Raw genomic sequence first — 72,089 nt, 5'->3', positions numbered from 1 at the left:
AATGCAGAAATGATTGTCTTTTTGTCGAAACCTACGACTATTTAAAAGTTATACTAAATTATAAGAAAAACAATTCCTTCAGCTATACTAATAGATGTGTTTATAACCGGGACTAGACAATACATATACATATATGCGAATATTCTAAAACAATTATTACAGAAATTAACCTGAAAATAACGAGGAATAACATTTTGCCAGCTGATACCAAAGATGTTTCTAATGATATTTTCCAATTGTCCCTCTATCTTATATCTAAAAATTGAAATACTAAATTCTGAATTATTCATTTTTCACATATTTTGGGAAGGCAGATAGATCGTGTTTTATTTATTGACTTGGCAGGGAATTAAAGCGTTAGCTGGAATAATCAGCATTTGGAATTCAGAACTAGAACAGCACTTTTTTAAAGCCTTTTAACTGAAAAGCGCGTATCAGAATCGAAACATTGTAAGGCATTCAGTTTTTTTTGCCAGAATGGGAAACCTATATATGGAATTCTCTGCGACTGAAATATGTTTTGGAAAGACAAGCAATTTTTAGAAATAGATTTCATAAAATGAAATACACCTAATTCTGTTTTTGCACGGTTTTGATCTCACATATTTTGGGAAGGCAGATAGATCTTGCACAAAAATAATGTTTTATTTAGTGACTTGTCTAACAATATTAGTAGCCAGCTGGCGAAGCAAGTGCTGCCTCGCATTTGGGTCAAACATTTCATGTAACCGCCAAGAGTTTTGTTGTTGTTGCTGTGTGTGTGTGTTTTTTGTTTTTAATGTACGATTCGTGCGCAGGTTCAAAAAACTAATTTACACAACGACGATGTGAAAGTGTTATGGCGTGGTGTGGAGGAGGAGGAGGCCTGCCACGCCTGCCACGCCCGCCACGCCCTTTGCATAACAAATACCTGCAATTAAGGCAACAAACTGCAGATGAAACGAAAGACTCAAGCCACAAACTTGTTTGCATTCGCATTTTCCAGCCATGCTTAATCAGCGCAAAGTGCACGCCTACCTGCTGCTCTCGATAGTGGCCAGCAACTGTCTGCTGCTCACCTACGCCTATCCCCAGCAGGAGGTCTACCAACGACAGCGCCAGCTGGCCGGACAGGGAGCGGAGCAGCCCTCGCCCGTCTATCGGGGCGGCGAGAGCGGCGCCCGCAAGTTTGCCGTCAAGCCGAACGCCTCGAAGAAGGTCGCGCTCGACGACATCGAGGATGACATCGAGGGCAACCAGATCCAGGAGACTGGCCCCAGCGGCTTCTCCTGGTCCAACATGCTCTCCACGGTCATGACCATGTTCTTCCAAGGCGCCACCAACGCGCCCACCAAATCGGACGACGTGGACAACTCCATCGGCCTGGGCGGCAGTCCTTGGGCCAATGTCATCTCTATGGGTGAGTGGACATGTTTTCCATGTGTGTGCACAGCTAATTAGAATCGCATTTGCAATTGCAATTACAGGTCTGCGCATCATCAACACCCTGCTCGGTGGCGGCGCTCCCAGCGATGGCATCGACAAGGTCGACAATGGCGGCTCCCCCATGCAGGTAAGTCGAGGGCAGAGCGACGGCGCAAGCGCGGCGTGTAAATAAGTCACGTGTTGGTCCAGAGAGCTGTGCGTGATTCTTAATTGTGATGGAAATATTTAAAGTTCTTGAAGTTATCAAAGAAGAGCAGCAAAGGCAGAAGATTTGTTTACAAAAATCTTTCTTTATCAAAACAATCGATTTTTAGCAGGGAATTAAATCGTTAACTGGAATAGTCAGCATTTAGAATTCAGCTTAAATGAACAATTCTTAACAGATTAGAAACATTGTATGGCTTTCAGTTTCTTTTTTTTTTTACACGAATACGAAACTTAAAAAGAATTCCCTGCGACTGAAATATATTTTGAATAGACAAGATATTTTCTACCTAATTGGCAGAACAAATCATAATAATTTTGGAGATAGATAACTATAAACAATTTTATAAAATGAAATACACCTAATTCTGTTTTTCACTATTTTGAATTAACACTGTTTGAAAATTAAAATTCTTATACAACTAAATGGTTGGGCGACTTTATTCCATATATTTATTCATTGACAGAACAAATCATAATGATTGTAGAAATAGATGGCTATAAAGAATTTTATAAAATGAAATATCCCTAATTCTGTATTTAATCGTTCTTTTTTTAAACGGTTCGATTTAATTTAATTTGACAATTAAAAATATACGGTTGCATGATTTTATTCCATTAAGCACGATTCAAAATAACAAATGATCGAGATCCTTTTTTACACGTTTTTTTACACGACTTTTTCTGGAACCGATCTACCGTGTAAAAACAGAATTAGTTGTACAGGTTTTCGATGCACAACATGTTATACGAGTATGTTGAGTGCCGAACAAAAATGTTGATCTAACAACTGCCATGTCGTACATAAAGTGAACGCCTCAAGCCGAAAGGTCTTGAAGGTCTCTTAATAGTAAAAGTTTGCAAAAATAATTGGAAAATTTAAAGGTTGAATGGGGCTGGTTGATTTTCAAAAGCTCTAGTTTATTTAATGATATTAAATATATTCTTCAAAAATTCAAGAGTTTTCAAAAATTCTGCTTTACTTCATGATATTAAATATTCTTCAAAAATTCATACCTAAGCTCATAAGTTTTCAAAAATTCTACTTTACTTAATGACATTAAATATATTCTTCAGATATTCGTATCTAAGCTGAAAAGCCTTTAAAATACAAAAACTAGACTTAACAGACAAGCTTAGAATTGATTCGCATTTGCAAAACAAATAAAGATATAAGCTTGTATGTGTTCATATTTTTTAAAACAAATAGAGTCTTCTTTGGGATTATGCAGATTTAGTTTTGAAATGCTAAACATTAGTAGCAAAATTTCAATCTAAAAGATTTTTTTTATAAATGAAAAACTTTATACTGTTATTATTTACAACAATATATATAATATACAATATACTATTATTTACAACAACTTCAATTAAACTTGTACATAGGAAAATCCATTCGGATTCAGATTTTGTAGCATTTAAAAACAGATTATTTTTAAATAAAAAATAGATAAGTATTCGTCAGCAGAACTGTGTTTGCAACGTTAGAAAGGAAAAGGAAAAAGAAACTGAAACGATGGCATCGTGACTGCGCGTGACACGCACGCAGCTCTCTCGACCCGTGCAGCTGATGATCGCTTGCGTGTTGATTTTGTTTTAGTTTGGCTTTCGATTGTTAAACGCTTTTATTTGCTGTTGTTGTTTTTGTGCCGCCTACTTGTACTCATTGGTGTTTGGTCTTTTCTCCCTCTTCTCTTGTTTTCGTTGTTGTTTCTCGCTATAACCACACACACACAAAAAAAAAAACGCATTAAAAACGAAAAACAAAACACATTCCGAAAACTCAAAAACGCAAACGCAGGGCATCTTGGCGGCTGTGCTGTCGTCCGTGTTGGGCACCCGAGATCCAGACCAAGTCAACTCAATGGCCAAGCAAGCTGGCGAGGTAAAAACTTATTGCTTTGTAAATTACTCGAACACAGACACACACACACACAGATACACTCACACACACGTACACTCTTACAATGCTCTGATTGCGAATTGGCAGTCGAGTTTCTTTTGCACAACTAATCGCCTAACGTTTCCCCCCCTCCTGCCTGGCTGCCTGCCTGCCCGCCTGCCTGCTACGCACAATGTTTGCTCTCAACTCTGTTCTGTTCTGTTCCGCCCTCCTCCCCTCGCACACAGTTCATTCAGATCGTGATGAATCTGCTGGACGCCCTGAAGACCTCCTTCTCGCACCGCTCCCTCACCGCTCGCTCGCTGGGCAAGCGCGACTCGGTCAGCGACGCCGCCGTCGCCAGCATCGCCCTCCTCAAGGGCTACGTTCGCACCTACCGGAACGCGGAGGACAAGTGCATGCAGCGCTTCATGTGCGAGGCCAACACGGACTGCGTGCGTGAGATCGGCGGCAGCAGCATCTTCTGCCAGCTGGGATCGTAAGTTGAGAGTGCCATCTAATTGGAATATCAATCTGATTTCCCCTCCTTCTTCTTCCCTCCTTCGACGCAGCTATGCCACCAGCTATCTCTTGGATCGGACCAGCGACAGCAGCTTCGAGCATCTGTACGATGCCGGGCGCAGGGGGCGTTCCGGCTTCGATTGCCGCCAGCTCTATCTGGAGTGCAACGAGGTCTAGATTCGACTGATTCGACTGGACTCCATTAAATTAATTTAAATTAATTTACAAACCTACACCTACTTGAGACTAGGCTTAGCTATTTATATTATTTATTTAAATTCTCTATTTATTTACGAGGCTTATGCGATCGCACAGCATAACAAGCTGCGTCTCCCTAAAGCCCCCAAACCAATTCATTTCCATGAATAAACAGTATGAGAAAACAAATAACGGAAATGTGTTTTCAATTTTCAAAAGTGTAGGTATTTGAATAATTCTGTAAGCAGAGCAGCATTCCAATAGCTCACAAATTCGTCAAATTACGGTAAGTTGCTTTAAATGGAACCATACACTGTTAAAAAAATCACACCCAACTTTTTTAATAAATATGTAGAAATGTAGAATTGAATCGCATTTAAACAGCTCTTCTCGTCGCCATCTTTTATACAAAAAGTAACAACTTGGGGCAGAATCCAAAAGGACTGATGTATAAAATAAAGAGGCCTATGCTTTAATAATATTTTACAACTTGTAATGCCTTGAAAAAATAAAGATATAATAAGAGCTAGAAAAGTAAAAGCAGAAAAAATAAAAAATCTGGCAAGCTACTTCTCAGTGTTGGCTAAAATGTCGAGTTTTTGTAACCAAAGAGCCCATAGATGATACTATTTATGTAGACGAAGGTATGAAAGGGCCTTTTTCCAATTCCTTTTAAGAGCCGGTTTTATTATTAATTATTTTAAATCACTTCAAAAAGATTTGCTTTGCAGAGTTGCAGAAATATTGACACTTTTGTAAGGCAAAAGGCTCACCTCGTTTAAGTGTAGAAGTGTAGTGTAGAAGATATCTTTAAATTGTAGTTTTTTGTTCGTTCTGCGCTATATTGTTTTTTTTTTTTATAGATATTTTAATAGTTTTTCTGATGATTTAAGCAACAAATTCAGCTTTCTTGTTTCCATTTTCTCATGTATTTCTTTTTCAGTTAACGCCCTTTATTGTTTCTACGAATATTTAATGTTTAAACTAACTAATTCAGATTTTTGGTTTGCATTTCCTCATGTACATCTTTTTCAGTTAACGCCCTTTATTGTTTTCTACGAATATTTTAAGAGGTGTTCTGATGATTTAACCAACAAATTCTGATTTTTTTTGCTTCCATTTACTTTGATTTGATTAAACCATTTTATTTCCATTTCCTCATTTATTTGTTTTTCAGTTAACGCCCTAAATTTTTCTCTACAAATATTTCAAGAGTCTATCTGATGATTTAACCAACAAATTCAGCGTTTCTGTTTCCATTTCCTCATTTATTTATTTTTCAGTTAACATTTAAAAATAACGGATAAGCAGTTCAACTGCTTACATGAAGCAGTTAAACTCACCATGTGGTAACTACAGTTCACCACAGCCAATGCAGCTAAAACAAGCAGTGGATAAGTTAATAGTTTGTTGAAAAGCAGTGTTCAAGCAGTTCATTGTTAAATAACAGATATTCCACATCTATTCACAATAAGCTAACAGCAGACAGTTGAGTTCAAATTCAAATGCAAAAGAAAGGAAAGAAATTAAGAAAGAAGGGGGGAAAAACAATTCTATAACTATTTAGAAACACTTCGGCACATTTGGAAATATTTAATACAACTAATTCTGTTTTTACACGTTCTTTTTTACATGATTTTACATGAAAGACAGTTTGAAAATTAAAAATTGCACATATATTTCTTTAGAGATAACGAACCAATCGCCTATTTATGCATATAATTAATGTCTTTTTCTACACGGTTGTTTCTGGAACCAATCTAACGTGTAAAAACAGAACTAAGTGTGCTTTTTTATACGCTAATAGTTAGTAATTAGATTAAAGGAATTAGTCAAGCTTTTCTAGATGTTAATACTTGTAGTTGAATTGGAATATTAGTTAGAAAAGGCTGTTGTAAATTGTCTCTCATGCTTGAGAGGTGAAATCAAAGCCTTGGTTGGCCTTCGCGAGCCCACGATTTTGGCTTTAGTCGTACAGTGCGAATTTTTATTTGAGGATCAACGTGCTATTTCAAATTGGAGACAAGGAGCAACTATTTTTTTCGTAACACAATTAATTCTTAAAGATTGGCTCTCCAGTGCGCAGATGCAGCTGCAACTGGCGGAGCACCTGCCGGCTAAGTTTTTCCATTTTGATAAATGTCTCAGAGCAGCTGAAATTTATTGGACAGCTGGCAGCGGCGCTGCAAAGACACTTTATGCAAATAGAGTTGATGGCAGGCCCCAGAGTGGCAACAACTTGTATGGCTGCATAGTTTTGTTGCAACACTCTCGGGCCAAATAAAAAGCTAACACACATTTAATGGGCGCAAACGTCCAAAAACCCACTCCCCCCCCCACTCCCACTTCCACGAGCCGGACGCAGAATGCTAAATTGCCGAGCACGGAATGTGGAATGCAGAATGCAGCCCGAAAGTTATGATTAATTTGTGCGGCCAAGTTTTGCCGTTTACCAAAAACTTTGCCGTCATCTTCGCTGCAGTTGCGAGTCTCTGCTCTGCTGTTGTCAGAATGAGGTTCCACAACTGTTTCCTATCTGGAGAGCGGCAGCACGCCACCAGTTGTGTAATTAAAGATGCTCCTGCACTCGCAGGCGAGTCTAAGTCTCCGAGTCCGAGTCGGACCCGGAGCCGTAGCAGTAGCCGTAGCCGGCTGTTCATGGCTTAATTTGTGCGCATGCTGCGGCGCTTAAAATTCCATTTAATTACGTTGAGTGCTGAATATCTTTAGTCCGCTAATTAGAGCTGGCACAAAGTTTTGGACAGCAACTACAAACACTTGCAGTCCTACTGGCACTTCTCATTGCAATTTGTCGCCGTTGTTGTTTTTGTTGTCCTTCCAAATGAAACAATCGAATTTACGCAACAAATTCGCTTCATTGAGATGGAGAGAGAGTGAGATAGAGGGACATTTTTTGACATTTTAGCCGAAGCATGAAATTGTCCTTGTTTGCTTAAATGAATATAGAAAGGAGCTGCCATTAAGGACTCTCACTCTCAACACGTGCTCATGCTGAAGAGTTATTTATTTCGCTTATATAGGCCGACTCTTGCTGCTGATTAGGCCTTTTGTTTAAATGTGTTGCACGCAAATTTCTCTATATTTTCTCATTTCCTTATATTTGCGAGAACATTTTACTTTTATTTGTATTTTATTTCATAAATCAACAAATAGTGCTGTCGATACATATTGAAAAGCTATGATTTATATTTTATTATAAAATAAAATACACAACATTATAATTTCAACTTAAAAGATAGAAAAGTCTAAGAATAAACTGAACAATAACGTCTATTTTATTTGCCAGTTGGCCAGCTATGTTCAGAGACAAAAAAATAGTAAATAAAGGGGGAAAATTAATTCTACCTAACAACTAATTAAACATTAAGAGCAAACGCAATTTCCGCCTTTGACAAAACCTATTCTCTTGGTTACAATTAGGGGCAAGGTTTGGGTTCAACTAACGTCCATTGGGAGCCTTTGCTGCCAATTCTGGGTGCATATTAATCGGAAATGCAGCACCTTCTTGGTGAAGGACGAAGTGCTCTGCTAATCTCTGAAGTACATGCCGAGGCGCACGATTCTCCCATTGGGGGAGTAATTCAATGAAGTAAATGGGTTCTTAAGCCCAATGAACCTGAAAGGAAGGGGTCGGACTAGCTGAGCTCGTGTTTCCGATGACACAGCAGAAGTAAAGCGGTGTTCCCTTCATTGAAACATATTCTAGGCCCCTCCACAACACAGGCTATAGTACACTGATAAAAAAACCATGGAAATTTCAATATTTAAACGTAGATTCAACTATTTTTGCCATCGATTTTGCTCCAGCGTGTTTTTAGTAAATATAAAAAGTGCACACTTAAATTTTAAATTTAAAATTAAAATATTATATTTAAAGTGTGATGATATTAAATCACAAGTGATGATGTGGAGACGTGGGTTCGATTCACGCCAAAGGTTTATTTTTATAATTAATTATAATTCCATTTTTGACATTTCCATGATGCATATTTTATTTATATACTTGTGTATATATAATTTTTTTCTATATAACCATTTTTAGCAGAAAGTAATTTTAAAATTCTTTTGCTATCATGAATTAATTCTCTTGATGTTTCTTATGCCTTTTAAGCACGGATATAGTTTGGATCAATATTAATATTAAAAGCGAGGAGCAGTGGATTGAATAACACTTACTTGACACATACCTTTGTATTTATACCCCACAACGGCTGAAATCCGACTTGAGAATTCTAGTCAATTGCAATTTAATATATTTCTAGTATATTTAAATCGACTACAAAAAACTTCAAATTCAAGTTGAGCAAAATATTATAATTTTAACTACATATTTGTTTTTTGAAGTGAATATTAATATTCACTGTGGTTCAACATTAAATTGAATATGACACACTTTCATAACGAAGTTTTACACTTTGTTTTGAATATTATTCATAATAAAATAACTAATTGAATATGTTTTTTGTGAAATTTACGATGTTTATATTTGATTTGAATATGAAATAGTAGAACATTAAATTCAATATGAAAATATTCATCTGTACTATGCAACTTTTTTATCAGTGTAGATAAGAGAAACAAAAAGTATAGCAAGGGAAATTTAGTTAGTTAATTTTAAACAATAAACTCGGCTGTTTCTTTAATCAATAGTAGTGCGAGTCTTCATTTGTTTCTGTTCAACAAAGGTTAAGTTTCCATTTTTGAAAAGCTTTACAAGCTCCAATTCTACAACTTTTAACAACTATCATTATTACTAAAATATATTATTGGCAATTATAAATAGCGTTTCATTTCGATTCAGCCATTTGAGTTCCATAAAAGAAATTATTGAAGAACGCAATTACTAAATAAAATAGCATTAAATTTTGCCCAAGCATTAAAAGATATATAAAACATGAACAATTCTTTTTATATTATTACAGTTTTTAATATTTTGTAATAAGAATAATAAATAATACCATTATTTTTACTGTTGCTTTAGTATATTTATTTGAACAAAGAAACTCAAATAATAGCTTAAATTTCATTTCAGATCACTTTTTATGAAAGCCTGAAGCTTTTATTCATTTGTTTTCACTTTAACAATTTGAATTATTTATAAGTGAATTATTATTGCATATTTAAAGCGTTGGCAGAGCACCCTCTAGCCTCGCACGAAGTCCAAAACAAACAATGATGGGTTCCATCCATATCGTGTCCATTTGCGGCAAATTTGAAAGTATTGTCCGCATGCAAATAAATGTAAATAGATTGCGCAAACAGCTGCGCAGCGCGACACAAGCTAAAAGTCCATCAAACCCAATTATTGGTTCAATATTTTTCATTTTCCGCAATTTATTTTATTTGCATTTTAATTTTTTCCCCTTTTTCCCTGGCCGTACGTGCTGAAATCTGTTTGAGTTATTCGATAATAAATGTTATTGCCATTTGAAAACTAAATTCAGTTTTGCAGCCTCGTTGCAAACAACATCGAATTGGCAGCGAATGCGTTAACACGAGCTGGCTTTGAGCTGCAAATTCCGGCAGCTGTCCGGCTTCTGACCAACTGACCTACCGACTGACTCCGAACTGCCTGCCTGCCTGCCTGCCTGCGAGGCATTTCCATGAAACTGCAAGAATGCCGCCGATATGCAAAATAATAAAAAAGTACTATTAACAATTTTAATGTTTGCAAACAACAATTTCGTGCGGAAAAAGAAACTATGACAACAACAAGGACGACGACAGCAAAACGAGCTGCAGGCGCAAAAAACAACGGCAAGAGAACGGCTCAACAGCAAAAACAACAAAGCCAACCACAATGAACCACCGGAGGGCACCCAACAGGACGCGGCACAGGCAGTTAAATCGATCCACTATAAACGACACAAAACCAATACCGAGTGACACTGTGCCGAATTTGCTTTTGGCTTCCTCTGGCGACCGATCCTAGAGATGGTCCTCGGACGGCATTTAAGAAAAATACTTGTAGAGTTACATGTGTAACTATCGCTCTGTAATACACCCAGCCGATTATTTGCTACCAGAGATGGAAGAAAAGAAAAATGTAATTTGTGAACAGATTCAACTATCTAGAATTCTTGGAGTTCCTATTCAAAGAAATGTAAACTTTAGGAGATGGTTTTTTCACAGATAGAACCATTTCTTGATTTTATAATAAAGTAACACTCAAATGACTCGGTCGTTTTTTATTCTCTCCGTATTTATCGATTTCTTGTAAAACTTTCCAAAGCGATAGTTATTTATTATTTCACAATAATAATCTCAGATGAGAAATGATGCAATGGAACAATCAGACAGCCATTTTTTGAAAAGCTAATGATATTTATGCATCAAATGACTATTCGTCAGATGTTTATTCGTCAGATGTTTATTTGTCAAATGTTTATTTGTCAGATGCTTACAAGCTAGATGTTTATTCATCAGATATTTACACATCAAATTTTTAATCGTCAGATGCATGCAAGTCTGATGCTTACACGTCGGGCTTTCACATCAGTTGCAATACGTCAGTTAGTTACAAAGAAGGTTTGTTTGGGCTATTTAGTTAGTAGCTATTTAATAATTTATTTACTGTACTCTTTGCTTGTTCCAACATTTAAATAAAGCTTATTTATTTATTGGTTTAATTTAATCTTCGCTTATTCCAACAGGCAAGCTGTTTTATTTATTTATTTAATGATCAATCAGACAGCAATCTTTAGAAAAGTAATTGATCAGATGTTTACAAATCAAATTTTTACACGTCAGATGCTCACAAATCTGATGCTTACAGGTCAGGCTTTCTTTCACATCAGTAGCAAATACATCAGATATTTATGCGTCAGATAGTTATATAGAAAGATAGTGTGGGCTTTCCTAAAGCTTCCTTTATTTAATGTACTCTTTGCTTGTTCCAACATTTAAACTAAGCTTATTTATTTACTTAATATACTCATTGCTTATTAAGCTGATGAATACACTTCACAGGTTTCTTGTTTCGTGTTGAGCTCGTGTGTCTTTTGTTTCAAAAAAAAAGAATCCACTGCTCACATCCCTAGTCGAGCCTGTGACTCCACCACCTTCCGCCCAATCCCAATTTCCCCTTTTCCATTACCATACCGAGCCGCCGGCGTTGTTTACGTGTCCGTGCGAGTGTGTGCAAATGTGTGTCTGTGTGTATCTGTGTGTGTGTGTGTGGGTTTTGGGCATGTCAGTGGTTGTCACCATCAGCGTCAGCGTCGGCATCGGCATCGGCATCAGAGTGTGTGCCGAAAAAAGCGGCGTTATTGGCTTTTGGGGCGTTACGCCGGAAAAATCGCAAGGCGCCTAGCGAGAGAGACAGCGACAGCGACAGCGACAGCGAGAACGACAACGATGATGGCGACGACTATGTCCAATTTTGAATTGCGCTGCTGGGGCTGTCCACGCCGTCCACAGCGTCCACATAGTCGCCATCATGTCGCACATACTGGCATGCAAAATGAGTTTTGCAAAATATTTGTTTATAACTTTATTAAATTATTTTGGAACAGTTTCCAAGTGATGGGATTACCGAAATTCACAAATCAAAAACTTAAATACCCCGCCTGGCTGCGGACTGATGAAAATATTCTAGAAACTAACATTTTATAGAATTTACAATGCCAATATACTGCACCTGCTTCAAAGCTGAATTTTTGAGCATAAATTTAAAAAAAATTGGCGTGCAAGTTTTTGAATTTTAAAACAAAATATATATACAATGATATAGAGAACTTTAATTACAAATTCAGGCGTTTTCAGGTCCCATTGCTAATTGCTGCCTCGAATGTTGATTTGGATTTTGAAATCCGATTATAGACTCCGTGTTGTATGTTTATTGGTACAGCGAAATTAAGTTTTTTTTAGCAACGACTTATGCGCACATTTATTTTTTGTTCTTCCCAACTTCTTCTTCTTCTTAATCAGAGTGACCAGAAGGACCAAACTCAAAATACTAAACAATACCGATAAATTTGTTAATACTAGTTTACAGACTCTGTAGTTCAAACTTATGGCTGCATTTTAAATACTGAACATTTATTTTTATTTACGCATTACTATTTGCCTGTCAGATGGCTGTCCAACTCTGATTTGTCTAAGCTAAGCTATAAGGCTAGCGATTTGTCTAGGGACCAACAACTAAGAATTTAAAGACTATATCATTAAGCTATTCCTTAAATATTGATAAATGGAAATCTAAACTAGAATTATGTTATTTATCTACTGATTTATTGTAACTAAAAACTAAAAGTTTAATATTTCTGAACCTATCCCTGGACATATTTCTGCTCCAAAAACGGGTATACTGGACTTGGTTTTTAACTTTAATTAGAATATCTACCATTATTTTGAGCTAAAAATTTTACATCTGAGAAATTGAAGCTTCTCCCTTTGAAAGCGAAAAATTAATTGCTTTACCGACAATATAAATGGGAGATCGACAAATAATGATCTTTCTCCTACTTCGTCCAACGATAAGCTTTTTTATGGAATATTGATGAAGAACTTTTGAACACAAAGGTCTGTTGATAAATAAAAGCCAACATTAATAATATTTTTTTTCAAAACTAAATCGATTTATTAATACTAATGGCAAGACCGACTAAACAGCAAATGAAAATGTCTTCAAAATCGTATATTTGTTTGCTCTTTGAACTCAAATCTTATTATGGTATGGTATCATTATTTTAAAGCAAAAGTTTAAACATATACTACTTATATATTCGTTTTGACTCGAAAACAAAAATAGCACGATAATGAACGTCAAATTAGTTGACCCGCAAATTTATAATATATATACACAAAACTAATCCTAATACCTGTACCTTTAGTAAATATTTGCATCAAGGATAGTTTCCCGTACCTCCGGAAATTGTAATAATGTGTTGTTTGTTAGAATTTATGGAACTCCTCCCTAATACATTTATGTATTTTTCCATTATGCGACACGTTGTTCCTCGCCGGCTGTCGTCTAAGGCGTGATTTTCGACGCCCATTAAAATTTCATTCCCCGTTTTGCCGCTCGCTGAAATTCTATATAAAGTATATGTATTTTTTTTTTTTAACTTTTTGTTGGCTTGATACCTGCCAAGCCCTTATCCTCGACCGCCAGCGCCACGTGCAACCGGTTGGCGTTTGCCTCTGAGGTCAACAGGACACGGAAGCGATTTTGCAACGTGTTTAGGTCACGTAACGTAAATTATTGAGAGTCCTTTGTTGTGTGAAATGTGCGGATTTCTGTGTTGAATTATTAAACAAGATAGAACGCTACAGTCGAGCAAGCCCGACAGTAAAATAGCCTGTACTCTCCACAAAAAAAGAAAAATTAAAAAAAAAAATTTTAAAAAAAAATTAAATTATTAAAAAAAATTAATGAATTAATTAATTAAATTAAATTAGAATATATGTTTATGTTTAGTTTTAACAGCATACATTTACATCACGTACCTATGCGTGTTTATATGCGTGTATGTATGCAGCACAAAGTTGAACCAAAGCAGCAACAACAACAACAGCTGCGGGCAGCGCTGCCGACAGAGGCAGCGCATGAGCAGCGATTTTACTTATGGCTATAACTTTCTTCAGAATTGACCTATCATGATGAAATTTGGCACACGGACACATTAGTACTAACTGGATGTACCTACCAAAATTGATTTCAAAATTCCGAGAATTACGGAAGTTATAAGAAAAAACACGAATTGCGGGGGAGTGGGGGGGTGCATCGAAAAAAAACTCAAACTCGTACTTTCTCGGTCTTAGGAGAATATGGAAACCAAGTTTGGTTATTCTAGCTCTTATACTTTCTGAGATCCTTGCGTTCATACGGACAGACGGACAGACGGACAGACGGACAGACGGACAGACAGACGGACAGACGGACGGACGGACGGACATGGCTATATCGACTCGGCTTCTCATCCTGATCAAGAATATATATACTTTGTGGGGTCTGCCACGCCTCCTTCTGTGTGTTACATACATGCGCACAAAACTAGTATAGCCTTTCACCCTTTGGGTACAGGCTATAAAAAGGGCTTAAGTCCGTAAATATTTAATTGGAGTGTGCCGCACACACACACACAGAGAGAGAGAGAGAGAGAGAGAGAGAGAGAGAGAGAGAGGCGCCACACTACAGCTTAGACCTGGGGCTTGGGTTAGCCTAGCCCTCCTGCCTCGGTTAATCTGCGGTTTGGCTTGCATTTGACATAATGACCATTCCGTTTTCAACCAATTTTATTTCGACCATGGCCGAGGCACAAATATCGCAAATCGCAAGCCCATTTAGCTACTAACTGCTTTCCGTCCTTCCCCTCCCCCGTCCCCTCCCCCACTATTCGCCAACCGTGCGTTTTATTCGATTCGAAAGTGTGAGTGTCGGGTCCTTTTTTTTTTTTTTCGCCCGCATAGTCTCATTTTGCTGGTTTCGGCCCCCGGCCCCGGCCCCGACCCCTGCCCCAATGCCCAACTGTCTATCGCATTGGTAGATGTTGATGTAAACAAGCTGTCAAAGCGACTAGCATCCATTTGATTTGCTAAAGTGCGTTTTATCCTGTGCCCTACACTGCGGGTGCTTCAGACAGGATTCAATATCTTCTTGTCCAGAGGAGGAGAGGAGGCCTACAATTGGAGAGTGAGTTCATCGCCTGGCATTCGATACGTTTTAGAAAATCGAAGAAAATAAAACTTAAGAAGCAATGTTTTCTTTTGAAATATTTAAAATAGAATAATAAATTATGCTTTTTAAAAAAATAATACAATTTATTTGAGACTTTAATTTAAGCTGTTTAAGAGTTTAAAAATCATTCCTGTATTTTTGTCATTTAAGAAAAAAAAAAACCCCTGAAAATGTTTATGCTTTAGTTTAAAAACGATTTAGTATTTCGTTGGACTAAAACAAGTGATTTTGTAATAACAATTATTTTTTATGTTCATAAGTTTTTTTAGAGTAAATGCTGATTGTTGTATTTTGTATATTTTTATGCAAATCTGTGCAGATTCGCTTTCAAAAATCCTTAAAATGGTTATACATTAATTTAAAACTAGTTTAATATTTAAATTATTCTATTTCTTAATTTTTTTAAAACATACTACAAGTTGCTAATACGTGTATTAGAATGCATTAACAATATTAATTATTGTTATATTTATAAAATAAGAGGAGAATTTTGTATCACGGCTGTAGCTTTGGTTATAAATATTTATTTAATTTTGCTAAGTAATTGCTTTTTGCTAACAAATGCTTTGTTTTATGAGCCTAGTTACAATTATTTATTATAACTGTTTCTAAAAGAGCAAAAAGCCTTCCTTCTACTATGTTCAAAATGAGAATGCCTTGTCTAGCTGCCAATTTATATAATTGAGCTGAGTTTTTTTTATTATTATTTATTATTATTTTTTTATTATTATTTATTATTTATTATTTATTATATTTATCCATTGAAGAATAACTGAGAAAAATTCTACCTGTAATAAGTTTCAATATTTCTTTGACTATACAAATCTTTTAGCAATATATGAACAGATTCTTGCTGCTGAGGTGAAACAAACTAGTTTTTGGGGCACTTACTTTAAAATTCCTCATTCTAAGAGTAAAATATATACTATATTTTTCGCATTTAGAGCTTAGTTTTTTTATTTTTCCCGCAACGATTCATTGAGACATCAGAGTTTAAATTTTAAAAAATAATTTCAGCAATATATGAACAGATTCTTGCTGCTGAGATGAAAAAAGATAATTTTTGGGACACCAACTTTAAAATTCCTCATTCTAAGAATTAAATATATATGTTTCGCATTTAGTTGCGAAGAGTTGTAGATGTCTTCTCTTTACCGCAACAATTCATTGAGACATCAGAGTTTAAACTACGAACTTAATGAGCGGAAGCGGGGAGCGCCGTAATTTTTGACTTCGATTCAATTCGATGCGATGGGACTGTTCCTCCTTGAAATCACATTTACGCAGCGCACACAAACTCCTCCATTTCCGCAGAGCGGACATATTTTGATGTTTTTTATGTTAACGGCCGGAATTTAACTGTCCCGCACTACAAACCAACAAAAGCACGCGCCTCCAATAACGCCGGGCCCCGACAGTTCGGTGTCGAACTTATCGACGGCATCTCAGCCTCGCCGGCGAACAGATGCTCGCTTTGGTGGTGTGGCTAAATAGAGTATACTAGTAGTGCTACATACTCGCACATATATATTTGTATATATATTTTTTCATGCTTGTTCCTGGCACAAATTGCTTAAATTGGAAAATTGCTAGCGCTGCGTTTGTGCGCTCGTGTGTGTTGTTGTCTCAGTTAGTGGGGGGGCGGCGGCGGCCATTGTGGTTATCTGTGAACGTGTGTGTGTGTGTGTGTGTGTGTGTGTGTGTGGGTGGGCGGGAAGTGGGGCCCTTTCCGTTGGCCTAACGAAAAAATATATTGCATTTATCTTTTATTGGTTCTCTGCGCTCACTCCCATCGCCATTGCCGGTCCGCCATCAAATCAATATTCGATTGATGCCAATACTATTATCTTTTTATTATGGCCATTTATTTGTTGCGTCCAGTTTCTGTTTCTGTTTCAGTTTCAGTTTCTGGTTCTACATACAGTTCATAGTGCCAACGGTTGTCATCGTTTGTCGGTCCTCCTCGTTCAATTTGCCATCTAATTTTCATAGTGTCCTCTGCTCCGCTGCTCCTTAGAGTTGGCAAATTTATTGAAGTTGCGGCGCAAATTAGCTGCACAAATGACTGATGGCTTGGCCTTGAACAAAGTTCATTTGGGGGTCAGACGGGCAATCAGCTGACAGTCTGATGGCCCGCAAGGACATGCGTCCTTTGTCGATACCATATTTCTCAATAGGATAATGTCGCGAAGCTCTTCAGCCAATAAACCCAAATCAACACCCTTTTGTGTCTAGTTCATCATCGGTGGCTGATGGCCCCCATCGTTTTGGCTTTTTATCTCATCGATCCGTATTAACCCTCAGTCGTTTTATGCCGAATAAATTTTCCACTTGCATCAGCAGTTGTTACCAACTGGGGTCGGCCGACATCGCCAGTAAATCGCCATAAGCCCAATCCGAATATTTGCTTAAGAATGCCATAAAAGCGAGAGGGAAAGCAAAACATAAAACAAAGGCTAGTAGAGCAAGTGCCGAGGCTATCATAAAAATTGCCCAATTCCGGCCAGCAGTTGATGCTTGGCCAGTCCTTATCCAATATCGCGCCTATTTCGAGTAAAAAACGTCTCATGCCCCCCGGTTTATGGCGAGCCATAAATATGCCCGAGCCATAAAAAGTTGCCGAACTTCATTTCCACAACACAACCAAATGCCCACCTTATTGGCTCTTTAATTGTTCTTTGGCAAATTCTTTATTGGCATTTAAGTGCTGCTTACGTGGCTTTTGGCTGAGACGCCAAAATGGAAACAATTGTCGGCTTCTTGTTCGTACACTTGTACCTATATTCGAGTATTCCTAGATACTTGTATGTAAAATTTAACAAATAAAAACGGCGCCACAAATGTTGAATAATTTGACTGTTTCTTTGCTGCTTTGCATTAAAATTTTATTTCGCAAATTTTGTAATTCGCTCTAGCTATGGTTTAATTAAAGCCGCAAGCTGCTGCCAGTTTTGATGGGCAAATAAACCAGGTCGACTAAAAATTTGTAAACGCAGCAAATGAGTTGAGTTCATCAGCATGGCCAATGCATATTTCGATGAAAAATTCGCTAATGAGTTCAGCCCTTGTGGTTCATTTAATATCAGATGTTGACTGAACAGTTAGCAGATAAGCAGACAAAAGCAAATTGCGCACACTATTGAGCTTTGTTTAAGGACGAGTATACTTTGTGGAAGAGTAGCAATATTTCAATAAATATATAAACAAGTACTTCTTTAATAGGTTGACATTAGTTAGTTGCAGATATGCAGACAACAATAAAATAGATACACGTACTACAGTTCTTATAAACATGAGTGCGATTTATGAAAGAAATATATTAATCCACTCATTTGCTTTTCAGCTTTTGGGCTTATACCTAGAACTATCCGGATGCTGAATGTAAAAGATCGAATATAAATTTTATTAAATTTATTACAAATCTTCCCAAAATGTTAATATACGAGTAGTACCTTTTTGAAAGATATATCTAGAACTATCCGGATAGCATATGTGGTGATGCTGAATGTAAAAGTTCGCATATAAATTTTATTAAAATGATTTTAAATCAAAATGTGAATACATTTCCTATTTGAAAGATATAGCATTATTTCGGAATAAAGAATACAAGTTTGAAACAAAATGCATTCTCAGCATTCAAAAAAAGTTATAATTTGTTTGTGGAAATATCTTGACATAAGTAATTAAGTACCAAGTCAGAGTTTGGTTGAAGATATAATTCAGGGACTGCAAATAATGATTATTTTGTTATTTTTAAACTAAAAAATCATTCACTTATAGTAACTTTGAGAAAGCGAGGCCTTTACAGATATCATTCTCATCATGATTTATATTTTTTAATTTTTATTCATTCACTAAAAATTTAATAATTATTTTTGAGTGTTACTTTGAAAATTAACCAATAATTATTAATTTTGAGCAAAAAAATATAACCTAGAATATAATGATTATGCTTGGAGTTTTATTTTTTGGATCACACATAAAACTCAACCTGTAATTTCAGTTTCGAGTGAGCATTTTTGGTAACGGGTAGTACTATCTTTCAATGGTTAAACGTAAGTAAGGAGGCTATCTTATATATGTATATGTATCTATAAATAAAAAATGCCTTTCAAGATAAAAATACAGCTTCTGATTGTTTTTATTACACTCATTCCATTCATTAATAATTATTATGGATTATCAGTTCATATTTGCTTTGTCGAATCAAAAGTAATCAGCGTTATCACTCAAGCATTAAATTTCGGTGACAATAAGTGTCCATTAAAGTAGCATCTGTCGGAAACGAATTTGATAATTGTTGGCAAGCTCTGGCAAACTTATAATCACTGAAGACTTACGAAATATGCAGGACGTGTTTACTTGTTAGGGTGAACGAACTCTGATGTATAGATTAGTTGACCGATTAGGCGATGAAGGAAATATTTAGCATAACTTTTCCTCTCTGACCAATGATTTGCTTGTTAGGGGCTTATTATACACTCTTCCAAGCCGAGTTGCTTGATAATTTGTTAATGTTTGACAAGCATAATTATAAAAACAAGGAGTCCGACGAGTTCTGTGCATACTTCAATCCTATAAATAGTTGTTAATCATTTTCATTTTCAATTCAATGAATAATATTATTTAAGAATATCTCTAAGAATGCTCAATCTCTTAAACAGTATATTTCAAAGTCAGTGTAAGTTTAAATATGTTATAGAACTCCCTAGTTGCTTAAAAAGAAGAGCACAAGCCCATCGTTAAGCCAAAATACACATTCAGTTTGTTTGTTTTGCGAACACTTCTTTCTTCTGAACAAACTTGTTATTTGCCTTTTCACGTCTATATCGTGGACTAAAATCATGAACGTCATCATCATAATTTTTTATACGCTTATCGAACGCCAGGAAAGTTAAGAATAATGTTCACTTCAACATTCGGGACGAAGACAGACCGAAAATAGCAAACACCCTCGTAACTTTAGCAAAGAATTTGCGAACAATTCCCCCTCCCCCCATCACTTGGCCCGCTCGGTCGGCCTTTTGTTTACTTTAGTTTTCTCCGCTGTGCTTATGATAGGTTAGTAGATGGTTGGCCGATACTATTTACTTGCATTAAGTAGCAAGCATACGCACACACACACACACACACACACGCTCACACACACAAGTAGTCGATTAGGAGTGAGTTGCGAGCGCTTTGCATTTTGTGTTGCATACTTGCAGGCGTCTGGCAAATACATATCGCCAAGTTATGTGAAATGCAAATTCATCAACGCTAATAGGAGTCCCTGCTACACGGTTAGCTGCAATCAAGCATTCGCACGCAGCTGTAAGCCGCAGTAGAACCGCAGATAGCGTTGATAGCCCATTTGGCCGGGACCATCAACATGGCTCGTTGTTCCATCGATTGCGGTTGGCATTGTCGGGCCCCCACCCTATTGCTGATGCAAATGTTGTTGATAATGATTTGCATTTACGCGCATTACACACACACACAGCAGACAGCCACACACACCGTGTTAGCCATTTTGCCAACTGACTGTCTGGGGACCAACGACGAACAACAACAACAACAACAACAACTGCTTTGGCAGCAGAAGCAGCAATCAAGCCGCACTTGGCATTCGGCATTCCAGCTGCCTTTGTTGTTGACGGCCGTAATGCCAAATGACTGGGACGCCCGACGCTTTCGGCACGCAATTTATCTTCCTCAAATGTTTTAGATGCGTTTTCGATAGGCGACCGAAACCAAAATCAAGCTCCAATACAGCCAGTCAATCGAGTTGTTCTTCTTCTATTTCTTTTCTCGCTGCAAACCTGATATCGAAGTCTGCAATCAGCAGGCAGCTCAAAAGGACAATAGACTTGGCATTTGGCTCCTGTCTGTCTTTCTTTTCATATTCGCGTTTGAACTTTCTTTTAGAATTATGCCGATTATAAAAGTTAATGTCAAGGCCAATTCCATCATCCCATATGCTTGCACAATTCAATCCATACAAGTACTTAACTGGCATTTGGCTTCTTAGCACGTGTCGCCCCTTGACCTTTCAAAAATTAGTTTGGCCAGCCTGGAGGCGCCGGCAAAAAGCAGCAGCAATTTATTTGCTTTTGACATTTATTTACACTGATTGGAAGTAATTTGTTTTCTTTGGTTTTGTAATTCAATTACACAAAGTTTTTGCGGAATTTAAGTCAACATTCAACAATTTCAGCCAAGAGTGGACCGAAAGCGCTTATTTATTTACATTGGACATTTAGGAGTTTTGCTGGCTCCTGTTGCTGTTTTTGTTGGCTTGGGCGCTGTGCTCGCTTATTTACAGTTGACCGAAATAGGAAACCGCACTCACAACTATGCTCCCCTCCCCCTCTCCGCGCCACCCCTGCAGTCCCCCACACCTTTCTTGCGACACCCACAAACACAACAGGCCAGGCCCGGCCAGGCCATGCCGAACCACTTAACACTCGACGACAGTGTGAGGCGACGGAAAAGTTAAACCGAAAATACTTTACTCAACTTGCAGAAACGCTTTCCCCGAATCGGTCCATCCGCTGCAGAAGTGAGCAGAAGGCCAACTCGGAAAAGGCCAACTCGGAAGCAGAAATATGTAAAAAGGCGCCAGAGGAAAAAATAGCAGAGAGTGCATGGAAAGCGACGCCTCAGACATCAAAAGCAAACACATCGGCGGGGGGAGGGGAAGTGGAGCTTGTAGAAGGGTCAGTGGTGGAAGCCAAAAGCATGTCTTGGTGCTAACACAATTAAATGGTTGAGTGAGGGAAACAAAAAAGCAACAAAAAGAAAAAAACGAGAAAATATGTCATTCAATGCACTCGTCTCTGTTTCCTATGTACTTGTGTTTTCGACTCATTATTTTCACATTCCCCCCCCCCCCCCCCCCCCCCACCCCACCCCTGTTTGGCATAGAGAAAAGAAAATGTTGCTCCTTTAAGGCTACATAGTCCGCATTCATGCGAAATATGAAAATTGCTGCTGCATATACAAAAGAAGGGACTGTAACATGGAGAATGGAAAAAAATGAGTATAGAATTTCAAGCTTGCGGGAGTGGAAACTTTAAAATTAAATTGTTGAGTAGTACGGACATCAAGTGGCTTACAAATTATTTTCAACACTTGCTGAAAACTTATCAAATCAGAGTCCGATTCAGCTGCAATGAAGTGCTGTCAATTCCAGGCCAGAGGTTTTCATAACCCATAATACTGCGATGGGGCAAGGAAATGATTTAGTTTTCTAAAACCAAGTGTGGATGGTCTCAGCACTATAGTGTTTCACAGCCCGACTTAACTACGCTTTATTCAAAGTAAATTGAATGATTTTAAAACGACTGAATGGTACCTTCTTCTTTAACTTCAAATTTTACCATTTCGCTTGTCATTGCTGCTAGCTGCTAGCTCTATTATTGTTTTCAATCAATTGAATAAATTAAAAAATACTTAATTTAAACTTGCTTGATGTTATTGTTAATATTATTTATTATTGTCATCAGACCTAATTGTGTTCCAGTTTCTCTATCCTTTATTATTATTATACATTCTGATATTTTCCAATATTTAAAAAAAAAAACATTCTCAATACTTAGTCTTGATCAGATATATTTGTCTTCCAGTTTCTCTATCCTTTTTGGTTAATATACATATCTATCAATATAGATATTTTGACTAATCTTTAATCTAATCCACTTACTTCACATATACTTTTAAATACTTCGTCTCGGACATGTAAATCCCATGAAGCCGTTCAATGCCCACTTGTGGACATTATTGACGAAATTCTATAGCATGCAGGGGGGCTAGGAACTAGGAACTAAAGATAATAAATTAGTATGATTTATTTGTAGGAAAGGAAAGGATCAACTTGCCTTTTTAATGGCGTTAACCAACTTTCTTTTTTTTCCCTGAACCCTACACTCGAGTGGCTCAATTAGTTAGTTAGTTAGTTCTTAATGCGGCTTTTAATAATCTAATATAGAGAAAACTCTCATGTCCAGTGAACACCTTGATCATTGATCTTGCGCGGAGAGGATGTTACGCATTGCTGTGCCCTTAATCCAGAATAGTCATTATATATTATTAATTATAGTTATAATAAAAGTGTGGCGGGGGAGGGGGATCTTCCATAGATCGGACTCCAAGTATTGTCAACCATGGCAACAAATAAAGGATCGTCATTTGAGGATATGCACCTGGCTTTCCTGGATGTCTATAGTTGGACAGAAGACATGATTTAGTGTTTTCAAATAACATAATTAAATGTTTGTTTTTCTATTTTTTCTTTTCATTTAACAACTTATACTGGCCGTCGAAGGCTTGAAGTAAACCAATAATTAGAGTTTGAAAAATCAAATTTAAAAACAACTTTGAATACAAATAAATAAATGTCTGTAATGTTGCATTAATTTCTAAAAATTGCACAAAAAAGGAGCCGCTTTAGTAACACAATTCAACACTCTCTTACCCATAGCTTTTGGCATCTTTGTTCATCTATTCATTTATATATATACATTTTTTGTTACTGTTCAGGTAAAAAAGACTTCCAGGCCGCAATTCGCGGTCTTAAGCTCGTGATATTAAAATTGTGATGAGGTGGCATGAGGCAGGCGAGGTGGCGAGAAAGTTTGCCTGCTTTTGCAATTTTCGCATAAAAGTCAACTGCAAATTTAACTTCAGTGAAATTACCAGGACTTTGTGCGGTTTATTCTCCTCGGATCTGGTTAACAGCCGCAACTTAAATCTCTGTTTTTTCTATTCTTTAACCAATTTGCTTATCAACAACTTTTTCCCTAGTTGGCCCACCAAAAAACAAAAAGAACTCTTTAGCTGGTTTCATTTTCTTCGGCTTCGCATATCTGTTTCCTTGGCGGGTTTTCAGCAGTTTTAGTTTTCCCCCCTCCCCTCCCATCTCCACTTCACAATCTTTGCTGTCGTCAGTCAGTCATCAGCGTCAACAACATAGTGAAGAATATTTACTGTCTTTGTTTTCCTTCACCGTTTTGCCTCAGAGCCAGAGCCAGAGCCGAGTCAGCGCCAGCGCCAGCGCTTTTCCTTTCCTTTCCCTAAACTGTCTTCTTGCCTCGCTCCCCGATCCGCTCCTCGACTCTGACGGCCACGACAAATTTACGTGTTGTTGTTTATTTTTTTTTTGGCTGACTGAGATGTGATTTCTGCTGTAATAAAATAGACTACCTTAAAGGCTTTATGGCTCTGTTTGCTGCTGCCGCTCGAATTTCGCCTTTTTATGGTTACGACATTTTTATGCGCTGGAGCTGCTTTTTGGCCAAAAGTGTAGCCACTTTGTTTGGCACACTAGCAGAGAGTGTGGCTTGTGTTGCGCAAGGTCGGGAATTATGACTGCAAAATATAGAAATTATTCATGCATATCCCTTGAGACAATAAAAGTGTGTATGTATGTAATGCGTTACTTTTTTCTTGGCCACTTATTTCCGCTTACAGAAGAGTGACTCCAAAACTTGTCAAGTTATAGTGAATGTTATGTGTGTTTATATTTATGTAAGTTCTAATATAATCGAGTGCATTTCCCATCTTTTTGTATACGATTGATTGCGCAATCAATCATTTCCATCTGCAGTCAATAGCTGCTGTCGAGTTGCGCAATAAACCAAAAACTTAAAGCTGACGATTTGCTTGCATTTTCTTTATCTCTTGTTCCAGTCTCGCTGGAATTACTTCAGAAATATTTTAAATCAAAAGTGTTTTTTCTCATAACCATTAGGATCGTCATCACCTGTTTCTCAAAGAGGAGACCCATTTTCATAGTTTTCTTAACATTTATTTAGCAATTCATCTGCTTCAGAGCCACATCTTGGCTTAAAACAATAGTGTTTGATTTATTTTCTATGCAGCTTTATTTTAAAAAATTGTGTCGAAAAACGGCGCAAGTCTTTAAGGATAACTATGCCTTCGCGAATATTAGAGCTCATAATTATGATTTTTAAATTATTTCCGCAGAATTTATTTTACCCAATAAAAAGCAACTTAGGAGAGGTTCTCCATTATTTCCGCACTTTTTTTTGCTTTTATTTATTTTATTGAATTTGATTTAAATGTCAGTTTGTTTACAATAATCTAATTATTGATTTATTTCACAACTTTTAATGGGAATTTCTCTGATTTCAATTACCCTTCATCGTCTATTTATTTAGGTTTGCATTCAGAAATGAACCCTTTTTTCCGACTGCTTAGAATTCCTTTTTCTTCGCCGCCAGTTTTGCAATTAAGACTTACAAAGTACACACATACATATTATAAGAATTAACTTAATTGTAGAAGTTTTAACATCGTGTTACATGTTCTCTCCTCTGCCGCTTCTGCCGCTTCTGCCGCGTCTTCTGCCTCAACTCCTAAACGCCCAAGCTGTTTGATATTTACAATGCTGGCACTAATTAATCTTTAACCTAAATTACATAAATGCGCGCGGAGCGCAGAGCTTAAAAATAATTGAAGTCCACCAGGCGATGGCCATTCAATAAGCGAGTCACGTCACAAGTCACGTCTTGGGTTCCAGCACCACCGTGAGGGGCATCCCGAGCACGAGGAGTGGCAGGAGCAGGGACAGGAACAGGAACGTGCTGAGCTGTTGGGTTGGGGAGCCGGCGCCGGACATGATGGCCGATGCCGAGTATTCACCTGTTGGCGGTTTGACGGTCGTGGCGACAGTTGCGATTAATATGAGTCATTAAATCTTCTGACAGAGTAATTCACACACGCTACCCATCCCTCCACACTCACACACACATACTTACCACTGAGCACGTGCAGGTCAACGGATACAGAGACGCTGTTCGAAGGCTGGCACGTATAATTGCCCGAGTCCTCTTTGCGCACGAATGGTATAATTAATGAACCGATCTGCAATTAATGATTGTTAAAGCGTTAAGTTAACAGAAAGGCGCAATGGCCGGCGGACATCTCGTTGGACTGAACTCACTCACCGTGTTTTGATTATCGCCCACATTGCCGAATATGTTCCGGTCGATTTGGGTATACCAGCCCGTCTGCTCGTCGCTCTCGCTCACCTTCTTCTGGCCACGGAACCAGATGATGTACTTGGGCGGATCCAGGGTTCCGCGCACGATGCAGTGCAGAGCCACCTTGCTGCCGGCCTTGACGAAGCGACTCTGGTCGCCAATTAGCTCAGTCTTGGGCGCTGCGGGCGGAGTTTAAAGTCAACAAGGATTGCCATTCATTTGTCTTCACTACTCTTCCCATTACTTACTGACTATGTCCAGATGGACTTTGGCACTCAGCTTGGGCTCCGTGGCCATTTGGCACTCGTACCAGCCGGCATCGGCAGACTTCGCGTATTTGATTTGCAGCGACCAGCTGTAGTCGTTGTCCTCCTGGAATATCGATTGAAACCGCTCGTCGGCAATGAAGGTCGTCTCATCGACGCTAATAATGTGACCATCGCGCAGGCGCACCCACGACACGGGCTTATCAGATAACCGATGTATCTGTGGGGGGTAAGGAGTACAGAACAAATCTTAAAACGCAAAACAAATACAAAATTTAAACTAAAGGCCGAGATATGGACAAGAAATCAGAGCTAAAAATCCTTTAAAACTTAGCCCACACATAATTCGTTCTATTTCTTTTCTTAATTGATTACCAGTTTGATTTTCATGAACAAATTTTATCATAAAATAATTACAATATTTTAAAATAGATTCTAAAAGGAGTTTTTTTTGGTTTTTTCCACACAATTCAAGCCTAAAGGCAACTACTTAGCTTAAAATCACATATTTATAAGAATATGTTTGTACACCTAACTCTGTTTTTGCACGGTAGATTGGTTCCCGAAAAGCAGCGTAAAAATAGACTGATCACTTCCTTATCTCTAAAGCCTATTAAAATCAGTGAAAAAACAAGGATTTATGCTTATTTATTATTTTTTAAATCACATATATTATCTGCATAACCCATATAAGAAAGGTTTCTAGCTGTTTGTTAACTCTGTGTATTCTTATTTATTTATTTAATGTTATTTTAAATCGTGTTAACTGGAATAATGTCTTAAAATTTTTAATTTTCAAACTGTGTTAAATCAAAACCGTGTAAAAGAATTAAGTTTACTTCTACTTGACGATTAATGCTAGAATTTTGAATCACACATTAAGGTTTTTCTTTTATATTAAGATTTCTATTTTTTGGAAATGCATTCACAAAAAGCCCCAGCCTTGCAATATATTTTTTTTTATTAATATGACCTGTAATGGTTCTAGCATCTGTGATTGTTGAGCACTCTCCGAAGGGTCCGTGAATAGCAAAACGACAACCAACCCAACTTCACTTGGCAATTATAATGAAAATCTTGAGCGGTTGTGGTGGTGTTTTATTATCTATAAAGTAGTTTTGTTTTACAAATTATATATTTTTACGCGCTTACATACCAATCCTTTCCCTTCGTCTTGAATACTGACGCGATAGTTCGATAATTAATTCTAAACTAATGATCGAATATTACAGAGTTTCATAAACAACTAATCGGCAAGTACTTTCAAATTCAAATTAAAACCAGTACAAATTCAAACTAAAATTAATTTGTAACATTCCGGCCCCCGTGAATCGACAAAGGCGGAGCCGGAGATTCACCAAAAACGTCGAGGACTGCCAGCTTAGATGCTGGTCTTTGAAGCGTTGTAGTTCCCGTCTTCACTGAAGCGCTGCGTACTTGTCCATCTCGAGCTAGTTGCACTGCAGTTACTCTACCTCGCTTCCACTGGCTTCGGCTTTCAGACTCATCGCAGATGATTACGATGTCTCCAACTTTAATTGGTTCCACGCGTTGAAACCACTTGGTTCGGCGAGTCAATGTTGGCAGGTATTCTAAAATCCATCGCTTCCAAAATGTCTGTTTCAGCTGTTGTCGTATTTGCCATTGTTTTCTCAAGCATTGCCGCTCGTCAATATGCGGCGTTTGAATTAGGTTAGGGCAACCAATTAAAAAATGATTAGGAGTGAGAGGTTCTGCTTCGGAATCTTCAATAGGAATATGTGTTAATGGCCGAGAATTAATCAAGTTTTCAGCTTCTATTAATAAGCTCTGCAAAGTCTCAACTTGCGGTACCTTTTGTTTCAATGTAAATGCTAGTACCCTTTTAACACTGCGCACCATGCGCTCCCAAGCACCGCCAGCAGCAGGATTACCAGGTGAATTAAACTCCCATTCAATGCCGCGCCGGCCACACTCTGATGACATCCCATTCACGGCTTCAATCCAGTGTATTTTGCTTGCACCAATAAAGTTTGTTCCCTGGTCGCTTCTAATTTTCTGCGGTAAGCCTCTGCGGCAACAAAAATTTTGCAAACAAATAATAGCAGAGTCCGATGAGAGATCCTTAGCGAGTTCCAAATGTATTGCTCTAGTGGTCATACAGGTGAACAAAGCAACCCAGCGTTTCTCTTGACGTCTTCCAATAGCAACCAACAAAGGACCAAAATAATCTAATCCAGTATACGTAAAGGCTCTTACATATGGTGAAAGTCGATCTATGGGCAGCTGACCCATCAATGGTGGCTTCGGACATATGTACGTATTTTTGCAAACTTGGCAACTTGACTTTACTTTATTGACCAAGGCTCTAACAGATGGTATCCAAAATTTTGTTCTTATATTTGATATTATAGTTTCCATATTCTGATGCTTACATTGTTCGTGAAAGTGCTGTGCAATTAAATATGTCAACTTATGATTCTTTGGCAATATCAAAGGTCTTTTTACATTGTCATCCACGCAGTTGGCATTGTTAATTCGACCGGATACACGCATAACTCCATCTTCGTCCATTACTGGGGTTAGGCAAACTATTTTACTGGCTTTTGGTACGGATTGTCCGTTCTGAAGTGCGGCTACTTCGGCTCTGAAACAATGACGCTGAACCAGGCGGCATAAAAGCTTTTCAGAAAGGTGTAATTCTCTTGCTGATAATATCAACGATGTCTGAAGACATGCTGAAGTTTTTCCAATTCTGTTTTTGAACGTGTCCACGACTCTAAGAACATAGGCGTACACTCTTATTAGCTTTTCGTATTTAGATGTTTTTTCAATTAAACTAAATATTGGACCATTCTCTTCTACGGTCGAAAACAAGAATTTTATTCGTTGTTCATTTTGTTGATCGTACTGCTTTATGTTCTCGTTTAAAACAGGCCATCTTTCGCTGTCGTTTCTTAGGAATAAAGGTCCTTCTAGCCATTTCTTTGATTTTACATTCGAGTCCATACGAGTGGCAACATCAGCAGGGTTTTGCGATCCAGGTATCCATTTCCATTGGCGTGCTTCAGTGCTGTCCAATATTTCTGATATGCGATGAGCGACAAATTGTTTATAACGGCGGCTGTCTGACTGAATCCAATTGATAACTGTTTTTGAATCGGACCATAAAAAGACTTCGTCTGGTTTTATGTCGTGGCTGTTGACAATAGCATCTTTAAGGCGAACTCCCAATACGGCTGCCTGAAGTTCTAATCGAGGAATAGATAGCTGCTTTAAAGGGCTACAGTTTGCTTTACCTAAAACGAAGGCAACTGTTACTTCGTCACAATATTCAATCCTCCAGTAAGCAACGGCGGCATAGGCTTCTTCGCTGGCGTCAACAAAAATATGCAGTTGTATTATGCAATTATTTTCCAAAAACTTCGAGTGATAACATCTGGGTATTCGTATTGAGTTTACTACGTTAATCATTGTATACCAATTATTCCATAAATTTTTTAGTTGATCGGGTATAACCTGGTCCCACTGCGTCTTAGAGCGCCACAGCTCTTGTATAAGTAATTTTCCTTTTATAACATAGTGTGCGATAAATCCAAATGGGTCAAAAATAGACATAATAATAGACAGTACCTGTCTCTTTGTGGGATATGATTTCATTTTAACGACTGATTCGGGTATTTTGTTAAATTTAAGAACAAAGCAAAATATATCGTCTTTTGCATTCCAATGTAAGCCCAAAATCTTTTCAGTAATTGGCTTACATTGATTAAGGTCTGTTAGGTTTGCTAGCTGTGATATATTTTTGTTATTTAACAAATGCATTAATTGTTCTGAGTTTGAAACGAAACCACGAAGCTCGAAGTTAGCATTTTCGTGAATTTCAATAACCTTTTTTACAACGGAATAAGCTTCATGTATATTACTAAAGCTATCAACATAGTCATCAACATAATGGCGTTCTATTATGGCTTGCACGGCTCTACTGTTTTTATCTAAATAGGTTTTGGCATTTGTGTTTTTAACATACTGCGCTGAACAAGGCGAACTGGCTGATCCAAAAATCATTACTTGCATAACGTATGTGCTAGGTGTGCTGACATTACTATCTCTCCACAGAAATCTTTGCGAACCCTGGTCCTTTTTTCGAATGGCGATCTGATGGAACATCTCCTTGATGTCTCCACATATGCCAATGCTTCCTTCGCGAAATTTCATTAAAATTGTTGGTAACGGTACGGGTTGGTAAGCGTCTGGTCCTTTCATTAAGTTCGTATTAAGAGACACTCCATTCATCATAGCAGCGGCGTCAAACACGAGACGAAGCTTGTTGTTTTTATTTGCGTTGCAGACGGCAAAATGTGGAAGGTACCATGTTCTGTGTCCTCTTTGTCTTTCTTCTTCTGGTAAAAGCTTGCGTACATATCCTTTTTTCAAGTAGTCCGATATCTTTTCCGTGTACCACTTCTTAAGCGCATTGTCATTATTCATTTTCTTTTCCATAGCTTCTAGGCGCTTCAATGCCATCTCATAGTTGTTTGGCATTTCAATATTATCTTCTTTCCATAATAATCCGGTTTCATAGTAATTTTCTATTTTCTTCGTTGTAACTTCTAAAATTTCTTCGGCTCTAATATCAGCATTAGATTTAACGGGCTTAAACGATTTTACCCCAAAGCTTTCTATATTCAAGTATTCGTTCATCAGTTCTTGCAGCTCTGTAGAAATGTCATTTTCGTTTACTAAGTGGCATACGATTTCTCCACCTTTTGATTCGTTAGAACCAAAAAGTGTCCAGCCCAGTTTTGTTTTGTGTACGGCAAAATTGTTATTAAGATTTATGACCTTCTCCGGCCTTATCAACGTTGTATGTGGCATTCCAATTAACATTTTAGGGGCGGCGTCAGTGTAATTCTCAATTGGTAAGTTTCTCAAAGATAAGAAATGAGAGTAAAATTTATTTAAGTTCAGGCTCTGTTTTGGCAAAAGCAAATTGTTTATTGTGCGAACATTTTTCAAGTTGTAGGATATAGGCCCACAGCTTATACCTCTGATTTCTATATTAACTTGTTCCGACATTTCGCTTACGGATTTGTCACCAATCCACTTTAGCGTCATTAGGCTTTTATTTCCTTTAGCTCCTATTAATTTAGCGACGTCATTCTCAATCAGGGAAATAGTTGATCCTTCATCAATGAATGCAATAATTTCGCATGTACCTTTTGGACCCGAAACACTTACAGGCAGAAACTTAAGAAGCGTTTTATCGGGCAAGTCTTTTTCGACGACCGTTGTAATAACAACACTGGCTTCTGATTTTGGTTCCTCGGATATAGTTGTAGGATGTATTTTCCTTTTACCTTGCATCGCGGCGTTATAATGTAGCAAACGATTATGTGGTTTAGTACAAGAGTCGATATTACAATCTCTTCGGCGTGAACAATTTTGTAGTGAGTGGCCTAGACTTAGGCAACAAAAGCACAATCGGTTCTTTTTGACAAATTCCCATCTATCGGCCAATTCTTTTTGGCGAAAGACATTACATTTATAGAGTTGATGCTCGGCGTTACATAGGAGACACTTTTGAGACTTCGTGTTATTTTCATATAAAGTGAATGTTTGCTTTGGTTCAGGTCTTTTCTCTCGCAATTCATTCGTTTGAACTTTGACGGTTGTTGCTTCTAATGCAATTGTTAAGTATTTCGCAACTTGTTGCAGCCAATCTGAGAAATTCCTTACTGTTGGGTATATCAATCCTTTTTCTGTCGTATATTTTGCCCACTCCTCTCTTTTAGACATAGGCAGTTTACTAACCAACTCGTCAATGAGAGTTGGATTACTTAAATGCGGCATAGCATTACAATTTTCTAAAAATGCTGTCAAGTTCGCGGCTAATACACTAAATTCAATTAAGTCATTTATTTTATTATATTTTACTGTCGGAAAGGCACGAACTTTGGCAATTTGGCTTCGGATTAAAATTTCAGGGCGACCATAATACTGATTCAAAGTGGCAATAACGATTTCGACATTCTCAGAGTGTATAAGCAAAGACGAAACTATATTCCGGGCAGCACCTACAAGAGCTTTTTGAAGGCGCGTCAAGTTTTCCAAATTAGTGTATTTGTATGCTTTCGATGTTTCTTTATAGGCTACGTAAAACATAGGCCACTGTTCTGGTGTTCCAGAAAACTCAGGCAAATCCTGTAGTTTACGTAAGTAAGGTTGACTGTGTGAGTTGTGTTCATAATTATTATTCTGTGATGACGAAGATGTATACGGAGACCTCGGCGGGATATGAGGGACAGGTTGCAACGAATGCGGCAAAAAATTCGTTGCTTGTAGAGGCGTATAATCTGACGGTGGCGGCATAGCATTTTGTTTTGGCGGCGGCGGCATTGTAATGGTATTATATGGTTCGTTATTTCTAACTACATGCTGCTGGCTTTTTAATTGCTTTTCTGGGAAAATGTTATGATCTACTAAGGGCATTACATTTTGAAACATACCTTTACTTTCGGCATCATTACGGTTCAGTTTTTCTTCTAGGGACTTACTCAACTCATCATTACGCTTGAGCACCTCTGTGAACTTCTTTTCCAAGTCCAGAACCTTTTGCTGTAGTTGCTCAACCTTGCAGGGGGCAACCACGGTAGCGTCGAGCTCATCTTCATTGTCTGACCTTTGAGACATGTTGTTTTCAAGTCCTAAACGGACTGGCGGCTTTCCTTTAGTTGTTCGATGACTGACTCTTGGCATAAGAGTCGATGTGCGGCAGGCAATTCACTGTGCACGTAGATATATTTGGTAGACTCCGATATTTACGTGACTTCTTCAGGTTTCCTTAATCGTGCGGCGGCGATGCACATTCCTGAATTAGTCCAATACTGGGCGGCAGACAATGCCCAAAAAACAAACTCCAAACAGCGCGGCGACAGGTGCACTAGATCGGCGTCTCCCAAGATGGCGGCGATTGATAATAAAAAATGTTGAGCACTCTCCGAAGGGTCCGTGAATAGCAAAACGACAACCAACCCAACTTCACTTGGCAATTATAATGAAAATCTTGAGCGGTTGTGGTGGTGTTTTATTATCTATAAAGTAGTTTTGTTTTACAAATTATATATTTTTACGCGCTTACATACCAATCCTTTCCCTTCGTCTTGAATACTGACGCGATAGTTCGATAATTAATTCTAAACTAATGATCGAATATTACAGAGTTTCATAAACAACTAATCGGCAAGTACTTTCAAATTCAAATTAAAACCAGTACAAATTCAAACTAAAATTAATTTGTAACAGTGATCGAAGCCGCTTCTCTTATTACCACAATGAAGAATAAGCTGCACAAAAAATGAAGTAAATGCTGATGACTAAATAAATAAACTTGTATCTATCAAGGAGTTCTTATTATTCAAAACAAACGCAAGTTTTAAATATTTGTTGCTAGTATGCTAGAGGGATACTATTGCAAAACAATATTTTAGTAAATCACATTTCACATAACTCTTTGTTCCCCAAACTGGTCAAAAAGCGATTAAAAGGGTTTACGGCCGTAGCTGACAAAGCAATTGCGATTGGAGGAATAGTTTTGAAGTCCTTAAGGGCATTTAACGGATTGAAACATCTGTATAAAGAGTTTATTCATGCAAACTAATTAAAATATTATTTCAAATGTTACTTTTTCTGTGGCAGCTATTCAGCAGGTGGAAGCAGGGCATTGCATTATTTTCTCAATCAGCTTAAACTTTGCACACAATTCTAATGTATGTACGAGTATAATAATTGACAATGTTGGAAGTAAATAAAATAGTAGTTGTGTTCATGGCAATCAGTTATTAAAGACTAACTGAATAAAATGACACTTATTAAATAAGTTGTTCGGATTTGTAACACAGACACTTGCAAGTGGCCAGCCATCTGTCTTTATTTGTGGATTTCCTTTAAAATTCTCCTCTGCTGAGATAAAACTGGCATTTTAATTCCGAGTACACCACGATTTGCATATACATATGTACATATATATACGAGTATAGTATGATATAGATTGCACAATGGCCGACGCTATGTACTTGTACAGAAGCAGCCAAGAAGGAGCAAAATATTTTCATTCAACACATACAAACGTGGAGCTGGTATGTGTGTGAGTGTCTGTGTGTTTGTATATGTATATAGTATGTATATGAGAGTGACACGATTTGACAAAACCAGACATCGTGCTTTGTATAAAATAAAATAGAATTCCTATGAATGTAAATGCAGGCTTGTTTACGTCATATAAATAAACGCAAACAAAACAAATTGCTGATATGCAAATGAAATTATGCTGATCTGAGCGCAAAGTTTTGTTGGGCACCACCGCTAAAGGTAGGCATCCTCTTTTCGCAGGACTAACAAGCCGCCGGCACACGAAGTAGTAGGCAAAGATTTTCAAAAAAAGGTGCTTTATTTTTCTTTGTGTTTTGAGGTTTGGCCAAATTATAAATGTCAGTAAGTTTCAAGTCAAAGAATATGCTTCTGGTATGCTTCGATATTAATTAATTGCTTGGAAACATAAGAAAATTATTATTATTAATAGGTTTTATATTTCAAAGTATAGCTAATGCAGTTAAAAGAAAAAAACCATTTCTATAATATGTCAATGAAATGGCTTCCAAGTAATGGAATGCATTAAAGGAATTGCGGGGAGGCTTAAGACTAGTGAAATATTCATATATCATATTAGTATTTCCGCTTAAAAAAAAGGAACAAATCAAATATATATAAAGCTGCCAACAATGCTTACTCTTTCTAACTAAAATATTTGTATAAAGCCAGGGATAATCAGGCAAAAATGTTCAACAAAAAATCAATGTTGCTGAGCTGGAAGACTGAGCTCAGTTTAGTATTTTTAAAGTGGCGCTTCAAATTTATTTTTATCAAAAGAACATAATAAGTTTCATATTTCAAAGTAAAGCTAATACAGTTTAACAAAGTTTTGATCAATGAACTGGATTCAGAGCAGTAAAATGCAATAAAAAGAATTGCGGAGTAAGGAGGACTAAGACTAGTAAAATATTTATATATCATACTATTTCTGCTTCAAAAAAAAAAAAAAAAATCCAAATATGTTTATATAAAGCTGCCAACAATGCTTAATCTTTCTATCAAAAATATTTCTATAAAGCCAGGGATAATCAGGCAAAAATGTTCAACAAAAAATCAATGATGCTGAGCTGGAAGACTGAGCTCAGTTTAGTATTTTTAAAGTGGCGCTTCAAATTTATTTTTATCAAAAGAACATAATAAGTTTCATATTTCAAAGTAAAGCTAATACAGTTTAACAAAGTTTTGATCAATGAACTGGATTCAGAGCAGTAAAATGCAATAAAAAGAATTGCGGAGTAAGGAGGACTAAGACTAGTAAAATATTTATATATCATACTATTTCTGCTTCAAAAAAAATTAAAAAAAATCCAAATATGTATATATAAAGCTGCCAACAATGCTTACTCTTTCTAACTAAAATATTTCTATAAAGCCAGGGATAATCAGGCAAAAATGTTCAACAAAAAATCAATGATGCTGAGCTGGAAGACTGAGCTCAGTTTAGTATTTTTAAAGTGGCGCTTCAAATTTATTTGTATCAAAAGAACACTTTTTAAAATGAATTCTGATAAGATTATAAATCGTGTGATACCTTCCCAAAATAGTGTTTTATTTCTATGCAAGTAGTTAGTGGAAAACAGCTATAGAGTTGTTAGGCAAATTCAATGCTAACTGGAATTCTGCACCCCTTTAATGTGTTAACTCGTCACAAAGAAGAGAACCTGCTGGCTAGCGCAGGGAACTCATTATTCTTATTTCTCGCTCTGAGGAGGCGGCTGCTCACCTGGCATGGCATGTACGCGTGATTTCCCATCTGCGCCGTAATGTTTAGCACCGGCATTGTGAGATTCCTGCGGGGCACCTGTCCCTCGCCCGTCTCTCCGCCATTGTAGGCGGCCAAGTACAAATGTTGCTCATTAAACATTTGTTGCCGCTGCTGCTCAGGCGACAATGTGGCCATGTCCGAGGTGGCTGCAGCTGCTGCCTTCGCTGCTGCTGCCTCCGCTGCTGCTGCTGCCTCTGCTGCTGCGGCCTCGGCTGCTGCTGCTGCGGCTCGGTAAGCTGGCAGATCCGCTGCCGCGAACACGGGAAATGGCGGCAGAAATGTGGGTATGGAAAAGCCCTTCGTCAATGCATCTGCGTTGGCCGGATGCGGAGGCGGGGGCAGCAGCCAGGCATTTTCCTCGCTGGACGCCAGCGGCATTGCCGTTTCATTGGAGTTGTTCGCATCCGGTTCCGACGCAGTCGAACCCGACGACATTGCACCCACAGCCGCCAACAGTTCGAGTGCCGTCGGCTCTACTGCTCTTGATGTTGGCGCAATTGTTGATATGAACACTGTCTCTGGCGCTCTTGTCGCATTTGTAGTTGTTGCTGTCGCACTTGCCGCTGTTGCTGTTGTTGTTGCTATTGCTGTTGCTGTTGTGGCCACTGTCATTGCTGCTGCTGCTTCGGCCGATTCTGCTGCGGCAACCACGGCTGCTGTGGGCCTCATAGTTAGCTCAATTTGGGTTGACTTAGTTGCCTCTGCTGATGACGTGTCTGTGCTCCAAAAGCGTGTTGTTTTTGCCACAGATGCTGCCACAGTCGTGGCTACTGTCGTTGTTGTTGTTGTTGCTGATGCTGTTGCTGTTGTTGTTGCTGTTGCTGCTTGTGCTGCTGTTGGCCTTTTTGCTGTCAGCAGCGTCGTTGCGTTGCTGGCTGCCGTAATTAGATCGTTTTCTGTTGTCATTGGCCTATCTAGTAAAGTGGATGCCGTGGACGTCGTTAGTTGTGCGGCCGGATCCGCGCTGCAGGTGACAAGGTCTGTGGGCAAACAAAATACCGAAAGAGGAGACATTATTAAAAAGCCGATTACATCGCAGCAAGTTGCTGAGCAGGGCAGCCATTTACAGAAACTTTAAGCCACCGCTATTTGGCTTTATTTTTATTTTTGTCATGTTCCATGAACATTCTATTAATTATAAATGGGAAAAACAAAACACAAAGACAAAGTACAAATTACATAACATTTTAGCAAATACGGGTAAAAAATAAAATGCACTTGGATGTTTGCACTTCATCAGCATTTTAATGATTTTTCTTAACATTAAAGTATAACCCAGAAAAATCGTTGTTAGCGAAATGAGGGCGGGATATGTTTTGGCGCCAAGAGTTCTTGGTAAGCATTAGCAAATGAACATACAAGTACAAGTATACTATAAAAAATGCTTATGAATAGCAAAGTTTAGGTTTTAACGCTTCCAACACAATTGCATAAATTAATAAAAGGTATTTGGGTTAGATGGCGTTTAAACGATTGACCTAATTTCTGCTGGTACTGGATGACTATCGTCTCACTATTCTCCCTGCTGCCTGTCTAGGGATACTACCTCGTTGCTATAGAAGCCTGGTTGACAATATGCGAGTATTTACTACTTACATATACATATATTTTATATATTTTATTAATTACAGAACGTTTCTGTTGTAACAAAAAATAAAGTTAATAACCACTTTTCAAGCCCAGCATTGGCTCATTTATCAACATAAATGAAGACAACAGTTTTAAAAAGTTGTTTTTTTCCAAAGCAATGCTTTGGAAGATATAAAACTGGCTCTCAAAAAGTTTATTAAGCTAATCAATATTACATACAAAATGAATTATTTTGATTTACAATTTGTTGCACAATTTCTTTTTGGTCAGAAAATGAATCGCAAACGAAACAAATCAAGAAATCAAGCATTCAATATTAAGGACTAGCAATTAGGGTTAAAAGAAAAATCAGATCAATTTATTTGGCATCCTAAGCAAATAAAAATCGAACTTTATTAAATTTTGGCAGTTGAAGCTGGCTCACAGTTTTTAAGCCCACAACGAATGCCATGAAGTAACGAGATCCGTCTGCAAAGAAGCGCCAAAATTGTTTTATCCTCTTACACAAGGCTCACTAATTAATTTCGTTATGCGAATAAATGAGTGTTTGTTTGTGCGAATGTGTGTATGTCTGAGTACACACACACACTCAAACACTCACACACACACACACACACACACACACGCCAAGGACTCTGTGAGTTGGCACTCGCATCCGCTGTGGGGCTCCCAGTTTGGAATCTCACGTCTGCTTTCCCTGTCATTCAAACATTTTGTTTCAGTTAATTTTCAATTACGCTTTTATGCTAATTAAACGAATAAAAAAATTTGCCGTTTAATGTCAGTGTGGCTTCCCAGGACTTTCGGTTTGGGGCGCCGCATGAAATTCAGAATTTTTAACACGAATTTTTGGTTTTCCTTTTCTGTTTCGGTGTACCTTCAGCGAAATGGTGTTTTGACTTCATAATCTTTAAGCGCACATTTATTTACAAATGGGAAGCCTTTACGACAAGAATTTGCATAAAGGCTTAAATTCGCTTAAAGTTTGTTTGTTTATTTTTATTTTCTCCGGCAGTAATTGACAAATGAAAGTGCCAAAGCATAATCCCAATTAGTTTTATGCATCTTAAATGCTGGCACTCTGGCTTTTGGCTCTTTAGAGCGCATCAATTCGCATTTTGCAAATAAATAATAGAGCAATATAAATATTTATTTTCATTAAATGCATTGCCAGCACACAGCGAAATTGGATTTCGTTTGCATTTCACTAATGCGCTGAATTTAAATAATTAAAATTCAAAAATTTCCATTTGTGCGTATTATCGGGCCAAAGAAATGGTCATGCGAGCTGCAATTAATGGACAACCAAGCAAATAACTGCCAGAATACAATTTCTATGGCCATAAGCATTCGGCAAAGTATATAAAAAGATTACAGACTAATCACTTCGAGCAAAAGATTTAAAAACGATTTCTTTTCAACTCAACTTTATGGCTCGCCAACGGCCAGAAGGAGTGAAAGGAAAAGGGCGAACGAAAAAAAAAAAATACACTCTCTAGCAACAGTTTTCCTAGTGATTAGCTTCCCACACATTTCAATTTTGCTCGACAAAGTTTCCGCCGCCATATAGCATCGAAAGGATATTTGGGGTCAGGCTGCATTAGCAGACAGGAGGCGCAAAAAATGATGAAGGCGTGAACTCAGACGTCGAAGTCATTCAAGTGAAAAGTTTCGTCAGCGCTCAACAAATTGAGGCTGGCGCCAATGTCAAAAATGCGGAGCAAGTTCCATGAACCTTTTTATGAGACTTGTTCTCGCCGGATTTGGACGCTGATGGTGGCACACAAATGTGTTTATAACAAGGACCAAGTTGCAGCTGTAATCCAAGACGTGTGACAAATGTGGATTATACTTACGAGCACGCGTGTGTTGTTGCCATATACTATATACTTATACTTATTGTTGAAGTTGATGTTGGCCAAGCAAATCTGTGCGCTTTTTTCAAATCAGTCTGGCTACAAATATCGCTCCTCAAGTTCATATTTTCGTTGCTTAAGCACACTCAACAAATATAAAGTTAAATATGTTTCAAACGAATAACTCTTGCACTTCTTAAATGAATCAATTTAGGGATATACCATTTCTATTAACAGTCAAACATTATGCTTCAATACGCAGAGAAGTGCTTCAAACTTAAACTTATCGGAGAGTCGAACTTACACGATCTGTGAGTTGGAACTTAATTGGGAATCCTACAAATGAACGGTGATAGGAATAACATGTAAAATAATTATTCATTCTGCTTTACACTGATTATACTGATCTTGAATTAAATAATAATACTATATAGCTAAACTTTAATTTCTGACTAATTTATAGCTTAATAGGTTCCAGCTACATATAATAATTATAATGAATAATGAATAACTCAGTCTATTTAACTATTTGCACTTGTGTTCATGTAGATATGAATATTTTGGTTTTCAGGCCAACAAATTCTTTTGATTTTTAGTTTTTGTTTAACTAGAATAACTTGTTGGAAATTAAATTTGAATATGGAACTCATAAGTATTTGGAAACACAAGCCCATCAATGCATTTAAGAAATGCTTGTTTATATTAATTGTTAAATAAAATAAATATTTTTCAATCATATTGATAAGTCTTTATAGAATCTTTTATACACATATTAGGTAGATTATTTTATTTACTTTACTTTTATTTAAAAGAAGAAAAAGATTACTCACAATTATTGTTAAATAAAGTTTCACAACATGAATGGCAAACATTTTTCAAAACAACAACAACTAGAGACCTTTTACTTAATACACCTTTTTGTAGTTCTAATCTTCAAATAAGAAATGTTAGTTCTTTAGGCACCCATTGATGAATAGACTTATTTGTAGTTCTAAAATTTAATTATTTAGAAATATTAGTTCCTTAAGCACCATTGATTCCAAAGTGTTCCATCAATTTTTTTTTTTTTTTTTTTTTTTTGGGAAAATAACTGCTATTTTGTTGGTCACAACTTGTACAATGAAGGAAATTGTACACAAGAAGCTTTCAGTCCGCATTTAAAACAAATGGGAAGCACATTGCATTGTAATTTTAATGAATTTTTCGCAAAACAATACTTAGATGTCATTCGTGTTAAGCGGAATTTGGAGGAAAAGCCGCAAACTGTTCGCCCCCGTACTTTAAGCTGATTATTTCAGCAAGATTTCAACGGGCTGATAGCAATAATTTGCATTTTTTAAATTATTTCATTTCACGTCCTTGTCAGGACATGATTTAGGTACATCTACCTTTCATGGCGTGGCATTTTGTTCAGATCTCACTCACTCACTCACCCACTTCGCCCCCGCTCTCTCTGTTTGCCTTGACAACTGTACGTGTTTTGGGCCACACGCCAATGCCTAACAAAAAATAAATGCAAAAAAAAAAAAACAAGAAATAGCGCACAGACCGCATAAATTTTCGTACAAAATGATTTTCGACGAATGCGTGTGATTTGGCCGTGTTGATAAGAGTTTTCGCTTAGCGGGCGATGCTGATGGGCGATGCTGATGGTTTGTGGCCATGGTCCAAAGGTGGCATGCCAAGGGCCGCAAAATGTGAATTCCAAATGCGGTAAAAATGCAAATTGAAAGCGGCCGAAATAGTAAATTTAAAATCCCTTCCGTTTTATTTTTGTTTTCCTATGTCAGAGGCAATGCGACGTTTTGCTTAACTTGCCTTTTCTCCTTTTGCCTTTTTTCTTAGTGGTTGAGATAGAGATCTATAGACATATCGAAAAAAGTGGCTCAAGGTAGTAACTGTGTGGCTTGCTTGTGTTTTCAATTAAAATAGATTATTTACCCCTACACAGCACACAAGGAGGTAAGAGAATCATAGGCCTCTCCTTTGTATTTGCATGCAGTTCCCTGCAATCGAATGCGAATCGGATTGCAGCACTCAAAAGAGTTTTTACGCCCGACTTGAAATACAAACAGAAATCTGCAAAAAACATTCCCATCTACTACTCTACTCAAAGACTGCTTGTTTTTTGCTTCATTGAGCATTTCTAATTTTGTGTGGCCACTGGCCAGCAGCATCATGGGATGGCAATCGAAGGAGCTGACAGCCTGCTTGCGCTGAAAAGTATGCTTGTTTATTTGCAGCCAGCAACCAGCACTGGCTGGCTTCCTAAGCCGATTAATGGGTGCCACCCCGAAATGCTGTGTTATATTCCTTTGTGCCAGGTAACCACAATCACGTTGATAGTCGCCGCACATGAAGTGTGATCTCACCATTTATTACACTTTACGACAAAAAGGCGCAAAGCAGGCTGCTTCCTCTACTTCTTCCTCTCCGTGTCTGCCCTCCACACCTATCCCCACACATCCGTAGCAGACAGGACAAGCCACCGAAACGTTCCATAACACTTAAGCTCTGATGCTTTTTTTTTGTTGCCCTCAGCAGCAGCCATATTGGCCGTTGGCATGGAGAGTGGCCCTACTTTATGGTCTGTGCTGGCGATGGGGACGGCGGCCACTTCAACTTTGACCCGAAAATGTTTTGTAAAACACACATATACAGCAGCCATACATGGCAAGGATGCTGTTGCGGAAACTTTGGGGTTCATATTTTTTAGCCGCTGCTAAAGATGAACTGCGCCAACGGCCCAGCTGTCGGCTGTCGAAAGTTGCACGCAAACTGAATAGTAATGCTCCAAAATTAGGCATCTGCTGGTGTAAACTTACTTAAGTTTTGCCTCACACGGCACTGAAAACCACAAAAAAATAGACAACAAGTATGTGTGTGTGTGTTTGGGTGTGCAAATAGGTACGTATGTAAATTTTTTGAGTTTGTTCAGACAACTACAAATGTGCGGCCCATCAGCAGCATCAACGTCATCAGCACAACCGGCATAATAAGTAGAGACAATGGATATGGCAGGGAAATAGAGGTGTACAAAAAATTGGAGGTCTTTCAATTGCAGTCATCAAATAGGAAAAATCAAAGCTGTTTCATTAGTATTATAAAAGGGGGAAAAAACGATTTAAAAGGATAAAGAAAGCTAGAAAGCAATTCTGCATGTTCACAATTCTCTTCGAAAGTTATTTATTTTCGCCTCCAATTTTTAAGCAGCATATATTTGTTACATTCCTATTAACATCTGTGTGCTTCTTCAAATTATTAAAAAATATTTAAAATTTACAGAATTTTGGTAGATTAGTTGCTTGCTTTTGCAAAACAGAAGTTGGCGTGCAAGCGAGAGAAAAGAGTTAGGAAATAGAAATATAAAACCCAACAATCAAGAGCAGTCTTATTTATTATTATTTTTCTCCTTAATCGGATAGTAATTGTTTTAATTGCTTTGCCGGCTCACTGCTTTGCAAGCACATGAAGCTGCCACTCAATTCCACCATCTTTATATCTCTATTAGTTAACTGCTACAAGTACTTTGAAGCTAATCCTAGACTAACTTGACAGGAATCCCAGTACTATATAATGCCAAGCTATTTTTTTCGAGCGCCCATTGTACGAACTCTATATTTAGGTTGTATGCTCAGGTATTAGGGCACTTATTAAAAGTCTCCACAAACAGCGCCATAACCATAACCATATGGCGCATTGCTTTGGACGGCCTGACCTTTCTTATTTAATATTTAATGAGTATGGACGCCCAGTAAGAACGAGTCAGACCAGAAGGTGAATATGGAAGGAATGTGTCTGGGATACGATTAGATAGGCAACATGGCTGCCATTGCGCTTGATGGCATTCATAAATATAAAGATAGGCAATACATTGAGAAGCTCTTTGAGAGTCTGTAAATATTGTAAATGCCTGCAGCTGGGCAAAAGGATATCAAAAATGTATGGCAATGAATTAAAATAAAGTGCAGTATACTACGAGCTGAGTATATTTTAAAATAAATTGCATTACGTAATCGAATAATCTCTATCACCCGTGATTGCACTTCACACTTTATATTATGAGAGACAAAGTTTAGAACTTATGATTGATTTATGCGAGTATTTTGTAAAAGTTGTGATCAAATTTAATATAAATAATGGCTTAGTGTCTACTTTTTCATTTGTATAATATCGATTGAGAAATTCAGAAATTAATTAATTAGGGCAGCAGCTTGTGGACAACAAATAGTTGAAAGTGTGGGCCTTGATGCCAATTAAAACTAAACTCAACTATGACTAAATGGAAAACTAATTTGTGTTTCTTTCACAAGTATCCTGCCTTCCCTCCAGCCTCTTCTCGCTTTTTGACAACAACATCTTATGACTCACGGCCACGTGTAACTTATCTTGTGCGCTAATATGTGCGTGCACTTGCCACACACACACACACACACACACTCGTACTTGAGTGTATTTTTGGATGCCTGCAGTGGAAAAGTTTTCAGCTAACACACAGTCGTGGCCATCCATAACTGAAAGTTTCGCGCTGCATCATCATCAGCGGCATAATATCAAAGACAGCCCAGAGAGAGAGAGAGAGAGAGAGAGAGAGGAGAGAGAGAGAGAGAGAGAGAGAGAGAGAGAGAGAGCGTGCCTGACCCGGAAAAGGTCAATGGTAGGATTCTCACATCCTATTTAGTTTGTTGTCGGCCATTTTATGCGCGTCTGCACTTGCGTGTATCATTAGCGAAGTATTGCGATTAAAAGTCGCAGCAACTTTGGCAAAAACGTAGAAAAACTTATACCGTACTTGTATAGTACGGTGTGGTTGTTTGGTTGTGTGGTTGTGTGTGTGTGGCGGCGGCATATGTAATTATAAAAAATATGCGTCTGTAATTTTGTACGGCCCGGGGCAGAAAGTAATTACATATCAAATAAAAATTCATGGTAGTTGGAAGGACAAAAAGGCACACGGATGAGCCAGCCTGTTAGAGCGCTGTCCTGGCCATAATTAAAAACCACAAACATACGCCAAATGGCCACCCCCCGGGCAATGGGCTTAGTTGGCAAGGCGTCGTAAGACCTGCCCTCTACCTAGACTCTCGACTGTTGGTGGTCGCCGCAATCAGATGTTTATGTGCGGGCATGCAAAGCTAAAACCGACGCCAACACCAACGCCAACACTCTCAGCCAAGACTAATGTACAAAAACAACACACATAAAAGCGAAACTTTTCATTGGGGACTACTTTAGGTTATGTGCGCCTCGAGTGCGCATAAAACACGCGCTCGCTGATTGCTCAAGGCATCGGATTCCACCTCCTCCGTCGCCCAGCTTGAGATAGTTGCTTGTGGTTTTGGCCCCCATTAGCTGAAGCCCCGCCACTCTGCCAGCGAGTCGTCCAATGTGTGTGTGTCTGTGTGTGTGTGTGTGTGTGTGTGGCTGAAGTTGTTGCGACCATCTTAATGAGGCTCCTTTGGGCGCAGTTAATAAGCGATTTTAGCTGTTGTTGGCTGACAAGAGTCCTGATTCCAAATTTGGTCGGCTTGTCAGCTGCGTGGGCAACGCAATTAAAATTAAACTTGAGAAAATGACTTTCGGGCCACTAACTGCGACATGATAGTTGCAGATCGAGTGCAGCTGACAACGCATAAAAATGAGAAATTACATGCAGATACTCTTTGTAGCTACTGCAGGAAAATGTTATTAAAAAAGGTGTTGAAAGTTCCCAAAAGTTCATAAATGCTATTCGAACTACAATAGAAAAAATAATAATATTAGTTAAATAAAACAATGATATACAACACGTTTGCTAATCAATCCTTGGCTTTAGTTACGAACTACATTCTTTTCAATGATCATTCATAATTGTGGGCATGGTTTGGCAACGATGTACAACCAGCCCGCCTAAAGAAGAGCAGAATCGGCGGACGAGAGGAGTCGTGTATATATATCTGAAGAAGACAAAGTAAATTACACAAGCTATTTCAAATGTACTTCAAAAGAAAATAGTTTTATTTTATTTGAAAACTTTTGCATTTGCATATCTATTAATTATTTACTAATTTATTTGCTATTTATTCTAAAAAGGTCTCCCTGTCCAACACTTTTAAACTAAATATATAAGATCGATGTAAACAATGTAAGAAAAAAGACAGTCGAGGTAGACTATTCATAAAAATTATTGAAGCCAATATACATTTTTTTAAAACCGCAAAATGTTTGACAGCATCTATTTAAATCTATTAAAATTTACAAGTCATTTTTCTCTTGCCCAGTATCTACTAAATGATTGAAATAAGCTTTATAAGCTTTAATATATAAAGAAATTCTTGAACCCTCCCCTATTGTCTTATGTTATCTCTCAGTTTTTAATAGAAACAATATTCTAAACGAAAATAAATCAACATTATAATAATTTATACGAATTATCGAGTTGTTGCCAACTTTCTCTGCTTGTCCCCCAAACTGTGTTAGGCTTTTTGGAAAATCTAAACTTACAAAATGTCTTCATAAAGTGTCGCCTCATGGTATGAGACATTTTGTTGATTGCATATTTATAATGAGTTCACAAGAATGCGTATTTAAATTAAATAAAACAATTATTATTGAAAACGAAGCTTTCAAATGCAAATCGTTTATTAAACGTTAATCTGATGACATTTTAAATGAAGCTATTATCTGTAAGGTCTTCAGAAACTTAAACAGCTTTACTGGTATTTGCGTGGAAAAGTAATTAATATTTCACTTAGCAGCACTTGACATGCAATTGCCGTTATTTGGATTCAATTCTGTTTAATTAATTCCACTCTAGCTACGCAACAATTGCAAAATGTTGACATAAGTAGGTTTGAATTGAGTAATTGCTATTAGACCTCACGAGCAGCGTTCAAGCATTTCAGCTAACACACTCGCATATACCTGAAGGAACTCTGCATTCAATTTATTTACAAACATTTGAGAAAGTCACAGCACACGTGTCGTAAAAGTCAAGTTGAGAAATAATAATACAAAGTAATATTTTGTAAATGTGCTTGTAAATACAAGTAAGTAGCGCAGAAGTCATCAAAATGGAGCTCTACAAACAAAAACTCCTTGCCAGCATTTACCATTCAGACTTCCTCCCTTGGCTGTTCTTGAAAACATGAAAAATATGAATAGAAAGGATATGTACGAGTGTACATAAAATATTCAGTGCCTAATTATTTATGCATTTCGCCATCAATTGCGATACTCTGGCATGTTGTCACAGGCACTTGATCAAAGTGTGCGAGTTTTCGCATAAATATTTGAGAATGTATTTAAAGAGCATTTACTCGATCGATCAATAAACAATTACCGAGTTCTGTGCTCTTTTTGACACCATATAAATAAATAAACACGTTCGCATTCACAATCGGCCATCAAATCTTATAGAAATTGTATCTACTATGCAAAAATACACACCTATTCTGCTCGTACGTAGAAAATACAACGCTCGAAAGGAAAATGTTGCTGCGTCGCATTAAAGGCACATTTGCATGACTGGATGTGGATGTGGATATGGATATGAATGGGTGAGTGGGTGAGTGGGCGAGTGGGTTGTGGGTGGAGCTGTTTGTTATATGAGTGGCCTGGCATGCTGTATGGACTCTTGACTGCGAGTGGGTGGCCTGCAGGCTGCTAATACAAACGCATACGCAAATGCTCGTGTGTTTGTGTGTGTGTGTGTGTGTGTGTGTGGAATGTGTTTAGTGAAAATTGCTTCGCAAATTTTCCTGCAGTCATTCAAAGTGAAACATATGTTGGGTGTCACAGTTAAAATATATGCGAACCATAGACGCCATACACGAAAAGCAACAACATAAAGACACGCTGCCAAACAGAGAAACACAACACAAGTACACTCATACACTCACACACTCGTACAAACAAGCGGCGCGATAAGCACGACTGGATGGGTGGTTCAAGTGGTTGTGGGCTGTGGGCTGTAGGTGGTATTTGGTGGTTCTTTGCGACTGCTAGCTGTTGGCTCCTTTCTTGGATGATGGTCGTTTGTCTCTCTGTATATTTCGCTGATATTCAATAGCGAAAACACTCGAGAACGATGCCCAACACCCCGGGTCTCTGTCACGCCCATTTAGCCCTTTGTCTACAAACACACGCCACACACATGTTTTCGTTGCCTCAATTTATTTTTATGGCATCGTGTTTGGTACGTGTACCAAAGAAGTTTTCTCTTTCAGCTTCAGTTTCTGTATTTTACGTCGTGACGCAAATTGAAACCGTGGCATCCAGTTTCGCAACGCACTCCGAACATAACCCCGGCACAGTGCTTTTTTTTCGACATTCGAACTTCTTCTTCTTCTTAATAAATGAAATTTGGGCCCCCCCTAATGGGATTGATCGAGTTAGTGAGCGCACTAATATTTCGAATTTTAGGTTAGAAATTAACAAAACGAAATATCTATAATCTCAACTGATTTTTCATAAGCTAGTTTGTCTAATGTTCACCACCACCACCACTTTCCAATCATATTTGATATTTGAGACAGTTCAAGACCAATCGGAAACCATAAAATTTTTAACAAATAACATTAGAGTCTTGGACGCATTAAGCTCACAAAAACCAAAAGCCATAAATACTCTTTGTCTTTGCAGAGTAATGCCCTTCACAACTCACAAAATTGTATTTCATTGAATAACCCTTACTCTGAATAATTGTTTTCGAATAAGCGTAAAAAACAAGTTCTAAGAAAAACGGGATAAAGATTAAAGATAAATAGTAAGAAAGATTTAAGAAAAAAAAAGAGCTATGCTAGAAAATATTACTTAGATGCAGACGTAAGTACCATATCATATCTTACTAAATATCAAAAAACATAAAGTAGTCGGGAGTAAAGAAAATCTGCAGTCGGATAAGAACGAAGCACAAATCAAGGGAAGTTTTATTTACATAACGCTTTGAAGGATATACCATGTATGAAGATATAGTTTGTTTAGTGTTAAAAACAACATATCCCTACTTGTATTTCCAAGCCAGAAGAATTCAAGAAAAAGGGTTTAGGAGGACGGATGCGTTTAAGGTTAAGATTTTGATGCAGACATTAGTCTCCAGTAAGAATTGCTTTAAATATAATCTTCGAATTATTTATTACTTCTACCCCATCCTACTTCAAATGTCACCACTGTACATGATTTTCCTTCATTTTTGTTTTCCCTCACAGCATGTATGAACATAAATTTCACATCTCTTCTGAAAAATTTGATTTACACCTAATTGATTTAATTGAAATAATTATAGTTCATCTATAATCGAATAGTGTGGCTGTTTCAAATATTAAAAGGAACTTATGGACAACATCTTATAGGGGAATGAACAGAAATGTTCGTTATATACATTTTAACATTTTTTGGACCATGAAAAGCAATTTTGAAGCACTGTGCGCATATGCCTGTGTGTACCGATGCTGATGTGCTTATAATAGCAGACTGCGTGTAATCTATTTGAAGTTGGTGCGTGAAATATTATGAAATCGCTGGCAAAGGTGACACACACACACACACACACACACACACACACACACACACACACACACACACAGGTCTGTGTGAGTGTGTTTGTGTGGAAAGGGGCTTTTGGTGTGGGTCCTTCCTATTATGAGATTGTATAGGTCAGGCGTGGCTGTTTGCTGTATTCATAGACAGAGTGAAACGATGAGTTGACAAATGTCACATAAACACTGACAAGAAGTAATTCACCATGAATTGTCTGGCTTGGGGTTAAACAGAGGATTGAAAATGTTACGAGTACAATACTTGTGCAAATTTAATAAGAAATGGTTACAAATTTGATTTAATATTCTGAGCGATTCTGAGAAGTTGCATATGTTGATTTGCATTTAATAATACGTACTCTTACTGAGAATTGTAAATAAAATGTGAAAAATGGAAATCGAATACAACTGATTATATTACGATATCAAACATGAAAAATGTGAAGCAAGGAAAGTCGGATTTAATGGCATTTAATTTTGCCATCGCACTAGAACTTATTTGCCATTGACAACACAGACTTGGATTTGTTAATTAAATTTCATTGCCTGAATTACTTGAGTCACGATCTTTAATTAAGGGGTTTTGTTGCTTTAATAAGTTCGTTGATTTATTGACGAGTCCTTGGAAGAAGCCTTCTCTTACAGATGAATAATATTTGTATACGACTCTTAGCTCCCTACAAATTATTGCTCTTCAATTATATCTAAATTTATTGAAGCATAATACTGGCCTGCAACAAACTTATTTAGTAAGACATTTTCTTTAGCAATTTATTAAGGGCATTTAAAGGTACACACGTGTATATATATTTTTAAATTTTTTTAAATGTCACATCTTCGTAGCACAGGTTGCAGAAAAATTTCAGATATTTATTGCCTCGGAAATTATTTGCACAAGCTGCTTCTTAAAATCATACGAATGTGTCGTGCAGTCTCAGGCCATTTATATTAAAAGAGCCAGTCAGGCGGAGAACAGCAGCATTTCTGAATATTTAAGCTCAGTTGGGCTTTATGTCTTCATTAAAGACTGCGGCTGCTCATTTCAGCAAGTGAATAAGCATTGGAACGAGACTCCCGAGTGACCCGAGCTGGTCGAGTATAAATCAAGCAAAATAATTACGAATCTGGGGGACATTACAATATCTGTTTTGCCTTTTCGGCAACGCTTTTTATCTCGCCGCTTTTATTGCTTGCAACCAAACATTGACCCATCCCCATTCAACATAAGCACTCACAAACACACACCCAACACACGTTCAACATGGTCAACGTTGCGGGTCCTTGTCGTCTGCCACTGGGAAGGCAAGGGACCGCCCTCTCCACCACCTCTTGGGCACTGCCGACGGCAGTTCTCATAAATACCAACGATGCCAAAACAAAACATTTTTCATCCGACCTTTCGCTCGGGCCCAGGACCAGGCCCAAGCCCAAGCCCAAGCCCAGCATCTAACGCCGGTCGAGTGCTTACAAAATATTTCATAAATTTGAACGTTGGCCAAGTGGAACCTGTGGCAGGCCTAGGCCAGTACTTGGAATGCAGGCAACTGCCAACAGACAAGAGCCGCCAGTCAGGCATTCGGTTAGTTATTTTAAGGGTCCTGTTGCCCTTTGTTTTCTGCAGGTTGTTCACACTTCGGCGACACGGTCAGCACAACAGTAACACCAACTTGAGCACGAGGACGACCACATAAGACTCGTTGACTCCTGTTTGCTGCACTTTATCATTAGGGCGCTACTTTTATTTTTCAACAATTACACGCCTGCCTCACTAAGCTTACAGTTATTTTTTTTAGAAGCCCCCCACCAGCCTTCCTTTACCGCCATTTTATTGTTTATGTTGTTGATGTAGTGCTGTGTTTGTTTGTCCCCGTCTTTGATTGCTCGCAGCAATCGGCCGCCACACTGGCACCCCACCATCAGCTGTCCTGCTGATCTCTGAATAATTTAAGCTCACATTTTTCCAGCCAAAAGAGCATCGAGGCATGGAATGCGACGCTCAAGTCAAACAGCGAATTTGTGGTTTGGGAGTGGGAGTGGGAGTGGGGGTAGGGGTGTGGGAGTCCACACATTTTACACACTGGGCGCTACAATGGCACAGAACCGATAGAGCGGGACATTTCACATACCACAGTCACGAATAGCTCCGCAGCACATTTTTCAATGACAAACGATTTGGCGATTGCATAACGCCAAACAAAGGACCTATTGATCCCCATACTGGAATGTATTTATAATTTTGAAGGTATTTCTGAATCAAAATATTTCTGGCTGCCCAATCAAAATCAATCCCCCACACACCGCACACCACACATTGAATCTACGGATTTCTAATCACCCAATTATACGTAAGTCTTCAATTTTCAGTTCACCATTTACTTTAAGTCGCATTTAAAGGCTAAGGAAAAGCTTCTTACGCAAATAAAAAACCTTTCTTTTGACGCAAATTGTATAGAAAACTCTTCACTAATTACTTTATATTTATTGCAAATACTTTTTTATTGCATTTAAGAAAAGGGACTGTTTCTGGCATTGACTTGTTGCAAAAAATAATCAATTGAAAAATGTCCCTTTCCAGTACGCCGCCATTGCATGCAAGCAATAATTAATTCTTTAAAATATAGCTAAATGCTTTTTAATTCTACTAATTTCAAAATTTAATCATTTTAAAAGAGTACACATAGACGGGATAGAGACAAGAGCAGACTGAGCTGGAAACCTGCAATATACATATATGTATTTATATATTTGTATTTTTTAAGATAGCTCAACAATTTGTGAAAAATCAGAATTTTTATTTCAGAGGTATTTTAAATGTGTCATAAAATTATGGAATATTTTACAAACTAAAATAAATATTCTTGCAAATTTTAATGTTTTTTAATTTCTTTACTAATCACGTACAATGTTTTCTCACGACAATCTCAGAGATAGCGAAGTTTTTGGTTGTCCTCTTGGGATAACAAAATAAATGAAATACGATTGTTATTTTTTTTTGTTAGTGTCTCATAATCAATAAATATTTAGTGCACTCGTATGAGTGGAGTTCAAAGTAAATCTGAATATCTTTTCAAGGTAAAAACAAAATTCAAACAAAGCAATGCCAAAAGCAATACAATTCGCTTATTTAAGTTCAAGAAAATGTGTGGCCTTGACAGTAGCTTGCATTGCATTAACATTTCAAAAGCATCGCTCAAATTGTTCTTGATAAACATCTGAAAGCTCTATTTTTAATTACCAGTTTCTTTTTGTTGAAAAACTAATTATACAGATTTCAGAATCACTGCCAAGCCTGTTCTTCATAATAATATAAATCATTTTTGTAACGGGTTTCTTTGTTGAAATGTTAATTAAACAGGGCTGAATAGACATTTACTGATGGCTTTGATTGCAGAAATAAAAATTTAATTTCGTGTATCTGTATCATTAAAAATGTTTATTTCTCTCACTTGCATTTTGCGGAACATAAAAACATTCTCTCCACTGTACTAATTTGTTATAGGGGTCACGCCCCTTGGCTGTGTGTGCTGCCGTTATGGTTCAATGTTGTCTTAGTGTTGCGTTACAGTTTTTTTTTTTTTTTTTTTTTTTTTTTTGGTAGCCTAGCGTCAACGTCAACAGCAGGCGACAGCAGCCCGAGAGGTCAGTGTATGTGTTTCTGCTGCTCTTGCCGGAGCTTCGGTGATGTTTGTCCACGAGGCATTTATAATTTATGAAGGTAAACAAACACTCTTGGCTTTTTGCACGACCCCACAACATGTGTGTATGTGTGGGTGTGTGGGTGTGTGTGTGTGTGTGTGTGAGTGCCTCCGTTTGGCTGCAGTCTGGAGCCCTATCATTTGGGGCATTAAAGGATTTGCCGTTTTGTGACTGGCATTGTTAAACACTTCGAAATTGCTTTGGAAGCCGCAGCTCAGCGGGGGTGGGCAGAGGGGCACTTTTATTTAAACTTTGGCACATTTTGGAAATTAGTAGAATGTGCACAGAGCACTTCACGTGAACTACAACAAACAATACAACATTTTTATGAAAAGCTGCAGCAACAAGACAAGCTCTAGTTTGTTTTTTTTTTCTCTCGCATAACGAGCTGCCTTGAAACTTTTGAAAGCATAAGGTGGGTGGTGGGAGGTGAGAGGTGGGATGGCTTAGCGCCCCACCTAGCCACAGTTGCAAACTCTTGGTGTCCTGCAAATGGCCACTGACCCTCGCTGACTCAACTACAAAACATTGCCCATGTTTATTAAACATTTTGGCAAGTTTTCAATTTGGTTAATGTTTTTTCCGCCTTTGAAACGGGACTGCTTCTCTTTGTGCCAACTACGACGTGTTCGTGGCTCACTGGGCAAAGGGCAAGGCAACTGAGGAAGCGAATTTATTGTTTTATTTTTGTTATGAATATCGGGCAGCAGTTGCAGCTGCACTTGCTGTAAGTGTTTTTGTAATTTCAACGATGCTACAAAGGGCAGAGGGGTTAAGGACCTCTGAATGGCATCGTTGACTCTCGACTCTCGACACTAGGCTCGAGCTCGATTGTTGTTACGGAGGGCTCGTGCAAATAATGAAAATATTGCGCACTTAAATGTGTAAGACACGTAAGAGAGTAGTGCTCGGAGAAGTAAATTCGGAAACAGTTATGGGAATTGCAATAACTTTGAGATTGCGCATAAAAGTAGGCAACCGAGTTTTAATTGCGTTTTCATACTCCGCCATTAAGCAGCGGCGAGGTAATTTACAATAACAGCCGTAACAGACACAAAGTTACTTTATGGCTTCGTAAAGAAAGCATACGTTATGAAGAGTATTCGTTCAGCATGTTACACTCGAGCTCTGGAAGCTTTAAGCCTAAGGATACACACCTTGAAAACATTCGCCTGATGTCTGGAAATACAATGTTTGTTTGATGACCAAAGGCTAATTAAAAGGTTAATTAGCTGAAAACTCAAAATATAAAATGTAAATAATACATCACAAGCATGTTAAAAAAAGAATAGCCGCATAGCCGATTAGGCGCAGTCATAGTTAGATTCTTTTGTAAACACACAAATAGCTTCGTTCGTCTTAAAAACTCCCCAATTAAAAAATTTCTCAAGTAAGAGGCTCAAATAAGATATACGTACAAAACGCTCTTTGGTATTAATCTGATGTAATATCAATGGCTGGTGTAATGGTAATCTAATACCAATGAGTGTCAATGTGCATAGAAAAACTTTACAACGCCTGTCTGGAAAAAATGGCTGAAGAACAAAATCGGAATCTTTAGACCTCATTTAGTTAAGACTTGAACACATTTTGCGGGGGGATTTTTAGCTTTATATTTTATCTGTATGTGAATTTTAATCAAAGGAGGTTTTGCTTTTTGTTCTCCTATTAAAGTCATTGTGATTTAATAATCCCAGGAACGGGCTGCAATAATTGCTTCTGCAATGGAGAACTACGAGCTAATCGAAAAAATTGGTGAGGGCACCTACGGCGTGGTCTTCAAAAGCCTCAATCGCCGGCAACAATGCAATGTGGCACTGAAGAAGATTCGAATCAATTCTGACGACGAAGGTGTACCGTCAACGGCCATCCGAGAGATCTCGTTCCTCAAGGAACTCAAACATCCCAACATTGTGGAGCTGCAGGAAGTGGTCGTCAAGGAGAAGAGCATCTACTTGGTGTTCGAGTATCTCTCCATGGATCTGCGCAAGTATCTGGACTCACTGCCAAAGGGAAAGCGTCTGGAACGCAATCTGGTGCGCAGCTATATGCGTCAGGTGACAAGTGCCATTCTGTTCTGCCATCGCCGGCGCATACTGCACCGGGATTTGAAGCCGCAGAACTTGCTCATCAACCGACACGGTCGCATCAAGGTGGGAGACTTCGGGTTGGCACGCGCCTTCTGCGTGCCCATTCGGGTTTTCACGCACGAGGTCGTCACACTGTGGTATCGGGCCCCCGAAATTCTTTTGGGTTCCACGCGCTACGCATGTGCCATGGATATCTGGTCGATCGGTTGCATCTATTTCGAGATGACCACTGGCAGGCCCCTGTTTGCGGGCGACTCTGAAATCGATCAACTGTTTTGCATCTTCCGAATACTGGGCACTCCCACCGAGGATGCGTGGCCGGGGCTGAGCACGCTGCCACATTTCAAGAACACCTTTCCCAACTGGACGCACAGACTGCTGGACAGTTTGATTTTGGAGGTTGAAGCGTCGTGCTTCCAAGAATCTGGACTCGACTTGTTGAAGAAAATGGTGAACTATGCGCCGGAGAAACGCATTTCGGCGAAGGAAATGTTGGAGCACAAATACTTTGAGGGTTTCCTATCGGAATGAGCTCCTCAGTTTATGTTTGTTACCTCAACATTTACAAATGTCGAACAGTTAAATGACTCTTTTATGGTGAGCGGGCGCATAACGTAGGCTTCTCACGCACACTTCCCCATTACAACATTCATTAAACATGTATGTCTATGCAAATATTGACTTTGGCCCTCACATTGCAAGAAAATAAAACACTCACAAATGTATTTGCACGTGTTAAATGGCTTAAATGTGCATCGCAAATATACACGTAAGTAATTAAATTGATTTCACGCTTCGTTCGGGTCGAGCAAATCAAACGTGGCGTTCTTCAAAAGTATTCGTGCAGACATTTACATAAATCGTGCGCCTGAAGCTATAAATATTGCAGATCTTGCCGTGTCTGAACGATGGCAGAGGTCCTCAAATATCTAGATAATTATATACATTCAAGGAAATGGCAAAAAAAAAATTGAAATTTCTACGAATATTATTCTTCCAAGCTGTTGATCTTTTTTATTTATTTTCATTCTCCTGAATTGTTGTAAGTCTTTTTATAAATACTTGTAAGTCCAACTCAAACTTAAAAAAAGCCCACAATAGTAGATTTATAATTTTTTCTTCAGAGGTAGTATTTATAATATTTAAAACAAATTTTCATATCAATAAATTGGAGCACCAATATTCCATTCAAACTTTTTGTTATTAAAAGAAAAAGAATGCAAAAATAGATTAACATATAATGGCCGAGCGGTAAACCGTTTTATTTATCATTTTCAACCTCTCAATACGGACAACAGTTCTTAATTTTATTTTCAACAAAATAATGCTGGGCTGGTGCAATCAATTCCCAAATTATTTTCCTTTCGTCCCTTTCTGTAATAACAGTTGCAAAATTTATTTAGAAAGCGATTTGTTTATAAAAGTAGAACCTAACTGGTTTGTTTTGATAACATTTTAAATTTATGTGGGTGGACTTATTTAACTCGAATTGAATAATCAAGATGTCATGTAATTGTTCCCACAAAACATAAATAAATGAATAAATACAAATGTTGAGAAAAAAGCAATCCTTAAAAATTATTCTTCAACCATTCAATAATAGAACGTCCTTTTTGATTTCTTTATAAAAGTGGAACCTAACTTGCTTGTTTTGATAACAGTTTAAATTTATGTGGGTGGACATACTTAACTCGAATTGAATAATCAAGATTACATGTAATTGTTCCAACAAAAATAAATAAATAAATAACTGAATAAATAATTTGCTCGTAAGTGCTAAACTACATTTTTTGCTAGAACTTTCCCAGAAGTGCTTGTGATAGCACTTATTGTTCGATATTTCGTTTGCAAGCCCATTGTGCGACGAGGAGCAAACAAACAGACGAGCAGCACAAACAGACAAACAAACAGCAAACCAGTGCTCATTTAGTGGAAGTGGAAGTTATAATTAGCCAGAAGGAAAACAGGCGTACAAACAAAAACAGGACGAAGGCATGGCAACCGAACTAAAACCAAAAAATCATGGGGCGCGCATAGTTAATTAGATGGTTGCTAATAAATTTTGGATTGCCCCTTTGGACAAGGCCTGCCACTGACTGAAAAGTTCATGGCTAAAGGACAGCCGGACGGACGGGCGGCAGTCAGTCAGTCACTTGGTTAGTTAGTTAGTTAGTTAGTAATAAATACTAGGGCCTGCTGATGTCTGTTGCTGTTTACGTTGGCACAAACACACATGTATATTCACTTTAACGTAGACATTTGGAGACGAGATTCCATTAAGTGAAGTTGAGTTAATTATTTAATGAAATTTAATTAGCGCTCGGAGGAAAGAGAAAGTAGCACTCTCGATTTGCCGAAGCACTGCCAGCCTGTAAATTCTAATCGCATTGCCTGCATAAATTAACACGACAGCCTAGACATGCGAGACAAGAACAACAACAGCACTAAGTGGTGGAGCAACAATGGCAGCTCATGAGCCAGCCAGCCAGTAAAGTAATTTGGTAGCACGCGTCTGCCAATAGAAGTAGCTGCCGTGTCGCTTATGGTGCCAACGCGTTAAATTAAATCAAAAATGTATGAAAAGCAAATACCGATCCACACCCAACCACCCACCACCCTTCGAGCACAGAGCTGTACTTACGCGTCCCAAAGCCGACAGCTGCCAGGAGTAGTGCAAGCCAAATGCGACTCCAAGACGTCCTGCTCGTGCGTAAAAATTGGCGCCGGCCTCGCTCTGCTGACATCCTTGCAGTTGTCACCATCGCCCGCATCGTCGTCCTACTCGTCTTCACAATCGCCGTCATCGGGCTCAAACTCGTCGTCGTCGTCAGGCTCGTTGTGGCAATCCCAGTGGCCCAGTTCCTTGCAGCAATGACACTTACAGTTCTAGGGCCTTTTCTACGCTTACTGCCCGCCTGCCGTCGTTCGGGGCTCGTTTGTGGCATCGGCATCGCCTTCGAGTGCTTGTGCCTGTGCCTGTGCTTGTGCCCGCTCCTGATTGCGCTGCGGCGTCCTCTCCGTCTGCTTCGCCTTAGTTGGCAAAGTTTTTCGCATTCTATGCGAAATGTCTGTAGTCGTATTCGCGCCCAAGTAACTTTCGGATAAATAGGTTTATTGAATTAATACACGGGGGACGCGCCGTGTGGTTTCCGTTCCGCTCCTCCTCCCCAAGATCACAACTTTCTTTTGTATGCTTTGCAGTTTCTTAAGTTGTCCTTTGATTTTATCACTGCACATCGCTTTCCTTGCTAGTCCTTGTTCAATGTATCACACTTTGTTGGCATCGTCTACAGTTTAAACAATATTCTTTGTGATCGTTTGTTTATTTATTGCTGCGTTTTTACTTCTAGTTAGCCGAATTGCCAGATTTCAAGTGAAATTTATTTGATTGGCCTGGGCAGGCTGCCAAATTGTTAAATGGAACATGATCTAAAGTTTCTGGGGAACTTAGCCCCGTTTTGAAATATAAATGGCTTCGTGTTTTCAATATTAAATGGCTTTCTTTGCACTTTATTTATGAAACAAGAACGGGCACAAACGAATGACTTCAAATGCAATTGCAAGTAAGTAAAGTAAATATATGGTTGATTTAGAGAAAATATTTGAAAGGTCTATATTTACTCATTTTTAAAGCTATCTTTCTTTGCTTAGTTAATGTATATAAAAAGAAGTTTCTATTAGAACCGGCACTGAAGCGGCTGAATATTACTGTAATAGATCTGAGCGATGAAGTTTTTTCCAAAATTATATATCAAGTGAAGGAATCACAAGCGTAATAATTATATTTCTTTTTTTTTTCGTCAATTAAAATTTCTTTCTATAACTTGTTAAACATAAATCTCTACGCTTTTTGTTCCACGATAATAATCGAAAGGTCTTAAGCTCAACATCAAGATCGCCATATACTTGATAATATATTCCAAAGTGACTGCCAATCTTTTCCTACAGACGCTTAAAACTAAAACTAATGATGTACACAAAAAACGTAAACAATTTTATGCCGTTTTGTGTTTCATTAAAAAATACATAGCCAATGAAAGCCAAATAGGCCAATTTCAGGCAAGTTCGTACATAAATTTCAATTTCCATATGCAAATCGGCATGAATACATTTATTCGTTGAGTAATGGCAAAAGTTTTCGAGCAGCTTGGAAACTTGATCTATTCACAGCTCATATTTAAAAGTTATCTTCTGAACATGTTAATTTCAGTTATTGGCTTATGGGGAGGATAATGACAATAAATATTATCTTCCATATGCAAATTGTTAATAAGACTTGCCACAAATTTAAATTTATTTTGAAATTATGTAAATTATGCACATAACGCTTAAATTGCTCTTCTCTTCTCATTTTTCGTTTGAAAAAAAAGGAAAGATTTAACACGTGAAGAAACATTCACACTTCAATGACACTTTATCGCATAATCCGAGTCCAAAATATTTTCCAAGTGTCTTTTTTGCTAACTAAGGAGCCGCAACAGCCATGAAAATATAATGCTGAGACGATACACAATAATCCCTTTTTACGGCGATGCGACGGCCGCTTCCGCTTCCTTGGCGCTCTGTTCCTTTTTTCTTTCTTTTTCAACGTCCTTTGCACATTGGACGCGCCATTATAATATTCATTTTAATATAACAACGACGGCGAACAAATTTTGAAAGTGATTTTTTGGAAAGACACTCGCCTTTAACGCCCAACGGAGACACACAAACAGAAACGGAGACGGAGACGGAGACAGAGACAGAGACACAAGCACACACAGACCAAGGAGCTAGGCCAAGTTACCAAGTGGTGTCACTTTGTCGTTTGTTTTGTTTTTGCTGCTTTTGTTCTTTCAGTCGTTTGTGGGGTCATGAGGGGGCTGGGGTGGGGGGTAGAGGGGGCAGCATTAAAATATTCCTTTAGCCAGCTTGGTATCCACTTATTTTTGGCACAGTTGCGTTTTGCATTTGTTTGGGAATAAACAACAGTCTTTTAGCAGACTTTGCCGACATCGATGCCAGCGATGCCGCCTTCTCAGTCTGTCGCGTCAACAAGACCGACGGCGCACCGACGGTCGAAATCGCACGCCCTCAACATTTCCGAGCGACCGACCGTACCTATAAATTGAATTTATTTTGTCCGCTTGCCTGCCGAGCCACGTCCACACGCACAGGATGCAAATGTTCAACTGAGTCGCGCACAAACACAGTCAGGAAGCTTTTGTCGTCGCAGGACAGACTCAGAATCAGAATCAGACAGCATATCCCCGCCGGCTGCTAGGTGGTCATGGTCCCACAACGTTTGCTGTGACTCTTGACGCTGCCCGTTTCATTGCCAGCATCCGCGCCACGCTGTGACATTTCTCCGCCACGTTTCATTCCACGTTTCATTCCACGTTTCATTTCACTATCACTGCGAAACGTTCCGCCTCCCCTTAGACTTGCCGGCTATTTGTCTGCGCATGTCTGAGCTGGTCTGGTCCCACAGTCGATTACGGTTTGTAATTTATTTGTTTATCTCCTATTGTTAGATGCAATTTATGGATGGATATGGAATAGATAACAAATTCCTGTTCATTAATTTCGCAAATTAACTTGAATTCAACAATTTCGCACTGAACATACTTGTATACATACATAGAAGATATTTTGAGTAACTCTTAATAGAATAGACAATCTATATACACGTATATAAAAATCTTGTGTCCTCGGTGAGCTCCGAAACTAATGAACCATTTTTTATCAAATTTCTTTTGTATCTGAAATTTGTAATTCTGTAACTCATAAGATAGTATAGTTTTTATGTCAATTATTCTTCGTTTATAAAAGATTCTTGAAAACAATAAAAAAAAAAATGTAAAGAAAGTAAAAAGTGGCTTTCAAATATTTTCAACTTAAAAGAAAGAGACTTGTTTGATGGGTTTCAAAGAAACCAAAGCAAGGACATTCCATTTAAATTAAGTTAAATAAAAAATAAATCATTAAAACGAAGTAAAAGTGTCTTTAAAATATTTTCGACTTAAAAGAAAGAGACTTGTTTGATGGGTTTCAAAGAAACCAAAGCAAGGACATTCTATTTAAATTAAGTTAAATAAAAAATAAATGAATACAAAATAAATAATAAATAAGTTTGTAAAAAATGCAACAAAAAATTAAAAAAAATAAAATTAATATGCAGGGACGAGATGTTCACTCTTAACGAAGCGAATGCTTTCTGAGATATTATGTGTAGAGCAAAGGTACTACTGCAGTATGACAGCTTCAATTGGATCAGCCTACTTAGTTTACTGTTTTCAAAAACATCAAAGGCAATTAGTGTTGGTAAATGTATGGTCACACTGGAAAATAATTAGACAGTGTGTTCAAATAGTGTTGGCAAAATTATTGAAGAAGATATGTTTCGTAATCTTTACATTTCTTATAGCTAGCTATTTTACAAATAAATGTGTTTAATGAATAATTTTTTCAAAAATTTGGATCGCACACCAGTCGATCGAAGTAAAGCTCATTAGAAACCTCCAATCAATTTTCTGTGCCTCTTTGAGAGGCGCGTAGGCAGACTGTTGATTCCTTCATAGCCGGAACCAAAGAAATGCCATTATAAAATATATACATATATATATCTTTATAGCACTGGGAGAGGTGTTGGCGGAACTTGAACAAAGGCCATTTTTCACACTACGAGTAAACGTGGCCTTTTTTTTTTGACCACATAATAATGCCTGAGTAAATTAACTTGGCATTTCCGATACTGAAATCATTGCCGGAATTTAATTTAGTGCGATTTTCTCACATTGCCAGAGCTTTGCGAGGGACAATGGGTGGAACTAGGGGAAGGAAGGCGTAGGCATTATATCTGACCCAATATGCGGGACCGTGACGTGATATATGCCTTTGTCCTAATCCTATGTACTTGTCAAATAGCAAGTTAGAAATAAATATTATTGAACTTTTAGGTCCCCTGAGGCAATGGGAGCGACAGCGGTTGTCCCGCACAGCATGCAATTGTCGCAGGAGGAACCGCCTTCGGCTCTGGCTCTGGCTCTGACTCTGGATCTGGCTACGGATACGGCGGAATGCTGCGTCCTCGCAAAGTGCCAACATAAATTCTTGCACAGTTCAATTTATTGTGTATTGACACAGCTTACGGAGAAACAAATAAAAATGTTTATTGAGTGCGGGGGCGAGTGCGAATGGGGAATGGGAAATGGGAGAGCGGAGAGCGGAGAGCGGATGCAAGGCGTCGACCCATTCGCCGCGAAAGGCATCTGGGATGCCGCCGGTCCCACTTAAGCCCAAGGCCGCGGGCGAGGCTTCGCGCAGCAGGCGCCAGCCATTGTTATTACCTCTTTGTTGTGTTTACACGCCATTTGTGGTATTTCACTCAATTCCATGTGGCTGCGGCACTCCTTTGGCATCAGGAGCCGGGAGCGCGATGCCGGCGCCGTAAAAGTGAATTTGAAATGCAAATTATGGTGGCGCTGACTCGTAATTCACACAGCGCCTTAAAATGTTAAACTTTGGGCTCACAAAATAATCAAAATATACTTTACTGTCGCATTTCAGCCAGCCAGCATAAGCCCGAGCTCATGAATGGGGAATCGAAGGCAGCACATGTTTCCAGCAAAAAACTTGCAGCTGTTAATTTTAGTGCTCGGCATTATGAGCCATAAATGTTTAGAGTTCAAGCCGAAACTTAAACCGAAACAAAAGCTTGTGCCTCATTTTTTGGTCCAATTTATGTGCCGTTTGCCTGCAAGTCAGACTTCAATTCCGCAATTTGATTGTGCTTTCCTTCAATTTCACAGATTTCTTTCTTCAATTTTGGCAGCACCCCTTCCCCCGTTCTCCCAGTTCTATTGTAAGGCAAGAGTAGTTTGGCAATTTGCCAGAGTTTCTACGTCAATTTCCGTTGGCTTGCATACTGATATACGTGTATCCAGATGTATTTACATATTTGAAAGACTTGTTCGTCGTGTTCCATTTTTTCCACAACATACTCCACATATTCCGTACACACAAAGAAGAAACTTCTTAGGCAAGGGCAGGTCATGTACATGCTGCATGGAGCTTGCTCCCCTCAAAGCCCCAAACACAAATTCAGATTTAAATAATGCAAACTATGTTGTCTTCTTTTGAGAGAAATTATATTTCCAGCCCGATTCATGTACAAGTAAGTCATACAATTTATGTTCACGTGCACTTAAAGAGTTAAGTCTACTGGTTATTCATATACGTTTTAAAATTAATTAATCAAATCAAAGAAGTACATTATGGAGAGATAATGAAAGTCTTAAGTGTACTGATAATTCAAATATTTAGAGATAATGAAAGTCTTAAGTGTACTGATAATTCAAATATGTTTTAAAATTAACTAATCAAATCATTTAGTAGAATATCTGTAGAAGCGTTGGAAGACATGTGATCTTGAAAATCCAAAGAGAGACGAAGATTTGATAAAGAAGTACATTATGGAGAGATAATGAAAGTCTTAAGTCTACTGATTATTCATATATGTTTTAAAATTAATTAATCAAATCATTTAGTAGAATATCTGTAGAAGCATTAGAATACATGTGATATTGAAAATCGGAAGAGAGACGATAAATAAGATTTGGGTATGAAGTACATTATAGAGAGATAATGAAAGTCTTAAGTCTACTGATTATTCATATATGTTTTCAAATTAATGAATCAAATCATTTAGTAGAATATCTGTAGAAGCATTAGAAGACATGTGATCTTGAAGATCCGAAGAAATGTGAAAGAACGAAAGAAAATAGGATTTGATAAAGAATTACATTAAGAGAGATAATGAAAGTCTTAAGTCTACTGATGAGTATTATTATTATTAATTATTATTATTAATTAATCAAATTATTTAGTAGAATATCTGTAGAAGCATTAGAAGCCATGTGATCTTGAAAATCGGAAGAGAGACGAAAGAGCATAGCAAAAACAGAAGATTTGATAAAGAAGTACATTATGGAGAGATAATGAAAGTCTAAGGTCTACTGATAATTCAAATATGTTTTAAAATTAACTAATCAAATCATTTAGTAGAATATCTGTAGAAGCGTTGGAAGACATGTGATCTTGAAAATCGGACGAGAGACGAAAGAACATAGCAAAGAAAAATAAGATTTGATAAAGAAGAACATTATAAAGAGATAAAGATAAGGAAATAAGATGATACAATTATGAAAAACTTAATATAAAAAAGAAAAGCAAGTGGAATTTAAGTTGAAAATGCAACAAAATAATTAGCCATACTTGTGTATCTTCAGTTCTGCATTCAAACGAATAGCGGTCGAAGTCAGAACCCTCTAAGTCCACCTAGCATGGCTGCTAACACAATAAGTGTCAGAGCAAAAGCGAAAAATGATAAAATAGAAGAAATAAAGTGAAGGAAAGTTTGGGAAGAAAAAAGAGAGGCAAGGATAATCTCACAATCGAATCAAAAAGTTTCGTTTGAGTTAAATCTGTTGCTATTCTCGCTGCGAAAATCAATTAAATAAATGCACTTTAGGCGCTATGCCTTGTGTTAAACGCGGAAACAGGGGAAGGGGGAATCGGGAAGGGGGAATGGGGAAATTGCAGATAAAGAGGAAAAGGAATGCCACACAACGAACAAACTGCGTGCACACTCGAACTAAATGAAATGTGTGAGCTGCGCAACAAAATGCAAACAAAACGCGTAATCGAATGCAATTCAATGCTATTGGCCTTTGTAATGCTGTAACCCCATTTTAGCGGTAAGCGATGCACGCTGCAGAGCAGGGAGGGGGTGGGTGGGAGTTGGAATAGACGCTGGCAATAATGGCGACAGGCGGCAATTCGCATCCTTTGTTGCGTTTCAACTATTTGAATTGTACGGCGTGTTGTTGCTCTCGCTTTGTGCGCAGCTTTCGCGGCGAATAATAATTAAAGTCGTGAAATTAACGGTAAATATAATTACAGTGCTCAACACTGAACGGGTTGGCCACAAAGGCGCCGGGATAATGACGTTAATGCTGTGTGTGTGTGTGTGTGTGTGTGTGTGTCCAGGACGAGATTCAGGCAACAGTTGCGTCCTGTCGCGCTGGGCTCGACTCTTGCCTGCTACTGTCAACCGTTTTGTGACGCGTTCGGGGTGTGGTTAATTAATGAAAAGTGGCCTTCATAGTCATAACTGTAAAATTAATATAAATTTGGTACTTCAGCATGTTGAACACGCCCACCACTCTCCACTTGATCCAAGCGAGCGGTTCGCGTGCCAAATTAATTGCCTTTTGTGGTGCTGAAATGTTTTTAGTTGCGGTCGGTGGCTGCTTGTTGTGTTTTATGTTGTCGCTGCAAAAACAACAAATTGCGGCTAATTCATTAAAAACTGTACAGACTTTGGCAACAGCATCGTTAGTTGACTGTAATTTATGGATTTTTATGAACTTTTGTAGCTACTTTAACACACGACCGGCTCCTAATTAAATTTGTTCCGCTTAAAAATTTACAGCGGCCTTTTCCCTTGCCCTTTCCTTTTCCTTTCAGCTGTTGCTCGGGTCCTTTAAGTTGGCCGCGAAATAGACTGTGTGGCGAAAAATAAATAGAAATGAAAAAAATATGTAGCGCGCAGCAATGCCAGCGAAATGTCAAGTCGTTGAAATAATAGTCTACTTAATGTCGGCTGAATATCCACAGCTCGTGTTGACGGAAGCAACAACAGCAACAACAACAGCAGCAGCTAGGAAAAACAAAGCATACAAAATATTTGATGCCATTTATTTTAATTTGTGAGTCAAAATGTCAGGATTTAAAGTGAACAATGACCGAAGCTCCAGCGTTCCCAACACGGCATAAGCTACGCACAAGTAAGGAATAACAAAAACTCTACTTGACGGCCAAAAGGGGCAAAACTGGAGGTGAAGAGCAATACCCTAGGACGCCTAAACTGGAGTGGGCATAAGTATATACCCCACCATGAGTTGCCTGAAGCCACTTCTTTCGCATTTTGCTGCATTTAATAAACAACAAAGCACAGCGACTACGAGCATGCGACTACTTAGTATATAGAACTGCAGTGTTGAGTTGCGCAATCGATATGGAATCAAATAAACGTCAAATATCTATATATGTACAAGTATTTGTAAGTAAACTCCGTACTTAATGATGTCAAAAGAACGAACCAAAAACGGAAATTGAGTTTGAGAATAGCTGCGGTTGTTGTTGGGGCTAGAAGTCGAGCATTCATCTTCTTCTCCTTTGTTAACGGCTCTGCGGCAAAATGGCGATTGTAGTGGCTTCAAACTGAATTAAAAGCCAATTACACTCCTGAAAAGGCAGTCGAGAGTATCAGCCATTCTAATTATTAGGATTGTAATTTTAAATTTGCCATTCTAATTCATTTTTAAAGCAATGTAACCGAGGAGTATATGTATTGTAGGATTGTAAAAGGTATTTAACAGGCAGAAGAAAGCATTTCACATTATTGATCCGTCTTGATAATTTGAGAATTCCATCTAGATATGTAAGTCCAACTCTCTATTTGTTCGTCTATTTGGATGAACGCCAGAAGGCTAGCATTCCTCCACTACTGAGTTCTGTCTCGAAAGCTATGAACACTACACTTTAGTTGTTTAGTCCAGATTATTAACGTGTCTTAGCTATGCTCTTCCGCTATTAGTTCACTTCAATGCTCCATTAGAAGAGAAATTTGATTAATTAACAAGAAATGTGATGAACGGGGAAATCCAAAAAAATATTTAAACAAGTGCCACACTCCTCGTGTAGAGTATTAAAATATAAATAAAATATTAATTTAAACTTTGCCATTTTCCGTACATAATAACCAAGCTTCTTTGCTGTCTACGTAGGACCCAGTCGGCCCGGCCCGGCCCGGCCCGCCTTCTCCACTTATCCACCAGCGCTGCAAACTTTTTAATATGGTGCTGGCAACTTAATGAGGTGGCGTTGCCACAGTTGCAAAGAAGTTAAATATTTTGTTGACAGGATTACAGGAGAGCGTGCCTTAAACTGTCAGTACAACAGGTCTGACTCAAACTCATAAACTCGTATGCAGTTGAGAATACTCTTGAAGAGCCAACAAGCCATCGTTATTTGGCATGGAAGAACGGGCACTTTGATTTTATTGGCTATTTTTATCAGCAGCTATATTACTTTCCTACCCACTTTTAACAAATTGTTAGCTATATACAAATGTTGGCAATTTTCAGAGTATATTTTTAAACTTATGAGGGGATATGGATGGTGACATTCGGCGTTTGAAGGCATCTCACATGGACAGCCTTCCACTTCTATCTGAGTGCGAAAAAGCACTCGATATACAATAATGTGATGTGAAAATGGATGATAGCACGTGCGTGGGTGGCGTTTAAAATACTTTAAAACATTTGCTATATTTTCAGGTGGCACAGCGAATGGCAAATCACCTGAAAAATGAACGACTAGGAAAAAGAAAAGCAGCACCAACGGCAACTTTAGTGTCTTCCGGCGTTGGCAAGGCGACCACTTGTACGGTGAGTAATGTGAGTGCTTCCGCTTCCGACTGGGTAGCCAGCCACTTCCGTTTTCAGTATAAAATTCGAAAATACTTAATACTCAATTTGCTGTGGAAAAATGTTATTTTCTCGCACTCGCAAGCTCCTCCAAATGTGTGTTGTGTGTTTTTTCTTACTCCTTGCCACACTCAATGCTGGGCAAGGGGAAGTACCGGCTGTGCTTCCAGCTAAAAGCACATTCAGCAACAGATACGCCCCCAGAAAGTACAAACTTGTTGGCTGCACTGCTCGCAGCTGAAATGAGTGCAAAAATGAAAAAGAAAAACACTTGGCAAGCAAAAACTGGTACTCGAATGTATTCCACTTTGATTTTTAAAAATTCATTCTCTGTCTTGTACTTGTACTTGTACGGTCTGTCTGCCTGTCTGTATGTCTATATGTTTGACGGTCCGTCTGTTTTCCTGCACACCACTGCCATAAATTTGCACATGAAGAGAGCACTTGAGAGCATTTATAGTACTTGCCGCTTAATTACCCATTATGCTCACGTTTATCTGCCACTTAATCATTTATTCAATGAAACACACGAAAAGGAGCGGCAAACGGCAAATTAAATGAATAATTGAGCGGTGCACTCATTAATTTTTTACAGTTGACTGCCAGAGTCAGACTCAGATTTGTTTGCAAACGTGTCGCTGTCTCACCCATTCAGTTGTGGAAAGATTTTGAATTACATTCATATCTCCACTTGTGGCGCCACAGCGTCGAGCGTGTTGCAGCATCGATTTCAGCTTATTGCTCAGCTATTATTGTACTCCTACTGGTGTGCATGGGTGCTTGGAAGGATATGCAGAAATTGTTGCAACATTGATTCTAAGAATTTAAAATCGATTTTATAAGATTGTATGGAAAGTTCTATCTATATCTATATCTACTTTTTAATTTATAATAATAATTCCTAACAAGTTTTTTACTTTATTTTATAGACATACTATATATGCATCTATTGAAAGCCTTTTATTTATTTTAGAAGTAACTTTAGGTTTATTTTTATGTTTTTTGGATTGTATGGAGAGTTCCTTGGGACTCCAATGGTCTATATCTATCTAGTTTTTAATTCCTAACAAGTTTTTTCCTTTATTTTGTAGACATTCTATATATGCATCTATTTAAAGTTTTTTCTGTATTTTAAAAGTAATTTTAGGTTTATTTTTTGTTCAAGGAGGAGCATTGGTTGACGAAATACTGATTGGTGAATCGTTCTATGGAAGTACTCTTACTTCCATTATAATATGGAGTAGATGAATTACTTATGCAATAGTGTGAAATAGTTCCAGTTGGAGCCTAGTGTAAATATTTGCGCCCATTCTGATATCGGATAAATTCCCGCATAGCCATGGGATGGATTTACTGTCTTGTAGATATGATTATATTGCTTTTTTTCTTGCAATTGTATTTATTTTTTCTTATTCAACTTGCAATGCAGAATTCAACGCATTCCATATACCTATAGGCGTACATTCCTCCTTGAACGCAGTCTGCAAATTGCCAATTCCTATTAAACTCTTTAGCAATATACATTCATATATGTGCCTTACTATGCACATCTTTGTAGCATCTTTAACCACACCCTCGACTATTAAGTTTTTCTTAACACGCGCTATACAGTATGTCACATTGAAAGTTGTGTGACCTCAAATAGTTACGTGAGCTTTATTGCAAGGACAGAAATATACTATATTTTGGGTGAAATCGAATTGATACCAGTAACAAGTTCGACGTGATGTCAACAAAAGCCACAAATACGATGTTCCCAACTCTTGACACACATCCATTCTCCATACACACAAACACACACACACGCACACTCGTCCACACATCCGCCATTTTGCCGCCCACACCCAAGCATTTATCAAGTTGTGCAACGCTGTCTCCTGAACTCTCATTAGTGAAACTGTCAAAGAGGTCACGTGAAAGCGAGAATTCTCGTGCTCGTTACTTGATTTTTTTCTTGTTTTGCATTTTCTTTGAACTTTAAAAGTTTTGGGGCTGCAGCTATGGCAACCTCTTACAATTCCAATTCAAAAACCTCCTATTAAATATTAAAATTAGAGGATATACTTCTATGTACTAAAACTAGTTTAATAAGTGTCTTTTAAGTTGTACGAGTATTAAAAAGGAGTATCACTATTAACTTAGCTAGTTTTCAGTAAACATATTTGAATTTGACAAAAGAGTTTTTCGATTTCGGAAACTTTTGTTTTTAAAATTTATAATCTAAATGTTTTTTAAAAAAATGGTTTGCTTACCTTCCACTTCAGCTACTTTTCTCATGTCAAAAGAGAACGACTTTTTAGCATAAATTATATTGGTCCATGAAGTCTAAAAAAAGTTATTTGTATTATTTTTTATTTATAGTAAATGTCAGCTCTAAGATCATTAGAAGCAGCTCCATGCTCAATAGACTACATTTTTTTTTGGCTTCCAACTGAATTGAAAAATAAAACTCCTTCTTCAACTTAATCACTGCTTTTCAAACGTTCACTTTATTTGTATGGAATGACTGCGACGACAATAACAACTGCCTAAGCCTTACTTTTCAAATTCGCAATTTTCCAGTGGTGCCAATAAAAATTCCGCCGAATGCGGAGAGAAAAGAGCTGTTTAACTTGTCTTCTTGAGGCTTGGGGAAGTGCCTTTTGCTCTTTTCATAGAAACAAAGTTAACTTAATAAAGTGATGTTCTTTTATTCAACGAACAAAACTTGCGGTGAATGAATAAAGGAATCAATCCTTTGCCATAGCTTTGAGCCCACAAAGAGGTATTTCTTGACTGGTAACCGCCAAAACGCTTTACATGGATGAAGAGAACGTTTAAAGAGAGCGCTGGTATTAAAGTACGTATTTGAAATGAATCCTTTTATTTAACGAAAAAAACAAACACTTGATGCTTAAACTGAAAGACTCTTTACAAAATAGCAGTACGCTGAATAGTTGTGGTATCATTAAAATTTATGAATGGCTGTAAATGGTGCTTCATGAGCTCAATTTTCGACTAATTGAATCTGAATTAATAATACTAAAATGCGAGGCACTGGCCATTGAATGACCATTTGAAGAGGATAAAAAGGCGAGTGAAAAGCGCGTGATAAAGTTTTAATTTTCATTTGATGGCTGTTACTAACACAGCGGCCTTCCCCCATTTACATAAAAACAACAATTTAAAGCAAAATAAATAATAAAAAAGCGCATGTAGTAAAATATGTTTTAATTAAAAACAAACTTTTTGATTATGCCGCCGCCGCCGACGGAACAAAGGGGGCCCAAAGCTGGCTGAAATCAAAGCGGAAAACAAACAAACATAAATTTGTGGCCAAAACCGAATTCCCAAAGTGCAGCCATGGCAGTGGCAAGCAAAAAGCCAAGCACCAAACTGAAAAGCAACTGCCAGTACTCCGAGCCACACAAGGGACACATTCAGAACGTTTTTCACCCAAATAGATATTTAATTTTTGCAATTCCATGCAGAGCATGCACAGTTTGCAAAGCACCCTGCTGGCTCTCACAAATGACCCAAATATCATAAGTGAAAACAAACACGAATTAATTCCACTTGGCGCAAAAGTTGTTAATATTTTGTACTATACACATCGAACTGTGCAAGTGACACACAATTGAAAGCAGGCCATCGTTATTTAAAGCAATTTGATTTTCGGCAGAAAAGGGCAGAAGTCTGTTGCCAAATTATTACCCTTTCCGTTTGTAAACTCACTTAAATAAACTAAACGGTTTGTCAAGTTCTGCAGCTAATTCATGAGACTTATCAGAAATGGAGGTGCAAGTAACCAATTGACTAGCATTGGTTGATAAATTAAATTAAACGTGTTCGGGATTATCACATATTGAATATTACGATAATTCCAGAACTACTTCATTGACAATTATGTTTTAAGAATGTAGAAACATTTTGAAAATAGCGGGAAGTGAATTCCAGCCTACAATGAGGACGAATCCAGAGAAGCAGCTACTCATATGTTAAATAATTATATTACCTTGAAAGGAACTTAATATTGAAATGGAGCTTAACTCCCCTCAACTGAAATAGTTATTGAAACCAATACTCTTACACTCAATAGATTTATATCTCTCGAGAGATTTATGGATCCATTTGCGAGCGTTTGGTCGGCTGGGTCTTTCTAGTGAGTAATAATAATAGGAATATCAATATAATTTGTATTCTATTTAATATACATAGTTCACATTTAATTTATTTGGATAACCGAATTTATGGTTAATAGCTTTGACTACATTTGAGTCTAAGTCCCCTAAAAAATTGTAAAGTTAATAATAATTTAAATGACTAAATGAATGGCATTTAAGATCAATTTCAAACGACAATTTTGTAAAGTAACATTAGGAGACATATTAAAAAGCTATATAAAATGAAAGTAGAACAGTAGAAATGTATGTAAGTCATCCGCAAAATGAGTAACAAGGAAATGAAACATCCTTCTAAATAAATCAAAGTATCCTTTAAGCTGAATCAAAAACATGCCAGACACTCCTAGCTTGCGGCCGAGTTAGCTCTTAAGCTATAATTAAAAGCTCACAGTAATCATACACTACGACTTAGCTCACTTCTTGTTGACATTTACATGGCAATTTCTTTGGTATTGTTTCTAGCCAATGAACGATGACAGACTCAGAAATACTTTACTGGCACATAATACCTAAAAAGTGTGAAAGGTGTGAATGTGCGTGTCTGTGGATGACTTTTCATTGAAA

General features: G+C 37.9%; 3 protein-coding genes across 4 annotated transcripts; 2 read left to right on the top strand and 1 right to left on the bottom strand.

Moving 5' to 3' along the window:
* Positions 1 to 987: 987 nt before the first annotated feature.
* LOC115624244 lies at positions 988 to 4,210 on the top strand. Of its 2 annotated transcripts, XM_030518863.1 has the most exons (5): positions 988 to 1,399; positions 1,467 to 1,552; positions 3,431 to 3,514; positions 3,760 to 4,010; positions 4,084 to 4,210. In XM_030518863.1, the coding sequence occupies exons 1-5, from the start codon at positions 988 to 990 to the stop codon at positions 4,208 to 4,210; spliced, it is 960 nt and encodes a 319-aa protein (XP_030374723.1). The 2 variants fall into 2 exon arrangements, with proteins under 2 accessions (XP_030374723.1, XP_030374724.1); XM_030518864.1 differs by lacking the exon at positions 3,431 to 3,514.
* A 20,872-nt stretch (positions 4,211 to 25,082) lies between these two features.
* Positions 25,083 to 36,827, bottom strand: LOC115623585. Its single transcript, XM_030517985.1, has 5 exons — positions 36,038 to 36,827; positions 26,167 to 26,404; positions 25,883 to 26,097; positions 25,694 to 25,799; positions 25,083 to 25,577 (listed from the first exon to the last, which is right to left on the bottom strand). The coding sequence occupies exons 1-5, from the start codon at positions 36,746 to 36,748 to the stop codon at positions 25,438 to 25,440; spliced, it is 1,410 nt and encodes a 469-aa protein (XP_030373845.1). The 5' UTR covers positions 36,749 to 36,827; the 3' UTR covers positions 25,083 to 25,437.
* A 17,630-nt stretch (positions 36,828 to 54,457) lies between these two features.
* Positions 54,458 to 55,554, top strand: LOC115623586 (cyclin-dependent kinase 1-like). The gene has a single exon (XM_030517986.1). The coding sequence runs from the start codon at positions 54,464 to 54,466 to the stop codon at positions 55,358 to 55,360; it is 897 nt and encodes a 298-aa protein (XP_030373846.1). The 5' UTR covers positions 54,458 to 54,463; the 3' UTR covers positions 55,361 to 55,554.
* The last annotated feature ends 16,535 nt before the right edge of the window (positions 55,555 to 72,089 follow it).

This window comes from Scaptodrosophila lebanonensis, unplaced genomic scaffold (genome assembly GCF_003285725.1).
Source record: "Scaptodrosophila lebanonensis strain 11010-0011.00,11010-0021.00 unplaced genomic scaffold, SlebRS2 tig00000053-arrow-pilon, whole genome shotgun sequence".
NCBI lineage: Eukaryota > Metazoa > Arthropoda > Insecta > Diptera > Drosophilidae > Scaptodrosophila > Scaptodrosophila lebanonensis.
This window is presented reverse-complemented; position numbering and strand designations above follow the sequence as displayed.

What these genes read in the sequence shown, in the direction of transcription:
- LOC115624244 (XM_030518863.1), top strand. Translation starts at nt 988, where the DNA reads ATGCTTAATCAGCGCAAAGTGCACGCCTACCTGCTGCTCTCGATAGTG. An exon ending in GGCCAATGTCATCTCTATGG is followed by an intron (nt 1,400 to 1,466) that starts GTGAGTGGACAT and finishes TTGCAATTACAG; the next exon opens with GTCTGCGCATCATCAACACC. An exon ending in TGGCCAAGCAAGCTGGCGAG is followed by an intron (nt 3,515 to 3,759) that starts GTAAAAACTTAT and finishes CCTCGCACACAG; the next exon opens with TTCATTCAGATCGTGATGAA.
- LOC115623585 (XM_030517985.1), bottom strand. Translation starts at nt 36,748, where the DNA reads ATGAGGCCCACAGCAGCCGTGGTTGCCGCAGCAGAATCGGCCGAAGCA. An exon ending in TGGGCGATAATCAAAACACG is followed by an intron (nt 25,800 to 25,882) that starts GTGAGTGAGTTC and finishes CATTAATTGCAG; the next exon opens with ATCGGTTCATTAATTATACC. An exon ending in TGACCTGCACGTGCTCAGTG is followed by an intron (nt 25,578 to 25,693) that starts GTAAGTATGTGT and finishes AACCGCCAACAG; the next exon opens with GTGAATACTCGGCATCGGCC.
- LOC115623586 (XM_030517986.1), top strand. Translation starts at nt 54,464, where the DNA reads ATGGAGAACTACGAGCTAATCGAAAAAATTGGTGAGGGCACCTACGGC.